The sequence below is a fragment of the Miscanthus floridulus genome, chromosome 17 (genome assembly GCF_019320115.1).
Source record: "Miscanthus floridulus cultivar M001 chromosome 17, ASM1932011v1, whole genome shotgun sequence".
In the NCBI taxonomy this organism is placed as follows: domain Eukaryota; kingdom Viridiplantae; phylum Streptophyta; class Magnoliopsida; order Poales; family Poaceae; genus Miscanthus; species Miscanthus floridulus.
Window position 1 is genome coordinate 14,862,635 of NC_089596.1, and position 71,731 is coordinate 14,934,365.

The 71,731-nt window shown below is 47.9% G+C and overlaps 2 protein-coding genes and 1 pseudogene across 2 annotated transcripts; 1 reads left to right on the top strand and 2 right to left on the bottom strand.

The window, feature by feature from the left end:
- Positions 1–26,988: 26,988 nt before the first annotated feature.
- On the top strand, positions 26,989–30,803 carry LOC136517351 (RNA-binding protein Y14A-like). Its single transcript, XM_066510900.1, has 4 exons — positions 26,989–27,393; positions 28,849–28,985; positions 29,441–29,586; positions 30,472–30,803. The coding sequence occupies exons 1-4, from the start codon at positions 27,123–27,125 to the stop codon at positions 30,518–30,520; spliced, it is 603 nt and encodes a 200-aa protein (XP_066366997.1). The 5' UTR covers positions 26,989–27,122; the 3' UTR covers positions 30,521–30,803.
- A 660-nt stretch (positions 30,804–31,463) lies between these two features.
- LOC136517835 (uncharacterized) lies at positions 31,464–41,694 on the bottom strand (annotated as a pseudogene).
- LOC136517836 (uncharacterized) lies at positions 32,144–51,742 on the bottom strand. The gene is made up of 7 exons (XM_066511481.1): positions 51,552–51,742; positions 51,214–51,317; positions 49,573–49,642; positions 48,728–48,984; positions 48,326–48,442; positions 48,079–48,130; positions 32,144–32,225 (listed from the first exon to the last, which is right to left on the bottom strand). The coding sequence occupies exons 2-7, from the start codon at positions 51,301–51,303 to the stop codon at positions 32,173–32,175; spliced, it is 639 nt and encodes a 212-aa protein (XP_066367578.1). The 5' UTR covers positions 51,304–51,317; positions 51,552–51,742; the 3' UTR covers positions 32,144–32,172.
- Between the last annotated feature and the right edge of the window lie 19,989 nt (positions 51,743–71,731).

The following is a 71,731-nucleotide window of genomic DNA, read 5'->3' on the forward strand; positions in this document are numbered from 1 at the left end:
TATTGTATAGCTTTAAGTCCTTGTACGTAATCTTTAGGTTGCTTCTGTGTTTGCTGTTGCTTCTTTTGCTCCTGTTTTTTCTTCTGCTGTTGCTCTAGAAATTTAATGTAAATATTTCTGTTATTTTGATTTTGAGGAACGGGGGAAAGTATAGTTTGAAAATAGAAAGCCACAGTAAAATGCAGGAAATATTTTGGCACAATTTTGCTATTGAAACAAAGATTGTCCATGACAAAACATTTGTTATCATCTACCATTTTGATGTACTGCATGATGACACACTGATCGTTTTGTCATTTATGGCATACCGAAAGCAATGGAGCTGTACCTAGTACTGCAATCTGTGCGGATAAGGCGGAGAAACGTCGCGAGGTCCAGCACATGCACCTGCACTAACCTTTCTGCAACAGGTTTAAAGCAATTATATGCAAGGGTGGACGTAGATTGATATTAATTTAAGCATTAAACTTTGCAGCAGGTGTGGTTGAAGGATATAACGAAGGAAAGGGATAGCATGTACCGCCACGTCTTCTGTGGTTGATAGCCGTTGATATGTTGACCTCGGGCATGATCATGGATGCACGGCTGAAAGTCCTAATTTGGTTTTAGATAATTGATGAAATCTAGGACTAACATTTGATCTAAGTATGTGAATTAGATAAGGTGGTCAAATCTAAGTAGTGGAGCAATTTAGAGGTCCATGGTGATGAAGGTGGACATGAAATGAAGATGATCAAGCTCCAATGTGGAAAAAAAGAAAGAAAAAAACAAAACCAAGAAGATCTACACTTTGTGGTTAGCAACTTGAAGGCAAGGGCGAAAAGGTTGACGAGATAGAAAAAGTATAGGAGGTGCTGATCTGTGACCGGACCCTGGCATGGTCAGGACCGGACCCTGACTGCCAGAGTTCGGTCAGTGTTCTGGCGTGGCCCAGGTCGCGGGTGCGACCGGACTCTGTTCGCTGGGTCCGGTTGAAGGGTGACGCCGACACAGTGGCGAGCGCGGTGCGCAGGAGGCAACGTGGCAGCGCGAGGTGAACCGGACCCTAGGTCTAGGTCCGATCTGGGGAAACCGGACTCGGTCCGAATGTCCTAGAACCTCTCTGTGTGCTTTTCGACGCGATTGGACTCAGGTGATCGGCGGGTCTAGTCATCTTGGCAGGAGGGTCCGGTCATCTGCTAATAGAGCACGCGAGATGAGCTACTGAGAATTGGACTCAGGCGTGGGTCCGGTTGCTCAGAATCGGACCGGGTCCGGTCTCATTTTTGGCGCTCGGGAGCTCTCTGTTTAGAACCAGACCCAGGGGGTTACGGGTCCGGTCTCACCTACGCTCGGGTTCAGTCATCTCTTCGCAAGGCGCCAACGGTCGGATTTGAATACGGGACTGACGTGGCGGCTTCTGGTTGGCTGGGTGACCGACCGGACTCTGGCTGGGTCCGGTCAACCCCTCGAGACCCCGACAGCTCTATCTTGTGAGGGGTCTATAAATAGAACTTGGGCACCTTAGGCTCACCCTCTTGGACATTTTCACCTGTGATACATCCTTGTGAGCCTAAGCAAACACCTCCCACTCATCTTCATCATTGATTCATCATCATAGTGAGATTGTGAGTGATTCCAAGTGCATTTGCTTGAGTGATTGCATCTAGTGGCACTTGGAGATCGTTGTGGCTGTGGATTTCTTGTTTCTCTTGGTGGTTGCCATCACCTAGATGGCTTGGAGCAGCGGAGGAGCTTCGGCATGTGTTGGTGATTGTTCGTGGCCGGCTTCGGTGATTATGAGGGGTCTTGCACCTTCCCTGGCGAAAAGCCACAAAGTAGATCTAGTAAATTGCTCGTGTCATTGAGTTACCTCGCTTGTGGGTAGATTCTTGCAGTGTCTAATTGTGTGGACGAGGTTTGTGTAACACCTCTTAGCCGCCGAATGACCAAGTGTTGGTTGACACAACGGGGACTAGCGTGCCGGCAAGCACGTGAACCTCGAGAGAAAAATTACTCGTCTCTTGCCCATTTTTATTCTTCCGGAGATTGTATTGGATTTCATATTGTGATTGGTTCATCCCTCTACTCGGCGGTATAAGCCTTCCACTCACTCCTTTACTTACTTGCAAACTAGTTATAACAAGCTCTTTAGTGTAATTAGTTTTGAGAGCTTGTTTTGCTTGCTAGTTAAGTCCACCTAGTGGAGCTCTTTAGTGTAGCAAGTTTGAGAGCTCTTAGTGAGTAGAAACTTAGCTTCTTGTGTTCTTAGTGATCATAGCAACTAGAATTGTTGGGTAGGTGGCTTGCAACCCTTGTAGAGCTAGAGCAAGTTTGCATTTCGTCGTTTGTCATACTAATCAAATTGCTCTAGTGATCTTGTATTTAAATAGGCTATTCACCCCTCTCTAGCCATATTAGGACCTTTCAACGGTGAAGATGCTAGGAACGGTACTAATGGCGGTACAGATGAGGAACTACAAAGGAGGGGAGCTGTTAACTTGCGCAGAGATGGAGGTGACTACGCAGCAGGCAAGGCCACCGGTGAAGCAAGAGCGAAGGAATCCAGCGGAGCCAAAGCGCGGCTCCAGTGGCAGAGGAGTCCGGTTGAGGCCTCGGTGGGCGCTTCAGCGCTGGGGAAGACGGCTCCGCTGGGCTACATGGGGCCTCCCTAGCAATGGTGGGATCAGCAGGTGGCGAAGCGTAGGGTTGGATGGGGCGGCAGGGGGGTCTCATGCCCTCTGGGTTGTGGAAGCAAGGCAACTACAGAAGGAAGGCAGCCGCACATGGCGGTGGCGGTAGCGGCACAGATGTGCGCATCATAGCGGTGTGGACCGGGTGGAGCTTGGACAGGTGGAACCGGTGAAAGGCTGGCAACCACGTAGGCAGCGCGGTGCAGCGGGCGTGGACCAGGTGGAGCTAGTGAAAGCCCTAGTTTGGTTTTGGATAATTGATGAAACCTAAGCACTAACCTTTGTCATGAGTGATGATATGAGCTAGGTTGGTGCAATCCAATCGAGGAGCATGGTGGCACTCAAATGGTGATGTTGATCACATGAAATGATGAGATGGCCACATGTGATGATGATCAAGTGCTCAACTTGGAAAAGAAGAAAGAAAAACAAAACCCTATGGAGATCAAGGCAAATGTATAATTAGGGATTTTGTTTTAGTGATCAAGACACTATAGAGAGTGTGATCACATTTAGAATAGATGGCCGTACTATTAAGAGGGGTTCTTATCTAGACAATTCAGTCATCTAGTGTCACTGGGTGTTAGACTTCATGCATTGCATTTAGGCCTAGTGCACATCAGAGAGAAAGCAAAAATATTTATGGAAAATGTTTTGAGAAATGCTAACTTGGCTCTAATATGTTTTGAGAAAACACTTTGAGAGTTAGCATCGTTTGCGGGGAGCAACTCGAGTTGACGTGGATCGAAACGCGATAAAGTTTGCAACTTGAAGAGCTAGTGGTGGTGCCTAGGTGGCACCACCACCCCTTGTACGGTGCACCGTCACCCGTGTGGTAGTGCCCACCAGGACCTAATAGAGAAGGGCCGCTGTGGGGTAGTCACCGGACACGGTGATGTTCATCACCATGGGCACGGTGGTGCACCATCACTGCATGTCCGGTGCCACCGCCCTGTTTCACCCGAGGGTAGCAAATTGGATTTATAGCCGAGGGGGCACCGCCATGGTCACCGCCATGGGTGTGGTGGTGCACCGCTCTAATTATCTAGAGAGGGGTGTTTTTGGGCTCGGCCGGTGCCACCCCCTGTCCGGTGCCACCGTCACCCTGTTCGGTGACCAACCAGCCGTTGGAATTTGACCATTGGGGGCACCATCACCCCTTGTCCGGTGCCACCATCACCCTATCTGGTGACCAACTAGCCATTGGAATTCGACTGTTGGGGGCATCGTCACCCCCTGTCCGGTGCCCTCACAGAAAGAAGATCCCAGGGGTAATGGCTCTATTTGTTTATGTGGCTATAAATAGAGGGTTTGGCCAGCCTTGGCCACTCCCTTGGCACCTCATACACTTGTGCATACCCTTTGGAATCTGAGCAACACACTCCACTCACTTGTTCACTTGATTTCATCATCTTGAGTGAGAATAGAGAGCCTCTAGTGCATTGCATTGAGTTGCATCATCGTGTGGCACTAGTTGGGTGATTTGGGCTGGTTGTGAGCTTGTTACTCTTGGTGTTTTCTGACACCTAGATGGCCCGGTGATTGGAGGATCATTGAGTGGAGTTGGTGATTGTCTCCAGCCTCGATCGGTTGCTTGTGAGGGGTCTTGTGTCTTCCCCGACGGAGCGCCAAAGGCAACTCTAGTAAATTGCTTGTGTCATTGAGCTACCTCACTTGTGGGTAGGTTCTTGCGGCATCTCTTATGGTGGGCTAGGTGTGTGATACCTATTAGCCACCAAACCACCAAGTGTTGGTCGACACAACGGGGACTAGCGTGTTGGTAAGAACGTGAACCTCGGGAGAAACATCGTGTGTCTCCATTGTGACTGATTCTTTGGATTTCTTCCAATAATTGGTCATCTACATATTGTGATGGGTTCATTCTTGACACGGCAGTATAAATCACCCTTCTCACTCTTTACATTCTTGTAAACTAGTTGTCAAGCTCTTTAGTGTAGCAAGTCTTTGAGAGCTTGTAAGTTTAGTTAGTGTGGCTCTTTAGTTAGTCTTTAAGAGCACACTAGCTTAGTGAGTAGTGACATAGCTTGTTGTGTGCCTAGTGATCATAGTAACTAGAATTGTTGGGTAGGTGGCTTGCAACCCTTGTAGAGCAAGAGCAAAATTGCATTAAGCCATTTGTTGTACTAATCACTTTGCTCTAGTGCTTTGTAGAAATTTAAATAGATAGCCTATTTAAATTTGTACTAATCACCCCCCTCTAGCCATATTAGGACCTTTCAAGTGGTATCGGAGCCATGGTCACCGTTTGATTGAAGGCTTAGCAACCTCGGTGTCAAATTATGGCTCAAGTTGTGTTCAACCATGTAGGGGGCAAACCACCATTCTTTGATGGCACATGCTATGATTATTGGAAGAGAAAAATGAAGATGTATCTTGGTTCAATCAATGATCAAGTGTGGGATGTGACCGAGAGTTACTATGTGATTCTTGATCCTGACAATCTCACCAGCATCGACAAGGACAACAAGCAATGCAATACAATGGCTCTCAACACCACCTATAATGCCATTGATTCCAAGGTGTTTGAGCAAATCAAGGATTGTGAGAGAGCTAGTGAAGTGTGGAAGTGTCGGTGTTTTGAATCATCGACTAGTAAATTTGTGATTTCCACGTCTAGCCCGGATGGTGTGCTCGGAGGACACAAGACTTTATACTGGTTTGGGTAGAATGTCCCTACGTCTAGTTTATTGCTGCTCGTGTTACCGGCACTAGTTTGTAGTAGGGGTTATAAATGGGTGAGAGAGGGAGCAAGTCCCAAGTCTCTGGTGAAAGGGTCGAACGGAGTTGAGTCTTATTGAGCTCGTTGAGCCATCCGTGGAGTGTCCTACTTCCCCTTTTATAGATGAAGGGGAAGGCGCGGGTTACATGAGAGAAAGAGAAAAGCGAGGAGGAAGAAGGCCTCTGGGGTTGCAGCGCCCTTCATCTCCTTTACGTGGGTCCCACCGGTCCTGTAGATAATGACGAGGATGGCTCCGTATCACGACCCTGTTTATCACTAGAGCCATACGCAGGCGTCGTCAGCCGGTCGTGGCGCTCCATTCCATCCTGGCGGGCGGCATGGTTAGCAGATACCTTGTCAGAAGCCGTACGGGGATTAGGTAGCATAGTGCTATCACGCCCGACACTGTTGGCGACGTGAGTCCTCAGGTATGGCCCATTGTGGTTGAGGGTCACGTCAAGACATGCCTACTCCCTTTCTGGTGTCAGAAGTTTGACCCTGGGTTCATACTCTTAGACCAGTAGTGGTTGGGGCGGTATGGACCCTCATCGGGTGAGGTGGAATCCCCCTACGAGGGGTTTGGTGAGGCGAACTCCGTGCCCGAGGGGTCGGGCGAGACGGAGCCCACACCCTTGGGGTCAAGCATGATGGAGCCCGTGCCCTCAGGGTTGGGTGAGATAAAGCCCGTGCCCTCGGGGTCAGACATGATGGAGCTCGTGCTTGAGGGGTATAGCGAGATGGGGCTCGCACCCTCGGGGTCAGGCATGATGGAGCCCATGCTGTCAGGGTCGGGCAACATGGAGCCAGTACCTTTGGGGTCGGGCAAGACCAAAACATGCTCTTGATCATCCTTGTGAGTTAGCATTCATGGCCATTAGCTTCCTTCTCCTAGGTATTCCTAATACTAATACCCAACAGTAGCCCCCGAGCCTACGGAGGAGTAGGATACTCCTTCAAAGGCTTTTTCAGACAGAAGGATTCTGAGGGTTTTGATCTCCCTTTGTGGGCCATGGGATGTCTTGATGATTCCTTTCCATCATGTTTGAACTCTTTGGGAGCATGCAGCTATGGGATTCGGGGGGTCGGAAAAGATCTCTCTAGATTTCGATCCCTCCCTAGGATCCGATTAATCCACCATTGTCATGCGACCACGTATTCGGTCTCCTTATGAGTCCAACTTCCCCTGAGCCCCCACATGAAGCAAGGGTCCAGTCGAGGGGTCAGCTCGTCTTGTGGTTGTCCTCCCTTAAGCATTTTTTTGATAAAATGGAGGGTCTAAGCCATGCCATGTTTTCCTCGATGGATGAATCATGGTGCTCGATGAGTTGTTAATGGGCTAGTTCAAGTGGGGTCCCAACTTCTCATTCATGGGGGTTCAGTATGAGTCAGCCAGTGATTGACTCCAGATTCTTGGTAGCCAATCCATATAGTTCTTGGGTCCGTTTGACCGGTCCCAAGGGCCCGTTGCCTTTTTTTGAAGAAAAACCATGGACCGTACTCTGGCCAAGACTCAAACATGGGCCAAGATGCCCGTGGCGCTCGTGCGCTTGGGTACTGGCCACTAGCGGGCCCATCCTTTACCACCCCTCACTCTAAAGGTGCCCTGGAGCAGTTGTGAACCCATCAGTGGGCCAACCTTCGAACTCCTGGGCCTTAATGGGCCATGGGAGCGTTTTTAGCTCTGTATCCTTTCTTACCTACGGCGGTTTTTGTCCCATCGAGGGGGCGAACCATTGCCTAGTGTGCCCTTCGAGGAGTGGCTAGGGGTGGCGTGTGCACGATTCCTAGAGAGGTGATGTGACAAGGCGCAGTAGGCGCGTCAATCTAGGTGGATGGTTCGCCCCTTGATCTCACGCCGCCAGCGAAATCCTTGTTCCTCCGCCCTTGGTCTTTCACCATCAGTGAAGCTTTTGTTCCTCCGCCCTTGCTTCCCATGGAGTCATGGTATCGCTTTGATGTCACCCACGTGCGCATGGAAGACCTTGTCAAGCATGGCCTTCTTCGTAAGAGGACCGACACAACGGAGTGGCTCGTGCCCGGCCATGAGGAGGTGCTGATGCCGCCCGACGGCTACATCATGTCCTTCATGCCCTTCCACAAGCGCGGACTCGCGATTCCTCCCCACCTATTCTTCTAGGGGCTGCTGCACCATTACCAGACCAAGTTGCAGCATCTGAATCTCAATGTGATCCAGCACATCATGGCCTTCATCGCGCTATGCAAGGGATATCTGGGGATCGAGCCCCACTTTGAGCTATGGAGGTACTTCTTCTCCATCTCCCTGCTCAAGAAGAGAGATAGAGCTAGGGACCTATAGGTGCCAATGGGATGCATAGGCATCCACCTCTGAGGGCAGCTGTCCAACGAGTACATGCCTTGCCAGTTGTCGAGGTCCAATAAGGGGTGGCATGCACAGTGGTTCTACATGAAGAACGACGTCGTCGACCCCTTGCTGGACTTCACCGGATTCCTCATTGAAGAGGTGGCTGCAGGTGTGGTCGTGGAGACCTCCCGAGAAGGAAAAGAAGAGGATGCGTGATATCCTTGATGCCATCGCATTCCTAAAGAGCCACGGCCTTCAACCGGACCCTCCAAGACGCCCCTAGAGCCGGCGTTAACTAGCCGCTCTGCTTCAACCAGACCCTCCAAGTAGAGGGAGGGCTCAAAGCGGCAACACGCCGATGAGGCACAGCTGGGATCATCGTCTGGTGGCGTCGAGGTGAGTTAAGAGTTTTTTCATCCTTCCGTTCTAATGAATTTTTGTTGTAAACTGACTGTCTTGTCCTTCACAGCATTGGAGGATGCGGGACTCTCCTGAGGCTTGCGCTGAAGAAGAGCCTCGCCCTCCGGTAGATGCGCTAGGAGCCGACCGGCGTTACGCTAGAGGCGAGCGAGAGTGGCGCCGTGGTGGCCGCGATGTCAATTAGGGGGCGCAGCCGGTGGCCTCATCCATGGGGGAGCAGATGGAGGAGGGCGCATCTGGGGCACCCATGGAGAATGTGGCATGGTCGGGTGTGGCCGTGACATCATAGGTAGAAACGGCACAGCCGAAGCCTTCATCCACGCAGGTGGCCATGATGTCACAAGCGGAAATAGTGTAGCTAGAGCCGTGATCCACACAAGTGGCTGCCTCTGTGGAGGGGCAGATGGAGGAGGATGCAACCTAGGCATCCGTGGCGGACGTGGCATGGTAGGGTGCTTCCACGACATCACAGGCGGAGACAGCACAACCAGAGCCGTCGTCCGTGCAGGTGGCCACGTCTACGGCGGGCCAGCCGGAAGAGGGCGCACTCGAGGCATCCTTACTAGATGTGGCAATGGGGCAGGCCTCTATGTCCATGTCACCCGCCTCTCTACTGATGGAGGGGCCGCTCCAAAGGAGTTGCTACCACAAGAGGGGTCGGCGCTGCTTGGGATCGGTGCGAAGCCATCTCGATCTTTGGTCTGGGTGAGCAGCGACCCGCACATGTGGGGAGGATCCTAGATCCGGTGGGTAGACTAGTGGGACCCATGGGCGATGCTTTTTGCCCTTGATGACACCGCGGAAGAGAGGGAATAGGGAAGCGTCCACACAGAGGTTGGGACCATGGTTCGCGCCATGACCACCGCACTGAGCTCGTTGTGCGATGTCATCTCCCTAGTTGGTTAGGTATGATATGACCATGTTTTTGACTCTTATTTTCCCTTTTTGTGCCTCTAAGTCTTGTCCTCTTCGCAGTCCCTTATGGTCCACAACCGAGAGAAGTCCCAATTCCTTCATCGCGAGAAGGAAGTTTAGGACCGACTCACCGAAGAGACACGGTGGAGTGAGGGGCTGGCCGCATAGCTCTCTACCGCCCGTCGGGAGGTGGTTGAGCTTGCCCCTACAACTAGGGAGCTGGCTGACCTCCAAGTCAGGGAGAAGGATGCTCGTGATGATGCTCGTGAGGCTAGGGAGAAGCTCATGGCCCTGATTGAGAGGGCACGCATGGACACCACGGAGGCTGAGCGGCTACAGAAGGAGCGGGATGATTTGCTCTGGGCCATAGAGGGGCTCCACACGAAGTGTGACTTGGCTCGCTAGGAGCATGCCGACACCCAGCAGTGGATCGACCTCCTTAAGGGTGAGCTTGAGAGGGAGAGGGACCTAAAGGTTGTGGCCAAGGGCATGTCCATAGGCTCACCATGGAGGTCGGTCAGCGCCTAGAAGAGGTACAGTGCGTATAGGTGAGGTGATCCAGTAGCGTGTTGAGGTGCGCAAGCTTTGGATAGACGTGTACTGTAAAGCCTCCGGTTTCCCTTGTTGTCTTTTCTCCCTGGAATCCATTGTAGGCCTTTTGACACAGTCAGTATGTGACTTGGATAGGTCTCAATGACAAGCTTGGGGTGGAGGTGATGAAGAGCCATGGCCAAGAGAAGGAGCTCAGTGAGGTGAAGGCCTCCCTCCTGAAGGAGAGCGATGAGCATGATACCCTGCATGTTGGTCGTCTAGCGGTCTATGATGACCTCGAGCTGGCCCTAGAGTAGGAGACAAGCCGCTCGCGGTCCTCGCCATCTAGATTATGGATCGGGTGCATGAGATCGGAGGGACGTGCTTCGCTTTGGCGTTCATTGGTCATTTGCGATCACTCGTTCTCACTACGAGAACATCGATCTGACGACGATGAGTCAGGGCTTCACGCTTGGTTACTCTAAGGCCAAGCTAGAGGAGATCGAGGAGTCAATGGCCCTCCTAGTGTAGAACCTATCTATCAAGATCGAGGATGAGGTCATCCCCCCGAGGGGTTAGTTAGTTAGATAGGCCAGGCGATGAACTTGTAATAAGTAGACAAGTTTTAACTTTTGTTATAGCCAAATAGACTTTTGGTTCTTCTTCCTTTTTTGTGTATAAAAAGGTTAATGCGTTTTGACCCTTTCCATAGTTAAGGCTATAAAGCTTGGGGTGCGAACAAAAAAACTATGATCACACTGGTGAGCAAAAACACCGTAGTCGCTAGGGTGTAGGTTTCTTGCTGTCCAATTAGTTTTACTCAGCGTTTGTTTCCACAGCCCTTGCTTCTAGATCTTAACGTTAGAGAGGATCGGGCACATAGAATGTTTTTGGGTAGATATACTCCTATCAGCCCCCAAGTGAGGCCTGACCCCTTGCCATTGCTAGGGTTGGGTGTCACTGAAGATCAAGGAGACAAATAGTGAAACCGATAAGAAAAAATGTTTTTGCATTTTAGAAACATCATTCTTAATTTTCGCAAGTAAATGCATAGGCTAGGGGTAAAAATGATGTAGATATTTGATGTTCTAGGTGTTGATGAGGACTTTTCCATCAATGGTCTTGAGCTTGTAGGTGCCTGGTCGGAGCACCTCCATAACGATGTACGGTCCCTCCCATGGTGGAGAGAGTTTGTGGCGGTTTTTGTTGCTCTGGACGAGGCAGAGCACCAAGTCCCCAACATTGAAGGCCCGACCCCGCACCCGACGGCCATGGTATTAGCACAACGCTTGCTGGTATTTGGCTGAGCGGAGTAGGGCAACATCACGTGCTTCATCGAGCTGATCCATGGCGTCGTCAAGGGACGCTTTGGCTCCCTACTTGTCATATGTCCTAACCCTTGGCACTCCATAGTCGAGGTTGGTTGGGAGGACCATGTCAGACCACAGACCATGAAGAAAGGTGTGTAGTCGGTCGCTCAGCTAGGGGTCATCCTCAAGCTCCAGAGTACCGCAGGAAGCTCTGCAGCCCATCATCCGCTGAATTTGTTCAGCCAGTTGAAGATCCTAGGCTTAAGGCCTTGCAAGACCATGCCGTTCGCATGCTCAACCTACCCATTTGTGTGGGGGTTCGCCATGGTGGCCCAATCAACATGGATGTGGTAGTCATCATAGAATTGAGGGAATTTTTTCTCGGTGAACTGTGTGTCGTTGTCTGTGATGATGGAGTTCGGGACTCCAAAGTGGTGGACGATGTCAAGGAAAAATTGCACGGCTTGCTCAGATTTGATCACAGAGACCGGCTGAGCCTCTATCCATTTTGTGAACTTGTCCATGACGACAAGCAAGTGTGTGTAGCCCTCGGGGGCTCTTTTGAGGGGTCTGACCAGATCAAGCCCCTAGACCATGAATGGCCACATGATAGGGATCATCTGGAGCACTTGGGCCGACAGGTGGGTTTGATGAGCGTAGTACTGACACCCTTCGTAGGTGCGCACAATTTGCTTGGCATCGGCCACCGCGGTTGGCCAGTAGAAGCCCTATCAAAACGTGTTTCTAACCAAGGTTCTAGGTGCGGCATGATGTCTGTAGACCCCACCATGGATGTCCTTCAACAGTAGCCTCCCTTGTTCAATGGGATGCAACGCTATAGGATCTTGGTGTGGCTTCGCTTGTAGAGCTCCCCCTCAATAATAACGAAGGACTTAGTGCGGCATGCAAGCCACCAAGCCTCCATTTTGTTCATCGGGAGCACCTTGCAAAGGAGGCAATCGAGGTAAAGTGTCCTCCAGTCAGCTAGAGGGTTAGGCTCTGCCACTAGATCTTCATCAAGCTCCATGACCTCGGGGTCAGAAGGAGCCGAGGGTCGGTCAGCCCCAGAGCCTAGGGCAGGCGACCCATCACTAGTCTGTTCCTACTCCTCCTAGCGGACCGAGGGCTTGTACTGATCACTAGTGAAGATGCCTGTTGGCACTGACTCTCGGCTGGACACCATTTTTGCTAGCATGTCGGCCACCTCGTTGAGCTACCTTGGGATGTGGTTGAGTTTAAGGCCATCGAACTTGTCCTCCAACTGGTGAACTTCTTGGTGGTACGCAGCCATCTTAGTGTTGTGGCAGCTTGACTCCTTCATGACTTGATCGATGACAAGCTGTGAGTCACCTTGGACGTTGAGCCATCGAATTCCCAACTCGATGACGATGCGTAGGCCATTCATGAGCGCCTCATATTTGGCCATATTATTGGAGGCGGGGAAGTGGATGCAGACCATGTACCTCATGCGCACCTCGAGGGGCAAAACAAAGACCAATCCCATGCGGGCACCTTTCTTTGTCAGCGATCCATTGAAGTACATCATCCAGTACTCTCTTGATCGACGACTACTGGCGGCATCTGGATCTCGGTCCATTCTACAACAAAATTGGCCAGCACTTGGGACATGATGGCCGTCCAAGGGGCATACAAAATGCCCTGACCCATCAACACAAGTGCCCACTTTGCGATCTTCCTATGGTGTCCTTGTTTTGGATGACTTTGCTGAGATGGAAGGATGTCACGACTATCATCGGGTGTGACTCGAAGTAGTGACGCAACTTCCTCCTGGTGATCAGGATGACGTGCAAGAGCTTCTGGATTTGGGGGTAGCGAGTTGGAATCATACAAGACTTCGCTAACAAAGTATATAGGATGCTACACCTTGAGGGAGTGTCCCTCTTCTTCCCATTGTACCACCAGGGCAGCGCTGACCACTTGCGTGGTGGCTGCAATGTAAAGTAGGAGTGGTTCCCCATCGGTTGGTGGGACCAGAATCAGGGCTTTCATCAGGATTTCCTTGACCTTGTCATATGCCTCCTAAGCCTTGGGCATCCATGCAAATCAGTCAGTTTTCTTTAGAAGCCAATATAGGGGGAGGCCTCATTCGCTGAGACGCGAGATAAAATGGCTAAGCGCGGTGAGGCACCCCGTAACTCACTGTACTCCCTTTAGATTTTGAATCGGGCCCATCCTCATGATGGCAGTGATCTTCTCTGGGTTGGCTTCGATGCCACGCTTAGAGACGATGAACCCAAGCAGCATACCCCTTGAGACCTCAAAAACTTATTTCTCAAGGCTGAGTTTGATACCGTTTGCTCAGAGTTTCGCAAAGGTTTGCTCTAGGTCTGCTATGAGCTGGTCAATCTATTTGGACTTGACCACGATGTCATCTACGTAAGTCTCAATGGGTCGTCCGATGAGGTCCCAAAAATACTTGAGCATACAACGTTGGTATATAGCCCCTACGTTTTTCAGACTAAACAACATCATGACATAGCAGAACGATCCAAATGGGGAGATGAAAGAAGTCATGGGTTGGTCGGATTCTTTCATCGCGATCTAATGGTACCCGGAGTACGCATAGTGTTTCGCACCCCATGGTCAAGTCGACTACTTGATCTATATGTGGCAAAGGAAATGGATCCTTTGGACATGCCTTGTTGAGATTCGTGTAGTCAACACATTCTCTATTTCCCATTCTTTTTTGTACAAGGATGGGATTGGCTAACCACTCAGGATGATACACTTCCTTGATGAATCCGGCCGCCAAAAGCTTTAGGATCTCCTTGCTGATGGCCCTGCGCTTCTCCTCATTGAAGCCATGCAGGCACTGCTTTACCGGATTGGATCCTGGCCTGATCTTCAAGGCATGCTCGGTGAATTCCCTTAGAATGCCTAGCATGTCTGAGGGTTTCCACATGAAGATCTCTTTGTTGGTGTGGAGGAAGTCGATGAGCGCACTTTCCTATTTAGAGGAAAGCGTGGTGTCGATGCACACCACTTTGTCCTCGGAGCTGCTAGGATCTATGAGGATGTCTTTGACACCCTCTGTGGTCTCAAAAGATCTGGCTGAATACTTGGAGTTGGGTGCTTCCTCGACGGTCGCTTCCTTGATGACCGCAAGCTCCTCGGAGGCGATAATCATCGAGGCATGCCCACAGCACTCAACTTCACACTCATAAGCATGCTGGAAGGAGGTGCCAATGGTGATGACCCCATGTAGGCTTGGCATCTTGAGCTTTAGGTAAGTGTAGTTGGGGACGGCCATGAACTTCACATAGCACGGTTGTCCTAGGATGGCATGGTAGGTTCCATGGAACCTGACCACCTCAAAGGTGAGGGGTCTCCATCCTATAGTTGGCTGGATCCCCAAAGGTGAAGGGCAAGTCAATCTGCCCGAGTGGTATAACTTGTTTCCCCAGCACGATGCGTGGAAAGGTGCCTCGATCAGTCAGATGCACGACCGATCAATGCCCATTGCATCAAGCATCTCGACGTACATGATGTTGAGGCCACTGCCTCCATCCATTAGCACCTTAGTGAGCCGCTTCGTGTCAACGATTGGGTCAACCATGAGCGGGTACCTTCCTGGCTGTGGGATGCTCTCTAGGTGGTCGGATCTATCAAAGGTGATGGTGGACTCCGACCACCGGAGAAAAGATGGCGTGGCTAGCTCGGCCGTGTAGACCTCGTGATGCGTGAGCTTTCGGCAGCACTTGGAGTCATAAGCCACCGCCCCACTGAAGATCATAAGGCAGCCATCTGGCGTTAGAAAGCCTCCATAATTACCCTCGGTGTCGTCCACTGTCGGCTCAGGCTTCTTCCTCTAGTTCCCCTTTTTGGAGCTGCCGGATAGGAAACGCTTCATGAGGGCACAGTCCTTGCTTGATGGGGAAGGCATGGTTCAAGCATGACCCCTCAAGTAGCTCCATGAAGTGGTCGAGAGCACCCTTGATGGGTGCCCAGCTGCCATTTCACTCAGCAATGGCCACGAGTGAGCCCCCGTGTTGCTGCTTGTTCCTCTTCTTGTTCGGGCGGTTGGAGGTGCCCTCGCCAGCATCCTCGTCCCGCTTTGCTTTGCCAATAGGGCAGTCAAAAATCACTCCAACCACCTCCTCACCTAAGGTGTGGCTAGTCATGATGTCAAGGAGCTCCATGGTGGTCCAAGTGCCCTTGTGTCCTAGCTTGTGGACTAGGGACTTGTAGGTGGTCCCGGATAGGAAGGCTCCGATGACGTCGATGTTGGCAACGTCGGGCAACTTGTTGCATTGCCTAGAGAAGCATCAGATGTACTTGTGGAGAGTTTCCCTAGACTTCTATCGGCAATTCTTCAGATCCTAGGGGTTCCTAGGGCGCGTGTAGGTGCCTTGGAAATTTCCCACAAAGATATCCTTCAGGTCCACCTAGCTTTGGATCTAGTTCGGCGGAAGGTGCTCCAGCAATGTTCGTGCTGAATTGGCCAGGAACAAGGAGAGGTTGTAGATAATGAAGTAATCACTATCCACACCGCCGGATTGACAAGCAAGTCAGTAATCCTTGAGCCACAGGCTAGGTTTGTTTCCCCAGAGTATTTCAAGATGTTGGTCGATGGTCAATACCACGGCGGGAAAGCTGCGTTGAGGATGTGCCGACTGAAAGCCTAGGCCCCGATAGATTAGGGCTTGGGCTCTGATCCCTGCCACTATCGTAGTGTCTGCCACGATGAGGGTGGTAGCCATGGCCAACCTCCTCTCTCTTGTCCCCCCATCCATGACTATGGGCGTCAAGGGTGTTAGGTGCGTCATGGTTGGGGCTGAGATGCTCATGCACCGGGACCATGGCAAGCCCCCGCCATCGCATGGTGCCTAGTGGACGGATATGTCCTAGCCATGTTGTCTTGAAGACATGCGCTGACTGGCATAGAGCTCACATCACTGAGACAACAAGCTTTGCACCTGCTGCACCGCCGCGCGCTCTAGCAGCGTCCAGATCTCGTGATGGGCCCGACGGTCTTCGAATGTCGTGGGCTCTGGGAGCCCTTAGAGCAAGGCCACCATAGTAGGGAAAGAGCAAGTCCCCCATGATAGCTATGTTCTGGCTTGCCCAAGTGAAGTGCGGGAGGCCTCCGTCATCCTCCATGATCCTCCGATTTACATCGTGGGCGATGGCGCATGCATGACCACCATCTCTGTGGCGTTCGATCTCGCGCTCGAGCTCCACATGCTCTAGATATAGCTAGAGTCGTGCATCCTCGATCTCCTTGTGTCATGCCCTCAGCTGCTCCACCCACAGGCAAGGCGGGGCCCCTACATCTCCCTCGACCTTGTCGTCGGGGTCATCTGTAGGAGTAGCCCCTCCCTCATGGATGCTTTCGATGCGTCCCTCAGGGGTGCCTGCCATGAAGCATTCTTGCAAAAGTCGTGGAAAGATTCCATAACGTAGTCCATCATACCCACAATTTCATCATTTGTGGGGGACGAGTGCATGTGCTGTGTCACAAGGTGACCAATGGTCCTTGCAGCATTGCGTAGATCGAACAGGAACACTATTAGGGTGCCCCAGGTGAGGTATTCTGGGAGAGCGGTTCCTCTCCGACAAGTTGTGTCATGACATTGGCAAACAAGAAGGTGAGGCAGCGTAGGTCCTCCTAGGACAGTCAGGGTCCTAGGAAGGCATCAAACTGATGCTCTAGCCTCCCATAATCGAAGCCAAGGAGCTAGTCTCTCCTAGGGGCATGGGCCTCTAGGGCATGCAGCTACAGCTCTTAGAGGGCCTCGATGGTTGCATCGAGGCTAGTGGAGCAAAGAAGTTAGATGGGGGCGGGAGCCCACGCTAGCTCTCCCTCAGTGGTCACGAAGAAATCTAGGCTCCCAAAGTGCACGTGCGCGCCCGAGACCTAGCTATCACCATGGCTAGCCATTCATGGCCTATTGTGGACGATGAGACATGCAAAAGGCCCCTACCTAGCGTGCCACCTGTTGGTGTTTTGAATCACCGACTAGTAAATTTGTGATTTATGTGTCTTGCCCAGATGGTGTGCTCAAAAGATACAAGAATTTATATGGGTTCAGGCGGATTGTCCCTATGTCTAGTCTGTTGTTGCTCGTGTTACCGACACTAGTTTATAGTAGGGGTTACAAACGGGTGAGAGAAGGAGCAGGTCCCAAGTCTCTGGTGAAAGGGTCGAATGGAGTTGAGTCTTGTTGAGGCTCGTTGAGCCATCCATGGAGCGTCTTGCTTCCCCCTTTTATAGATGAAGGGGAAGGCACATGTTACATTAGAGAAAGAGAGAGAGAGAAAAGCGAGGAGGAAGAAGGCCTTCAAGGAGAGAGAGAGAAAAGCGAGGAGGAAGAAGGCCTCCGAGGTTGAGGCGCCCTTCATCTCCTTTGCACAGGTCCCATTGGTCCTTAGATGATGGCGGGGATGGCTCCACATCACGACCCTATTCATCACTAGAGCCATACGCAGGCATCATCAATCGGTCGTGGCGCTCCATTCCATCCCAGCGGGCAGCATGGTTAGCAGATACCCCTATCGGAAGTCATACAAGGATTAGTTAGCATAGCACCGGCACGCCTGACACTATTAGCGACGTGAGTCCTCAGGTATGGCCCATCATGGCCGCGGGTCACATCAAGACACGCCTACTCCCTTTCTGGTGTCAGAAGTTTGACCCTGGGTTCGTACTCTTAGACCAATAGTGGTTAGGGGTGGTACAGACCCCTCGTCGAGCGAGGTAGAATCCCCCTTTGAGGGGTCTGGCGAGGCGAAGTCTGTGCCCGAGGGGTCGGGCGAGACGGAGCCCACACCCTCGGGGTTAGGCGTGATGGAGCCCACGCCCTCAGGGTCAAGCGAGACGGAGCCCACACCCTTGGGGTCAGATGTGATGAAGCCCATGCCCGAGGGGTCTAGCGAGATAGGGCCCACACCCTTAGGGTCAGGCATGATGGATCCCTCACCCTTGGGGTCGGGTGACACAGAGCCCATACCTTCAGGGTTGGGCAAGACCAAAACACACTCTTGACCATCCGGGTGAGTTAGCGTTCACGACCATCAGCTTCCTTCTCCTAGGTATCCCTAATACTGATACCCTATAGGAAGAGGTTGGAGGAGACCTATGAGGGAACACCATCGGTGAAGAGTGCCAAGCTATATATCCTTAAGGATAAGTTGACAAGCTTCAAGATGAAGGATGATGAGAGCATTCTAGAGATGTTCCATAGATTGCAAGTAATTGTCAATGACTTGAAGGCTTTGGGAGAGAAGATCAATGATGATGATGTCTCTCATTGGTTCTTGATGTGCTTACCTCCTAAATTTGAGACATTGAGATTGATCATCATTAGAGGAGGATTGAAGCAACTCACCCCTAACTAAGTACTAGGTGATGTCATGACACAAGAGACATACTGTGTGAAAAGGGAACGGGTTGACAAGGATGAGAAGAAGGAAGATGAAGACAAGAAGAAAAAAGTGTATCATTCAAGGCTAGCTCATCATCTAAGAATAAGGGCAAGTCCAAGAAAGAAGAATCAAGTGATGATGAAGATGCTAGTGACAGTGATGATGAAGCCATGGCTCTCTTTGTGCGCAAGTTTGGAAGATTCATGAAGAAGGGCTATGGTGCAAGAAAGAGAAGAGACAACAATAAGAGCAAATAGTATGTGAGGATATGCTATAAGTGCAAGAGTCTAGATCATGTTGTAGTAGATTATCCCTACAATAGGGACAATGATGAGGATGATAAGAAGAAGCATAAGAAGGACAAGAAGGAAAAGGAGAAGAAGATGACCTTCTAAAAGAAGAAGGGTGGAGGCTATGTGGTGACATGGGATAGTGATGGCTCTTCAGATGGTGATGACTCTAGTAATGATGGCAAGAAATCTATCAAGAAAGCACTAGCAAGCATCGCCATCAACAATAAGCCTTCCATCTTGCCTCATGGTAAAGCCTACCAAGGTAAAATATGATGTGAGTGACGATGATTGTGAAAGTGATGATTGTAGAAGTGATGAGAAGGAGGAGTACACCAAGGGGAGCTCATGGACATGTGTGAACAAGTGCACACTTGCTTTGAGATGAAGAAAAAAGAGTGCAAAGAATTACGCAAGAAGATTAAATCTCTTGAGCAATCCATTGATGAGCTAAATGCCTCTCATGAGAGTCTAAGGGAAGACCATAAGATGCTTGGCAAAGCTCACTCTAAGCTTGAAAAGGCTTGCTCCTCTCTCTTCAAGCAAGTCAAGGAGGAAGAAGCGAAGAAGGAGCAAGTGATTGTGTCATGTGATGTGGGACTAATATGTGATATTCTTGATGAATCTTTTTATAAACCCATTGTTGTTGCTCCCACTAACCCTTATTGTAGTATTACCACTTCTACTTCACCTTTGAGTGATGATTTCACTTGTGATGTCTCATTAATGGTGGAAAATGAGACCCTCAAGAAGAAGGTGAATGAGCTCACTCGTGCCTTAGGCAATGCCTATGGTGGAGATGCCCGCTTGCTAAAGTGCTTGGGTAGCCAGAGGTTTTCTCTCAACGAAGAGAGATTAGGCTATACCCCCAAAAATGGCAAGGCAACCTTTGTTACTCCCAAAGCTAGCTTTGTGAAGCGCAATGGTCGGTTTTGCAATAGATGCAAGCAAGTTGGGCATATAGAGCAATATTGCAAGACTAACAAGAACAAGCAACCTAATGTATCCTCAATTAAATTTGATTCTTGTTACATGCTTGTTAATGATGCTAATGGTGTGAAGGCTAAGTTCATTGGTACACCAATTGTGGGCCCAAAGAAGAAGGCCATTTGGGTACCAAAGACCTTGGTAACTAACCTTCATGGACCCAAGCAAGTTTAGGTACCTAAAAAGAATTGATCTTCTTTTGTAGGTCAATTATAAAGCTGGAGGAAGGCATTGTGTGCTTGATAGTGGGTACACACAACACATGATCGGTGATTCAAGAATGTTCAATCCAATCAATAAGAATTAGAGCAATTGGATTGATAGTATCACATTTAGTGACAATGGCAAAGACAAGGTCAAAGATCTTGGTAAGATTGCAATATCCAATGAGTTGAGCATTTCCAATGTGCTACTTGTAGACAGCTTGAACTTCAACCTATTGTCGGTAGCTCAACTTTATGATCTTGGTTTCAAGTACATATTTAGAATTGATGATGTAGAGATCATAAATGTAGATGGCTCTAACTTGATATTCAAAGGTTTTAGATATGAGAATCTATACTTGGTTGATTTCAATGCCAGTGAAGCTCAATTGTCAACATGTTTGCTCACTAAGTCTAGCATGGGTTGGTTATGGGATAGAAGGCTTGGTCATATTGGAATGAAACAATTGAACAAGTTGATTAAGCATGATCTGATTAAAGGCTTGAAAGATATCACATTTGAGAAGGATAAGTTATGTAGTGCATGTCTAAGCCAAAAAACATGTTGGCAACACATATCCTAAGAAGAGCATGATGAGCACATCCAAAGCATTTGAGTTGTTGTACATAGACTTGTTTGGACCAACCACATATACTAGCATTGGTGGAAACAAATATAGATTTGTCATTGTAGATGATTTTACTAGATATACATGGGTGTTCTTTCTTGTTGACAAGAGTGATGTGTTTGCAGTCTTCAAAACTTTCATCAAGAGAATTCACAATGAGTTTGAAACAACCATCAAGAAAGTGAGAAGTGACCATGGAAGTGAGTTCAAGAATACAAGAATTGATGAGCTTTGTGATAAGTTTGGAATTAGACATCAATTATAGGCCAAGTACACTCCTCAATCAAATAACCTAGTTGAGAGTAAGAATAGAACCTTGATTGATATGACAAGATCAATATTGAGTGAGTACAATGTGAGTCATTCATTTTGGGTCGAAGCAATCAATACAACTTGCTACTATAGCAACCGACTCTATTGTCATCCCATGATAGAGAAGACACCATATGAGCTCTTGAATAGAAGAAAGCCCAATATTGCATACTTTTAGATTTTTGGTTACAAATGCTATATATTAAAGAAAGGCACTAGATTGAGCAAGTTTAAGAAGAAATGTGACAAAGGTTTCTTGCTTGGTTACTCAACTACTAGCAAGGCTTATAGAGTTTGGAATTTAGATAGTGGTACTCTTGAGGAGGTTCATGATGTGGAATTTAATGAAACCAATGGCTCTCAAGAGAAAGATGAGAATCTAGATGATGTAAGAGGAACTCAATTGGTCAATGCAATGAAGAACATAGACATTGGTAATATAAGGCCAAGAGAGGTGATTGATGTTGAAGATGACAAGAATCAAGTGCTCTCTAACTCAAATGTGCAAGCTAGTTGTTCTCATGATCAAGGTCAAGTAAGTGCTAGTGATGACAAAGTGCAAGATCAACAAGTGGCTAGTTCATCATCTCAACCAAGTGATCAATCAAATACAAGCAATCAAGTGCAAGTGCTCCAACCAATCAATGTTACAAGAGATCATTCATTGGACTCTATATTTGGTGATATCTCTAGAGGTGTGCAAACAAGATCAAGATTATTATAATTTTGTGAACACTTCTCATTTGTCTCATCTATTAAACCAAAGAAGATAGATGAAGTTTTGAAGGATATTGATTGGGTAAATGTTATGCATGAAGAGCTAAACAACTTCACAAGAAATCAAGTATAGGAGTTAGTTTAGAGACCTAAGGATCATAATGTGATTGGAATAAAATGGGTCTTTCGGAATAAGCAAGATCAAGATGGGATAGTTATAAGGAAAAAAGCAAGATTAGTGGTTCAAGGTTACATTCAAGTTGAATGTCTTGACTTTAAAGAAACATGCTTCGGTTGCAAGATTGGAAGCAATTAGGATCTTTTTAGCCTATGCTTATGCCCACAACATCAAGTTGTACCAAATGGATGTGAAGAGCACATTTCTCAATGGGTACATCAATGAGCTTGTGTATGTTGAGCAACCTCTCGGTTTTGAAGATTAGAAAAAACCCAACCATGTCTACAAGTTGAGAAAGGATTTGTATGGTTTAAAGCAAGCACCAAGAGCATGGTATGAGAGATTGAGGGATTTTCTACTCTCTAAGGGATTCAAGATGGGCGAGGTTGACACCACTCTCTTCACCAAGAAGCTAGGCAATGACTTGTTTGTGTTGCAAATCTATGTTGATGATATCATATTTAGATCAACCAATCAAGATTTTTGTGAGGAGTTTGTAAAGATGATGGTAAGTGAGTTTGATATGTCCATGATTGGAGAGCTTAGTTACTTTCTTGGTCTTCAAATCAAGCAATTAAAAAATGGTGCATTTGTGAGTCAAGACAAGTACATCAAAGACATGCTCAAGAAGTTTGAAATGAATGATGCTAAAGCTATTAGTACACCAATGAGGATAAATGGAAGCTTAGATAATGATGCTAGTGGCAACATGATGGATCAAAAGATGTATCGGTCTATGATTGGAAGCCTACTCTATGTGACCACATCAAGACCGGATGATAATATTTAGTGTATGCATGTGTGCTAGATTTTAAGCCTCACCAAGAGAGAGTCATTGGAAGGCAATAAAGAGAATATTAAGGTACTTGAAGCATACATAAAATATTGGATTGTGGTATCCCAAAGGAGCTAGATTTGAGTTGATTGGATATTCGAACTCCGATTATGCGGGATGCAAAGTTGAGAGAAAGAGCACATCGGGCACATGTCAACTATTGAGAAGATCACTTGTGTCTTGGTCATCAAAGAAGTAAAATAGTGTAGCACTTTCAACCACCGAAGTGGAGTACATTTCGGCCGGTAGTTGTGCTCAATTACTTTGGATGAAGGCAACTTTGAGTGACTTTGGAATCAAGTTCAAACAAGTGCCATTGCTTTGTGACAATGAGAGTGCTGTGAAGCTCGCCAACAATCATGTTCAACATTCAAGAACAAAGCACATAGATATCCGCTATCATTTTATAAGAGATCACCAACAAAAAGGGGACATTTGCATTGAGAGTGTGGGCATCGATGATCAACTTGCCGATATCTTCACCAAACCACTTGCTGAGAAGAGGTTTTGCAAGCTAAGGAATGAATTGAACATACTTGACTTTTCAAATATGTGTTGATGCACCCCATTATATGACATGCCTCTCCTTCCAGCAAAAGCAAGGTACAGTTGATTGACATGTCATTCATCCATTGCTAAGGACTTATTTAGTGCATCTAGTCATTCCTCACATGTCTTAGGCTCATTCATAAAAATCAAATGAATTTGATGCTTGTATGGTACCACTATTGCTTGTATGCTTAAAATGATCAAGTAGTAGCATATGACATGTTTGTGGGCTTGTGAACCTAGTGTTTAACTCAACATGGTGCATGATAACCCTTTTTTGGAGGTGTGAAGAGGCTTGCCCTTGGATCAAACCGAGTTAAATATCTTTTGCAAGTGATCTAGATTGAACCAAATTAGGAAAATAATCCTTACTTCACATGGTTTTACCCCAACCTATCTAAAATTTGAGCTCACCTTTTATGCTAATTGTTGACAAAGGGGGAGAGAAATTCACAAAGATAGTAATGATAGGGGGAGCAAACAAATGAAATGATATTGTAAGGGGATCAATTAAAATTTGAAGCACACAAGTAGGGGGGCAAGCTCATAAACTTGTATGTTGCATTTGTATGTGCATTTACATATGTTTTCTTGCATGGCACAAGTTTTAAATTCTATATCCATGCTGGTGTGGTGTATGCTAGATCATAGAAAATGATTGATAAAATAAAAACTAGCATGCATAGGAAAAGTAACTAGACTTGTGCTTATCATGTAAAAACTAGACCCTTTCATATAATGTTGATCTCACGGGGTTTTCTAGTTTTTGTGAATGTCTAGTTACTAATGGTGCTAAGGATGGTGTACATTGGCAACTCCGATTGGTATCACGCTTCAAAGGTCCATTCTTTACACCTTAGCATCATTTAGTAGCTATTACTCTCTCAAACCTCTAATCCATGCATATGTGTAAGCTTTCAAATCTAAACTCTTAGCACATATGTAGGGGGAGCTAATACTACCAATTTTTGGTTTATGAAACTTGTCCATAATCTTTACACATGGTAATGTGCTTGGGCAAGCAACATGAATCCAAAAAGATTTTATTAAATATCTTTGTAAATAGGTTGTCATCAATTACCAAAAAGGGAAAGATTGAAAGCCCTAGTTTAGTTTTGGATAATTGATAAAACCTAAGCACTAACCTTTGTCATGAGTGATGATATGAGCTAGGTTGGTGCAATCCAAGTGAGGAGCATGGTGACACTCAAATGGTGATGTTGATCACATGAAATGATGAGATGACCACAAGTGATGATGATCAAGTGCTCAACTTGGAAAAGAAGAAAGAGAAAAACAAAACCCTATGGAGATAAAGGCAAAGGCATAATTAGGGATTTTGTTTTAGTGATCAAGACACTATAGAGAGTGTGATCACATTTAGGATAGATGGCCGTACTATTAAGATGGGTTCTTAACTAGACAATTCGTTCATCTAGTGCCACTAGATGTTGGACTTCATGCATTGCATTTAGGCCTAGTGCACATTAGAGAGCAAGCAAAAATATTTATGGAAAATATTTTGAGAAATGCTAACTTCGCTCTAATATGTTTTGAGAAAACACTTTGAGAGTTAGCATCGCTTGCGGGGAGCAGCTCGAGTTGACATGGACCGAAATGCGACAAAATTTGCAACTCGGAGAGCTAGTGTGGTGCCTAGGTGGCACCGCCACCCCTTGTCTGGTGCACCATCGCCCCTATGGTGGTGCCCACCAGGACCTGACAGAGAAGGGCCGCTATGGGGTGGTCACCGGACATGGTGGTGTTCATCGCCATGGGCACGGCGGTGCACCGTTACTACTTGTCTGGTGCCATCGCCCTATTTCACTCGAGGGCAGCAAGTTGGATTTATAGCCGAGGGGGGCACCGCCATGGTCACTGCCATGGGTGTGGCGGTGTACCGCCCTAATTATCTAGAGAGGGGTCTTTTGGGGGGCTCGGCCAGGGTGGCACCGCCACCCCCTGTTTGGTGCCACTGTCACCCTGTCCGGTGACCAACTAGCCATTGGAATTCGACCGTTGTGGGGCACCATCACCCCTTGTCCGATGCCACCGTCACCCTATCCAGTGACCAACTAGCCATTAGAATTCGACCGTTGGGGGCACCGTCACCCCCTGTCCGATGACCGTATCGCCCTGTTCGGTGCCCTCGCAGAAAGCAGCTCTAAGGGGTAACGACTCTATTTGCTTGTGTGGCTATAAATAGAGGGTGTGGCTAGCCTTGGCCACTCCCTTGGCACCTCATACACTTGTGCACATCCTTTGGAAGCTGAGCAACACACTCCACTCACTTGTTCACTTGATTTCATCATCTTGAGTGAGATTAGAGAGCCTCTAGTGCATTGCATTGAGTTGCATCATCGTTTGGCACTAGTTGGGTGATTTGGGCTGGTTGTGAGCTTGTTACTCTTGGTGTTTGCCGACACCTAGATGGCCCGGTGATTGGAGGATCGTTGAGCGGAGTTGGTGATTGTCTCCGGCCTCGATCAGTTGCTTGTGAGGGGTCTTGTGTCTTCTCCGACGGAGCGCTAAAGGCAACTCTATTAAATTGCTTATGTCATTGAGCTACCTCACTTGTAGGTAGGTTCTTGCGGCGCCTCTTGTGGTGGGCTAGATGTGTGATACCTATTAGTCACCGAACCACCAAGTGTTGGTCGACACAACGAGAACTAGCGTGCCGGCAAGAACGTGAACCTCAGGAGAAAAATCATATGTCTCCATTGTGATTGATTCTTTGGATTTCTTTCGGTGATTGGTCATCTACATATTGTGATGGGTTCATTCCCGACACAGCGATATAAATCACCCTTCTCACTCTTTACATTCTTGTAAACTAGTCGTCAAGCTCTTTAGTGTAGCTAGTCTTTGAGAGCTTGCTAGTTTGGTTAGTGTGGCTCTTTAGTTAGTCTTTGAGAGCACACTAGCTTAGTGAGTAGTGACATAGCTTGTTGTGTGCCTAGTGATCATTGTAACTAGAATTGTTACGTAGGTGGCTTACAACCCTTGTAGAGCTAGAGCAAAGTTACATTAAGCCATTTGTTGTACTAATCACTTTGCTCTAATACTTTATAGAAATTTAAATAGGCTATTCACCCTCCTCTAACCATATTAGGACTTTTCAGCTGGTGCGAGTCTAGCAGCCGCGTTGGTGGCGCCGGCGGCGGCACGAACGCGCGGGCACGGCGACGCGGGGGCGGACCCACGTGGGGGGCGACGCAGAGGCAAGGCGAGGATGGCGATGATGGCCGTGGGCGGGCGGAGGAAGGAGGCAGAAGGGCTGAGGACAAGTTGCGTTGGGGCTTTGTTGTTTCCAGAAGGCTGACGCATAGATGGTCTTCGTTGGGATAGTGGGAAGAGGCCCGGGGATCGGACGGTGCTGGTGGATTGACTGTTGCTGGTACAAGAAACTGAGTCAGGGCACTGTTGCGCTACAAGAATCTGTGAGAAGGGGTATGGTATACAACTTTAAGAGTATATAGGAGCTAGAGCAAAATTGTATTAAGCCATTTACTGTACTAATCACTTTTCTCTAGTGCTTTGTAGAAATTTAAATAGGCTATTCACCCTCCTGTAGCCATATTAGGACCTTTCAGCTGGTGCGAGTCTGACAGCCGTGTAGGCGGCGCCGGCGGCGGCACGAACGCGCGGGCGCGGACCCGCGCACGGGGGGTGGGGGCGACGCAGAGGCAAGGCGAGGATGGCGACGATGGCCGCAGGCGGCCGGAGGGAGAAGGCGAAAGGGCTGAGGACAGGTTGCGTTGGGGCTTCGTTGTTTCCAGAAGGCGGACGCATGGACGGTCTCTGTTGGGAGGGCGGGGAGAGGCCGGTGGATCCTACGGTGCCGGTGGATTGACCGTTGCTGGGAGAAGAAACTGAGTCAGGGCACTGTTGCGCTACAGGAACCTGTGAGAGGGGGTATGGTATACCTTTAAGAGTATAAATATTGGGTAGATAGGGTGGATAAAAGAATATCTCAGGGGTTCCTCTGAAAAACTCCATACCCCCACGCCCCACCGAGTCGGCACTCGCGATTCCGAACCCAGCCGTAGGTCTCGTCTCGTCTCCTCCTCTCCCCCAACCCGATCCAGCCGAACCCAGGCGGCGGCGGCGCCGTCAGCGGCAGCGATGGCGGCGGTGACGAACGCCGATGTGGAGGTGGTCGACTTCGACCTCGACGACGACGACCTCATGGACGACGACGCCGGGCCGGATCCGGTGCCGGCCCCCGCCCCCGCCTCCCGCCTCCGCTCCTCCATCGCGGGCGACGATGCGCCGCGTAGGACCAAGGGCCGCGGCTTCCGCGAGGACACTAACTCCTCCACGCCCCGCGACTCGCGCTTTGGCGCGGGGGGACGCGCCGACCTCGACTCGCTCGGCGGCCCCGGACCCATCCAATGTACGCCTCCCCTCTCTTTCTTTCTTTTTTCCTAAAAGATTTTCTTGAACCTATTAGTTTTTTTGGTGGCAATTTAGTACTGATGAGGCAAGAAGGATTGTTTGATCTCAACTCTATTATAGGTGCCTATGTAACTTAGTATGTGTGCTGCCTTGATGTATTGCTTTCTGTGTAAATTGAACGGATTTGTGGGGTTCGAAGAACCTAAAGATTTCGCATGGCCGAGTTAGCAGTACTTTACTTGTTGCTACGTGGAAAAGATCGATTTTTTTTTTGCAAGTAATGTGGATGTGGAAGTGGGGCTTTGGGTGATATGGATGCTACAGTGGATTGCTCCCTGTTTTTTCCCTCATCATTTTGTTGATTTTACTCAAGACCAATGTCCAATGGGGTTCAAAGAGCCTAAAGATTTCGCATTGATCAATTAATTCTACATTGGGTCAGTTTCCACTTCAAATATGGACTATGATTTCTCTAGGGTTTGTCTAGGAAACTTCTATATTATTTCCAAAGGAAATTTCAGTTCCCTCTGTGAGCATGATTGTTCATTTTACTCATATCACAAGGTACTGTGCGCAGAGTTTTATGTTCTTTGCTGGTCTTTATCTTACTGCCTTTTGGCTATCAGTTCTTTTTAACACCATAGGAATTGTTGAGAGAAAAACACTGTTCTGGCTGAAAAAACAAGCTGAATAGTGCGGTCCCGTTCGGCTTACCTTATAATCCGCACTATTCAGCTTGTTTTTTCAGCCAGAACAGTGTTTTTCTCTCACAACAATTCAGCCATAACAGTGTTTTTCAGCCAATTCAGCTAAGTTTCAGCAAGCCGAACGGGGCCAGAGGTTGGTTCTTTATGTGAGCTGAAGACTGTCAATGTATCAACGTTAATCAGCTTGTTAGGTGTTAGCGATGGGCTGAGGATATAATAAATTAAAGAGTTCTTTTACTTTTTTGTAGCTATACGATACGAAGAGAGTTATTTTCAACCTGACTACTGTTTATACACCATTATTTGATTCTGTAATTCTGAAGTTTTGGTTCTTGTAGGCACAACTGAGCCTCTTAGCGTTTTGTTTTGTTCTTTCCCTTGCATCCTTTCATTTGGAGCTTTATACCTCTCTTTTACCTGTGTGTGAGTTTTAAATAGTGCATGACTGGGAATATGAAACCTCGAAACTTTTTAGTTCATGTTAATTCGATGCCTAGGTTTGCCCGCGTCACAAAATTTAGTAGCTTCTCAAAAAAATCTGTCACCAGTTGAACTGTGATTGGTTAGATGTGCCTTTATAAATTTGTACTCTAGGTAATAAAGCAAAATTGATCACACTGTTTTTCAAAAAACAATAACTTAATGAAGTCTGCAGAGTTCTTTTACTTTTGTAGAAGGTTCTTCTCTATGATGATAATTAGTTCCACTTTGAGTTCATGTATGTTTATTTTGTTCTCTTGTTGCAGCAATTGAAGGATGGATTGTGTTGGTCACTGGAGTTCATGAAGAAGCTCAAGAAGAAGACCTTCAAAATGCTTTCCAAGAATTTGGGCAGGTCAAAAACCTGCATTTGAATTTGGACCGTCGTACCGGATTTGTCAAGGTCTGTTTTATTTTACTTAAATACTGTTTAACTTGCTCGAGTCGCGGTGCCTGGTGCAAGCGGTAGAGTCTTACTGCCTGTGACCGGAAGGTCCCGGGTTCGAGTCGCGGTCTCCTCGCATTGCACACGTGAGGGTAAGGCTTGCCACTGACACCCTTCCCCAGATCCCGCACAGAGCGGGAGCTCTCTGCACTGGGTACGCCCTTTACTCTTTAACTTGCTCGCTTGCTGCCAGCATGATATTCCTCATTTTAGAATTTGGCATTTTAACATTAATTCTTGAAAGCTCCCTTGATAGTAATTAGCAAACGACTTAGGGTGGAAGCTCCTATATATATGTGATCTTGCAAATGATTAAATGAGTGCCTTTATATGTGGTATCTGTTGTTTAAATACCATGTTTTTTTATCTTCTCTCAAGCATTGGTTTTTACTTTTGCCCCTTTCTCTGTACAGGGGTACGCTTTGATTGAATATGAGAAGTTTGAAGAAGCTCAGGCTGCAATAAAAGAACTGGATGGAGCTGAGCTTTATAAACAAATAATGAGTGTCGATTGGGCATTTAGCAGTGGCCCTGCCAAGCGCAGAAATACTCGGAAAAGGTATTTGCTTCTTTTTTCCCCTGCAATTTTGGTATGGGAAAAACAGGGCAAGGTCACTACTAGTTTTACTTCCTCTTTTTCTGCTAGCTGTGTTAGTTTGTTGGATTCCTTCCCCTTTTTGTACTAGCTGTGTTGGTTTGTTGGACCCAAATATTTGGGTAGTACATGTTTCACAATGCTCAATATTTGTTGGTGTTTAATAATATCTGAAGAAAGGTTTGATTTGATCCTGATTTGGGGATGGAAGGAGGTTTTAGAAATTTTCAGAGCTAATTGCACCAGTTACTTGGTCATTAGTGTAACAGACAAGCCAATTTGACTAGAGTTATGGATTGATATTTTTTAGTTAAAACTGCACTGAATCAACATGGAGTTGAAACTGGTATGCAAGTACTGGAACACATTAAGTTAGCATATTAGAAACCAAAACTGAGTGCAGTAAAAGTTATTGATCTTTCATTTGTCTTATCACTTTTTGCTCTTGTGGAAATTGGCAACCACATCCATTATCGAAAGGTATCATGCTTCCGACTTTCCAGAATATGTGGTAAAAAGTAGGTTACCTGCTTGGTTCTTAGAGGTTCCAGTTCATGTTGTCATTGGTGAGTGGTTCTTCTGAGTATGTATTTTTTTCTCTTAAGGTGTTGTCTTACCAATGCCTGGCATTTCCAGAAGAGCCATGTTAACTTTCTCAGTTTTCTTATATTTGGCTTGCCTCAATATAATTGCTTAATAGATGCCCCCTGTTCCTTCTGATTATTATAAGATATACAAGGGGTCTACTGTAACTATTTCCCTCAGTTCTTTGTTGATGCTCGGCTTGTTGTCCAGCCACTAACTAAATGAAATATTGCTGACTTTATTTGGTACTTTTGTGTCTGTCAGGTCACCACCAAGAGCTCGTTCTAGGACCCCACCCAGGAGAAGGCACTGATGTTTCCCCAGCATTACTATGTCATGTAGTGCAAGAAGTCTGGGGGTTTCAAATATTAGCTTGGTGTATGTGTATCACTGGAGTTTGATAGTGGTTATTAGATTGCCTGCTGTTTGCTTATTTGGGACATTGGTAGTTGTATCCTTTGAAGTCTGGTTTGAGTTGATGGAGACATGGAGGTGCACTTAGCCGCTTAACATTATGTTTGGCATGCTAGTTGGAGACTATTGTAAGCGATGATCCTTTTGGATTTTTATCAAGTGATGTGTTGGTGTTGGATTTTTATGTTTGTGTGTTCCTTCACTTTGTTATCACCATTCTGACGAGTGATGCGTTGGGTTTTGATGTTCGTGTGTTACCTTGCTTCACTTTGTAGTCGCTCAAGAAATGCTCGTATGCTCCTCTTTAACGTATGTTGATTGAACAATTAGCGATTGGCAAGCTCCGAAGAGCTCATTTACTTTTAGCACTTGCGTGGAGCTCAGCACTTTGGAGCTCGCTCACTCAGCACTTGCGTTGTTTTTGCCTTTTTGGGACGTCGAGTTGCTGCTCATCGTGCCGCACGTTGGTCCCGCATCAGATGTCATACTTTGGTTACTGTGAGCATCAGTTTTGCATTTGCTCGACGTGGTACAGGTGAGTTATGTGCCGTCTCAAGAATTGCATCCGAACTCAAGGGCATGTTTGGATACAAGGACTAATCACTAGTTAGCTAAAAATTAGCTCCAGTGCATCTGAACAGGAGGGCTAATAGGTAGGTTAGTTTTTTAGACAAGTCTTCAACTAGTTGTTAACCAACTAGCTAACCAATCTTGACTAATTCGAGTCATTTTTTAGCCTAACTAGTAACTAGCCCTAACTCATCCAAAGAGGCCCTCGGTCACGACACAACAACAGAATAGAAGAAAACTCGATCACAACACAATGGAAGATTTAACTCAGCAACACATTCCTCTTAGCTTCTACAAAATGCAGCATTTTATTAACAACCATAAGCAGGATTAACTCTCCATCAACAACAAACAACTCCCCCAAAACAGGAACATAATATAATACACCTCTATAATCACAGGACACAAAATTCAGCAACCACAGGCATTCGATGGCCCTGGCTTCGATGCCACTTCATTTGCCTGACGACTACCCACGGAAGCTGGCGCTGCGTTGCTGTTCCAACCGCGTGCCCTGCATGAGGTCTTTGAGTCTGGCTTTGATCGTACCCAGCTTCTCCAAGCACTCCTCCAGGTCACCATCAACCTCACCTTCTGTCAAGGACGAGTCCTCTTGCTTGATTGAGACTCCAATAACCGGTTCCTGCTTGATGGAAATTCCGATCCCTGCAGGTTGGCTGCTGGTTGCAGCAGCTTGGGCGTCATGGCTGGGGTCTGGTGACTTGGATGTTGAGCTGGGCTTCAGGTCCTCTGTGGACGTGACAGTAGTGTCCTTCTGATAGATGTGGCTGGAAGCGCTGTTTGTGGCTGACGGAGGTGGAGGGATCATGGGACCTGGAGCTTCCTCAGGCGTATTTGAAGCTCTGCACAACGATTTCCGGGCGTCCCAGCTATCATTGTCGTCATTTTCATCATCTGATTCTGCAAACATTTTGAGATAGATAGGTGAAGATGGTACCTTTGCTAGAACAACATATATAGTTAGCAGGAAGTGGCATCACAGAAAAGTCCTTTTTTTTTCCTCCAACAGATCCCTATACAAACAATGTAAGAAGGGCAAAAACGATTAATGAACTGGATTAACTAGATAGCCCGGCTTTGATAAGGAAAAGGAAGGAAGAGATGAAATGTGCAGGCTTGTAAGCGCTGGTTCAGAGGCATGGGAGCAAAGGAGACAGGCAATCTTTTTTGGTTTTCTTTATAATAATGATACGTTTATCATTTTCATTTAGTGGGAAAAAAATACTTCATCCTATGCTACTAGGATTTCTTGTATTTGCATCACAAATTAGCTAACTGCTATAATCTTAACAGTACCTGTCATGTACGGCCGCACGTATACCAGGCGCAGGAGAGCCCGCGACGTGCGCCAGGCGGCCGAGCGGGCATCAAGGGCGCAGGAGCAGCAGGCGAGTGGATAGGAAGGAAAGTACCTATCTTTACCTTATTTGGTTTAGTCCTACAATTAAGGAGAACCTTCTCCATCTGTAAGGCCATTGGCCATATATATATACTGTACGGCAGTAGCCTTTGGATTTAACGAAGATTATTCCCATCTAATCTCCTCTCTCTCTCTCCTTAAGCCGGCGATCTGGGGGGCATACCCCAGTCGACGTTGAAGCTCGGCGTGGGGGAATAACCCTGCCGGCAACTACGGACCGAGACTACGATCTGCGTAGTCGAGGTCCTCCTACCCTGGGCATCGCTGCCCTTGACAGCCTGGTATCGCGAAGCCGACGATCCTCGTCTTCCCAGCCATCCACATCCACCACAGCCGCCACCAATCAACCACAACCACCACCATCGCCCGCAGCCTCCACCACTTCCACGGGCCACTCCACCACCATGGCGGAGCCAACCATGGCTGACCTCATGGCGATGATGCAATCCTTCAGGACGGAGATGAAGGAGATCAAGGCCGAGATGGCATCCATGAAGGAGAAGTCAGCCTCGTCGTCGGACAGCAGAGGCGGCGGTCACGGGGAGCATCCTCGCGAACCGGATCGGCCCCCCAAATTCCAGAAGATGGACTTCCCTCGTTTCGACGGCAAGTCTGATCCGCGGCTCTTCCTTAACAAGTGTGAGTCGTATTTTCGTCAACAGCGCACCATGGCCGAGGAGCGCGTCTGGATGGCGTCCTACAACCTCGAAGGCGTCGCCCAGGAGTGGTTCATGCAGTTCCAGGAGGACGAAGGCACACCGGCGTGGGGGCGCTTCAGAGATCTCCTTGATCTGCGCTTCGGGCCGCCGCTACGCTCGGCGCCCCTCTTCGAGCTGACGGAATGTCGACGTACGGGCACCGTGGAGGAGTACTCCAACCGCTTCCAGAGCCTCCTCTTCCGCGCCGGGCGCCTCGACGAGGGGCAGCGTGTCCAACTCTACACCGGCGGCCTCCTCCCTCCGTTGAGCCACGCCGTTCGTCTCCACCATCCGGAGACGCTCGCCGGGGCCATGAGCCTCGCCCGACAAGTGGAGTTGATGGAGCTTGATAAGTTGGCGGCAGCACCGGCCAAGCCGGCGCATCGAGCGGGCCCGGCCGCTCCGGCACCACGGCCGGCGTTACCCGCCCCCCAGGCGCCCCCGCTGCTCGCGCTACCGGCACCTGGGGCGGCGGCTGCACCAGGCGCGCGCGAGCGGCCACCTGGCCGCCGTCTTTCCAAAGACGAACAGGAGGAACGCCGCCGGCTCGGGTTGTGCTTCAACTGTGATGAAAAGTACTTCCGCGGCCACAACCGTACCTGCCGCCGCATTTTCTACGTCGAAGGCGTTGAGCTGGAGACGGACGACGACGCAGCGGGCGCCGCTGAACCGGCGGGAGAGGCCCCCGTCTACTCCTTGCATGCAGTGGCTGGGGTGCCTGGCTTCGACACACTGCAGGTCCGCGCGCTCCTCGGGACGGAAGTGCTGGTCGCCCTCCTCGACACGGGCTCAACGCACAACTTCATCGGCGAACGCGCCGCGTACCGCTCCGGGCTGCACATCCAGCCGCGCCCACGTCTCACCGCTACCGTGGCCAACGGCGAGCGCATCGTCTGCCCAGGGGTCATCCGCGACGCGCCGGTCACGGTACATGGAGAGACGTTCCACGTCGACCTCTTCGTCATGCCTTTGGCGGGCTTCGACCTCGTCCTGGGCACTCAGTGGCTGGGCACCCTCGGGCCCATCGTCTGGGACGTCGCCGCGCGGACCATGCAGTTCCAGCGCGCGGGACGTGCCATCTGCTGGACTGGCATCGCCTCCTCCGACAGGGCGGCCCTCCGCGCGGTCACGGCAGCCCCAGCGCCGGTGCTACCACCCCAGCCGCCCCGGGAGCCGCTACTCGACGCCCTGCTCCACTCCCTCGGCGACGTCTTCACCGCGCCCCGTGGACTGCCACCCAAGCGCTCCCGTGACCATCGCATCGTCCTCAAGCCGGGAGCGCTGCCAGTGGCTGTCCGCCCGTACCGGTACCCGGCGGCCCACAAGGACGAACTCGAACGGCAGTGCGCCGCCAGGATCGAGCAGGGCATTGTCCGCCGCAGCGACTCGGCGTTCTCCTCACCAGTACTCCTCGTCAAGAAGCCGGATGGCTCTTGGCGCTTCTGCGTTGACTACAGAGCGCTGAACGCGCTCACCATCAAGGATGCGTTCCCCATTCCGGTGGTGGACGAGCTGCTGGACGAGCTCCATGGCGCAAAATTCTTCACCAAGCTCGACTTGCGCTCAGGCTACCACCAAGTCCGGATGCGCCCAGAGGACATCCACATGACGGCCTTCCGCACCCACGACGGCCTGTACGAGTTCCTGGTGATGCCGTTTGGGCTGTGCAACGCCCCTGCGACATTCCAGGCGTTGATGAATGATGTACTGCGACCGTTTCTTCGTCGTTTTGTTCTGGTGTTCTTTGACGACATTTTGATCTACAGCAAGAGCTGGAGCGAACATCTTCGTCACATCCGCATCGTCCTCGAGGAGCTTCGACGCCAGCAGCTGTTCCTCAAGCGCACCAAGTGTGCGTTCGGCGCAGCGTCGGTTGGCTACCTCGGCCACGTCATCTCCGAGGCAGGCGTCGCCATGGACCCGGCCAAAGTACAGGCAATCCGGGACTGGCCCACGCCTCGGTCAGCACGGGCGGTGCGGGGCTTCCTGGGCCTGGCCGGCTACTACCGGAAGTTCGTCCACCACTACGGTACGGTGGCCGCACCACTCACGGCTCTGCTGAAGAAGGACGGGTTCTCATGGAACGAGGGCACCGCGGCGGCGTTCGCAGCGCTCAAGGACGCGGTCACCTCGGCCCCCGTCCTCGCCATGCCGGACTTCTCCAAGCCGTTCGTCGTCGAGTGCGACGCTTCGTCCCACGGGTTCGGCGCGGTGTTGGTCCAGGGTGGCCACCCCATCGCGTTCTTCAGCCGGGCTATCGCACCCCGCCATCAGGCGCTGGCGGCCTACGAGCGGGAGCTTATTGGCCTCGTCCTGGCAGTGCGGCACTGGAGGCCATACCTTTGGGGCCGCCGGTTCGTCGTCAAAACCGACCACTACAGCCTCAAGTACCTGCTGGACCAGAGGCTCGCGACGATCCCGCAACATCATTGGGTCGGCAAGCTCCTGGGCTTCGATTTCGCCGTTGAGTACAAGCCCGGGTCGACCAATGTGGTGGCGGATGCTCTCTCCCGCCGCGACACACCGGACGACGGGGCTGTTTTGGCCCTCTCAGCACCGCACTTCGACGTTCTCTCCCGCCTCCGGCAAGCACAGCTGACCGACCCCGCCCTGGCTGCCATCCAGGACGAGATCCAGGCCGGTGCTCGGCGCGCACCCTGGGCGGTGGTTGATGGGATGGTCCAGTACGCGGGCCGACTCTACTTACCGCCGTCTTCACCGCTGCTCCAGGAGCTGCTGGCCGCTGTGCACGCCGAAGGCCACGAGGGGGTCCAGCGCACGCTGCACCGCATTCGCCGTGACTTTCATTTTCCTAACATGAAGCAGGTGGTCCAGGATTATGTGCGGGAGTGCTCGACCTGCCAGCGCTACAAGTCCGAACACCTCCATCCGGCTGGGCTACTACTTCCTCTTCCGATTCCGCAAGGCGTCGGGACAGACGTGGCGTTGGATTTCGTCGAAGCCCTGCCTCGCGTACGGGGCAAGTCTGTCATCCTGACGGTGGTAGACAGGTTCAGCAAGTACTGCCACTTTATTCCGTTGGCGCACCCATACTCGGCGGAGTCAGTGGCTCAGGCGTTCTTCGGGGAGATTGTCCGCCTCCACGGTGTGCCACGGTCTATGGTGTCCGACCGAGATGTCGTGTTCACCTCCAAGTTCTGGCGGGAGCTCATGAGGTTGATGGGGACCACTCTCCACATGACGTCGGCCTTCCATCCTCAGTCGGACGGCCAGTCCGAGTCAGCGAACAGGGTTATCATCATGTACCTGCGGTGCCTCACAGGTGATCGGCCGAAACAGTGGCTACAGTGGCTTCCATGGGCGGAGTACGTCTTCAACACCGCGTACCAAAGCTCCCTCCGCGACACGCCATTTCGGATCGTCTACGGGCGCAATCCTCCCTCCATCCGGTCCTATGAGCCGGGAGACACCCGCGTGGCTGCTGTGGCTAGGACCATGGAGGAGCGTGCGGAGTTCCTCGCTGATGTGCGCCATCGACTTGAGCAGGCTCAGGCGGTCCAGAAGAAGTACTATGACCAGGGTCACCGCGAAGTCAAGTACCAGGTGGGCGAGTGGGTGCTGCTTCGCCTCCGACACCGGACACCTGCCTCCCTCCCCACCGATGGCGCCGGCAAGCTGAAGCCAAGGTTCTATGGGCCGTACCGTGTGCTGGAGCTCATCAACGAGGTCGCTGTCCGCCTCGAGCTCCCGGCACGTGCCCGTATCCACGACGTCTTTCACGTGGGCGTCCTCAAGAAGTACCATGGCGCGCCCCCCGCTGCTACACCGCCACTGCCACCGCTTCACCATGGGGCTGTCACCCTGGAGCCCGAAAAGGCCGTCAAGACCCGACTCGCCCGGGGCACTCGTCAGGTGCTTATTCAGTGGAAGGACCAGTCTCCTGCCTCGGCCACTTGGGAGGACGTCGACACTTTCACCGCCAAGTTTCCCACATTCCAGCTCGAGGACGAGCTGCCTCTCGAGGAGGGGAGAGATGTCATGTACGGCCGCACGTATACCAGGCGCAGGAGAGCCCGCGACGTGCGCCGGGCGGCCGAGCGGGCATCAAGGGCGCAGGAGCAGCAGGCGAGTGGATAGGAAGGAAAGTACCTATCTTTACCTTATTTGGTTTAGTCCTACAATTAAGGAGAACCTTCTCCATCTGTAAGGCCATTGGCCATATATATATACTGTACGGCAGTAGCCTTTGGATTTAACGAAGATTATTCCCATCTAATCTCCTCTCTCTCTCTCCTTAAGCCGGCGATCTGGGGGGCATACCCCAGTCGACGTTGAAGCTCGGCGTGGGGGAATAACCCTGCCGGCAACTACGGACCGAGACTACGATCTGCGTAGTCGAGGTCCTCCTACCCTGGGCATCGCTGCCCTTGACAGTACCAGATTAGCAAACCATGTCCATGTGACAACCATTTCTACACACGAAACAATCGGAGTAACATATCCACAAGAGATAACAGTACCAGATTTATAATGTTCAAGTAGACGAGCAGCATGCCGACCTTTTCCGTTTGCCTAGTAACAATAAAATCAACATTTTATTCAATACATAAAAATATTATAGACAATAAACTATGCCAGAAACTGCACTTCATTATAATATAAAGTAAATACTACCCTGGGAAAACAATCATGAGTCACCTATACTCAATATATTCTAGCACTTAAATACACAGATATCTAAAGAAAGAATTTAAAATCCATCAGCTACCTGTGAAAGAGGGGACCGTCCAACCTTTTGCTAGAGACCACTCGAGAGTAGGCCTCAGATCACTATAATTAGCTTGATAACGTTTGCCTTCACCTATGGGAGGTTCCGGCAGCTCTACCTGTACACAGTTTTAGTAACATGTGGATATATTCAATAAGTAGATGGTTATAATATTGGCTACGGAACGAAGAAAACCATGAGAAAATGATGATCAAAGGAATAACTAGTTTCTTTCTACTAGATGAAATGATATGCAGCTCTCATGCATGTTCGATAAAATAAAGAGGACTAACTAGTTGGAGAAGTAAAGTTTAAATCATCTATTGCATGGTACATGAAAATAACAAGAAAATTTAGGATAACAGGTAATTTCTAGTAACATGGTAAATCATTAAATTCTTACCTCGACCAGGTCTTCATTGAGTAACTCAGTAATTGTCGCAGACCAATAACAACCTTCATTCAACCAATCAACCAGATCACCTATTTGCCAGGTTTCATCAACAATTGCTGTGACATCACTATTTGGTAACTGCTCAGGAACTTCATGCACAAAATACCATTTTGGAAACGAAGGCCTTATCATGATTTGAGTACTCTCTCTTGAATTTTGGTTGGACCATGCAGGGTTCTTTCGAAAGAGCCTAACCCATTCCTTCTCTGCAAGGAAACAGCAAGGGGAATGGAATATAATGTGCTTAAAACCAGTGTTATCCTAAACGCTAAACGGTAAACAGTCGGTCACCTACCGTTTAGCCCATTATTCGGGCAAAATGGGTGTTTAAACGGGAAAAAACGACTGTTTAAACGGTCAAAACAACCGATTAAACGGAAACGGTGTACCACCGTGTAGCGTTTAAACGGTGTGTAAACGGGCTAAACGGCCGTTTAGGCAAACAGTGCTTAAAACTAATGATTAATGTCAACAGTCATGCACTCATGCTGACGTTCCTATGTTCTTTTCAACTGGACACAGGAATGATGAACTGTGAATGGATTATCTGGACCTTATATTCTTCATCAACACCAAATTTTATCAAACTGAGATTTATAGTCTAATTAACCAAACACTTGTTGGTGAGATAACATATGAACATGATTACATATCAGTTTGTGCTAAACAAATTTTGGTAAGCACAAAGATAGTAAATTCCTATTGAAAAAAAGGGTGCCACCCAAACCTCAAAATATGTACCTGCTTGTGGTGCAATACCCTTAAACTTGGCATTTCCATAATAGATGCCAAAGCCTATAAGTTCTTGTAGTTCCTTTGTATTCTCATAAGATCTTCTAATCATTAGGGTTTGGATTACATAGATTGTACAATAAAGGAAGGTACTAGGTACATAAAAGTTAGCAGTATGAAATGTTCACAAATTTTAGTATCACTATTGAAAAGACAAAACAATTGCTTAACACAACAGAGCTAAGATAAAGCTTTGCTTACTTTCGCCAGGATAATCAATGTACTCCAAGTAACACTCCAGGTATCCAAACTTGACACGCATACTATGTATCTGAAAAATAGCTGCATTTAATTAGCCCCCATGCTCTACTTTTTTCCATCTAATATGAATACACATCTACAATTCAGGAGATGCACGATGAATTAAACAATGAGGAAAAAGTTTGTTTCCTTTTATTTTTAATGTATGGATGGGCAGGTCTGTTTCCTTTTCTTTTTTTGAACGTAAAATACAGCAGGGGTGGCCCCCACTCTAGAGATTTATTAGAAATAGGCACTGTACAAAAGGGAGGCTTTACCCAAGCCAAAGCACAAAAAGAAAAAGAACTGCAGATGCAAGCTCAAGGATAGCTGCAAAGCTAGGGTAGGGAATCTATACAGAGAAGGAACTCATGACGTTTGTCTTCACTAAGTCTACAAGCCTGCAACCTGGCCTCTTCACAGAAGAGACGTTTCCTTTTCTTTAAATTGGCTTTGTAATATGACTCTTCCCTTACAAGATTAGATACTTAACTTCTAGATTCATATATGGAGAAACAACTATTTTTCAAAACTTTTAAAGCTGAACTTAACTATTTATTAATGATTATTTATTATATTAATCACTGGTTCAATCTAGATTCTAGACCATTAAAAAAATCAGAAACATAATTGCTGTAGGTTTTTTTCTTTTCCTTCTTTCATTGATATAGTAATTTCTAGACCTTGGTCTCTTTCCAGATGGGGGCTGGGCTGGGTGGGCTGCAGCCCCCCTCGTGAGCATGATTTTCTACCTTAAATCACTGTTACTTAGCCTCAAATCACCATTAATCTGTAGCTCTAGCCCTAAATCTTCATTGTTTAGCCCCCCCTTTGTCCTCATCCTAGAACCGCCCCTGGCCAGGCTGTCGGTGCTGCTGCCTGGAAAGGTCACCAATGAGTCATAGCACCACTTCACCGGAGGTGATGGCTGCTGGAGGTGGGCGGAGTCTAGCGCAAGGCCATCGCAGCGGCAGAGTTAGGAAGGGCATGAGGGAGTGTGGAAAGCGGAGAGGTGAGGCGCCAGTGGCAGTTGGTGATAGGGGAAGATGTCACACAGCAGTTAGCTGTGGCATTGAGAGCTGTGACAAGGGCCGACATGACAGGGTTGCGGCAGGGGTAGAGGCGGTGGTGGCTCTGCAAGAGGAGGCAGGCTGCTGGTTCATTGCAAGGACGACAGCGATGGGCTACACGCTTCGGCGTAGTGTGAACCACCGCACATTAACTTTGTCCTTCTTTTAACTCTCAAATACTTAGAGAATAAATCCCGTGCTCTATTTCTTTACATCAAACATGAATAAAAAAAAAGGTGTTCATCTGTGATTCATGAGATGCATGATGAAACAAGGAAATATTATGTTGTATTCCCTCAATTAAAAATTAAGTCAAAGTTAGAGATTTATGACAAAACTAAAACTATTTACATTTCGGAACCTGAGGGAGCACTAACTAGCGACGATATGAAATTCAGACGAGAGGTTACTCGAATATAAACAGTTTAAATTAGTAATTCACTGCCACCACATATTACAAACAAATGCAGGCAACACTTAATTAGAGTATGGTAACTGAACAGAGAAGTAATGGGGGATAAAAGAGGCTTGACCTTGCAGCGAAACCATGCACCCCTGTAACCGCTCACCAAGGATTTGGACTCCGCGAGATCCCCAATCTTATACGGAAGAAGCAGATCCATCTCCAGCTACCAATCTACAGGCATCAACAGTAGAAATCTAGTAAGCAGAATGTGAAGAGCCTAGTACCAGAAGTCCAATTACAACGATAGTCATAGCAATCCAGGTTTAACAAAGACCAGCGTCTTCCTATTTTCCATCGATTTGGGAGGCGATGAACAAAGTAATTTGACACCACACAATAATCAATAGCCCAAAGGCAAATGCTTTCCTTTGAAAGGCGGAATGGAGGCAGCGGGCAGTGGCGTACCGGGAGGGAGGCAGAAGGGCAGCCTTCGATCAGCCTCGATGCGGAACCGCAGCCAATCGCCGCTGGCAACCCCGGCGACGGTTGCCGGCTCGGCGCCTCGTCCCGTCCCTCGCCGGTGGCGGCACGCGGCAGAAGTGTGCATGAAGGGAAGGAGGAGTTTATAGATTTTGGATTTGGGAAAAAAGTCTACCCTCAATATGTAGCTGGACCACCTAAAATATAAAACTGGATTTTCTACATGAACTTCTCAAAATCGGACAAATAACCACCGATCGGTGGCGGTTCTGCTACCGCGACGGTAATTTTGTCTTTACTTTTTTATTTATTTTCGTTGAATCTTTAAAAAATCACAGTAAATCACATAAAAATCATAAAATGGAAAATCCGATTCTATTAAACTCCACGTGAGTAGATCTACAGTGAACATATAATATAGTATTCTTTAGTACAAGCTTAAGATCTATGTTTTTCTATAATTAAATGGAATAATTCACAGCTACAACTTCTATGGTCCAATTATGGTGAAATTTTTATAGTGGACTAATTATTGTATGCTTGAATTATAGTAAAAATTTCATACTCATTGAATCATGTATAACTTAGTTCATTGGGGTGAAGTACTCCTCCGTGAATAGCCGATAGTTATGTAGATTTTTTCTTTAGATTTGGACTCGCTGAGAAAACATGCGACTAATCATAATTTAATTATTATACACTATATAAACCTATGTGGGCCAGGAGTGGCGCGGTCCACCTGTGTTGCTCAACTCTACCTTAAGCTAGAGTTCTAGGTTTCATGAATAGTTGGTATTCACTCAAGTAACTTAGGCCATGTTTGGTTGTTCTAATAGCCTAGGTATCACGTCAGACAACCATCACATCTCTCTACGTCTAACATCAGACGTCTGGAAACGCTGCCTTGGAGGCAAAATCCAAACAGGCTAGTGTGCAAAAAAAAAAATATTGTGGTAACTTGTAGTCTACGTAATGTAACGGTTAGAGCATCTTCTAACAATAATCTAAGACGTTGTTTGGATCCTTAGAATTAAATTTATTTTAATAATTATAATTTAGACACATATTAATTAAGCTAATATGGTTCTATATGGATTATATTTGTATAATATTGTTTGCTATACGAGAGATATACTTATGTGTTGTATTTTTACCGTAGGAGAGTGAGTTGAAGATCATATTATAAGTTACAAAGTAGAAACATAGAATGGTGATATATAGAATCAATTTTCATCTTCCACGCTATGAATTTGAGATAGTCTTATATGTAAACTTTGAAAAGTGGTGGAATATCAAATTCCAAGTAGCCTAATTTATTAAGTAAATTTCAAATCCTCCAAATGTAAGAATCCACACGGCTCCTAAAAATAATCTTAAAAATATAGTGTTGCAACCTTTTCAATAAATATTAGAAAAAAAATAATCTATCACTAACAGATTCCAATACTTTATGTCTGAAAAATAAAAAACAGATCTGCTTAGACTTTTGGTCGCCGCCCGTGCCACATCAACACCCTTGCCATTGTCACCGCTAGTCATCGCATAGCCGGACATTCTTAGCAACCTAACTCACACCTAGAATTTACAAAACAGGATTTTCATTGCCGGCTCTACTTTTCAATATTCTCATATCTAAAAATAGTGTTGGAGGTTCGACTCCGGCGAGCCTATAGGCGGTGGTAGTCGAGATGACGGAATGTCCTAGGAAAAAAATTGTCACCCATAATAGAGAATACATGTCATCGGGGTATTTTTGTGAGTGGATGCCTCCGTTTTTTCGAGCACGGATAGGTTGGGAGTTAGAATATGGAGTTGTTGGAAGAGGGATTGTTTTCATTCTACCAAAAAATCAAGCTTGGGAGTGGCCTTACCAAACTGTTAGAGATGCTCTTAGAGCAGCTCCAAGTCTCTTTATATTTTTCAGGTATTGATAGGAATAGAGATTTTCGTGGAAAATCCCAACTAGATTGCAAAATATTCCCATCTTCTTTTCCTTATTTCTCGTTTATCAAAGATACATAGTGGAGTTACCTCTTCAAAGTGTTGAACAAGATATAAAAAAGGAGCGCGTCTGATGGCGTCCTACAACCTCGAAGGCGTCGCCCAGAGTGGTTCATGCAGTTCCAGGAGGACGAAGGCACACCGGCGTGGGGGCGCTTCAGAGATCTCCTTGATCTGCGCTTCGGGCCGCCGCTACGCTCGGCGCCCCTCTTCGAGCTGACGGAATGTCGACGTACGGGCACCGTGGAGGAGTACTCCAACCGCTTCCAGAGCCTCCTCTTCCGCGCCGGGCGCCTCGACGAGGGGCAGCGTGTCCAACTCTACACCGGCGGCCTCCTCCCTCCGTTGAGCCACGCCGTTCGTCTCCACCATCCGGAGACGCTCGCCGGGGCCATGAGCCTCGCCCGACAAGTGGAGTTGATGGAGCTTGATAAGTTGGCGGCAGCACCGGCCAAGCCGGCGCATCGAGCGGGCCCGGCCGCTCCGGCACCACGGCCGGCGTTACCCCGCCCCCCAGGCGCCCCCGCTGCTCGCGCTACCGGCACCTGGGGCGGCGGCTGCACCAGGCGCGCGCGAGCGGCCACCTGGCCGCCGTCTTTCCAAAGACGAACAGGAGGAACGCCGCCGGCTCGGGTTGTGCTTCAACTGTGATGAAAAGTACTTCCGCGGCCCACAACCGTACCTGCCGCCGCATTTTTCTACGTCGAAGGCGTTGAGCTGGAGACGGACGACGACGCAGCGGGGCGCCGCTGAACCGGCGGGAGAGGCCCCCGTCTACTCCTTGCATGCAGTGGCTGGGGTGCCTGGCTTCGACACACTGCAGGTCCGCGCGCTCCTCGGGACGGAAGTGCTGGTCGCCCTCCTCGACACGGGCTCAACGCACAACTTCATCGGCGAACGCGCCGCGTACCGCTCCGGGCTGCACATCCAGCCGCGCCCACGTCTCACCGCTACCGTGGCCAACGGCGAGCGCATCGTCTGCCCAGGGGTCATCCGCGACGCGCCGGTCACGGTACATGGAGAGACGTTCCACGTCGACCTCTTCGTCATGCCTTTGGCGGGCTTCGACCTCGTCCTGGGCACTCAGTGGCTGGGCACCCTCGGGCCCATCGTCTGGGACGTCGCCCGCGCGGACCATGCAGTTCCAGCGCGCGGGACGTGCCATCTGCTGGACTGGCATCGCCTCCTCCGACAGGGCGGCCCTCCGCGCGGTCACGGCAGCCCCAGCGCCGGTGCTACCACCCCCAGCCGCCCCGGGAGCCGCTACTTCGACGCCCTGCTCCACTCCCTCGGCGACGTCTTCACCGCGCCCCGTGGACTGCCACCCAAGCGCTCCCGTGACCATCGCATCGTCCTCAAGCCGGGGAGCGCTGCCAGTGGCTGTCCGCCCGTACCGGTACCCGGCGGCCCACAAGGACGAACTCGAACGGCAGTGCGCCGCCAGATCGAGCAGGGCATTGTCCGCCGCAGCGACTCGGCGTTCTCCTCACCAGTACTCCTCGTCAAGAAGCCGGATGGCTCTTGGCGCTTCTGCGTTGACTACAGAGCGCTGAACGCGCTCACCATCAAGGATGCGTTCCCCATTCCGGTGGTGGACGAGCTGCTGGACGAGCTCCATGGCGCAAAATTCTTCACCAAGCTCGACTTGCGCTCAGGCTACCACCAAGTCCGGATGCGCCCAGAGGACATCCACATGACGGCCTTCCGCACCCACGACGGCCTGTACGAGTTCCTGGTGATGCCGTTTGGGCTGTGCAACGCCCCTGCGACATTCCAGGCGTTGATGAATGATGTACTGCGACCGTTTCTTCGTCGTTTTGTTCTGGTGTTCTTTGACGACATTTTGATCTACAGCAAGAGCTGGAGCGAACATCTTCGTCACATCCGCATCGTCCTCGAGGAGCTTCGACGCCAGCAGCTGTTCCTCAAGCGCACCAAGTGTGCGTTCGGCGCAGCGTCGGTTGGCTACCCTCGGCCACGTCATCTCCGAGGCAGGCGTCGCCATGGACCCGGCCAAAGTACAGGCAATCCGGGACTGGCCCACGCCTCGGTCAGCACGGGCGGTGCGGGGCTTCCTGGGCCTGGCCGGCTACTACCGGAAGTTCGTCCACCACTACGGTACGGTGGCCGCACCACTCACGGCTCTGCTGAAGAAGGACGGGTTCTCATGGAACGAGGGCACCGCGGCGGCGTTCGCAGCGCTCAAGGACGCGGTCACCTCGGCCCCCGTCCTCGCCATGCCGGACTTCTCCAAGCCGTTCGTCGTCGAGGTGCGACGCTTCGTCCCACGGGTTCGGCGCGGTGTTGGTCCAGGGTGGCCACCCCATCGCGTTCTTCAGCCGGGCTATCGCACCCCGCCATCAGGCGCTGGCGGCCTACGAGCGGGAGCTTATTGGCCTCGTCCTGGCAGTGCGGCACTGGAGGCCATACCTTTGGGGCCGCCGGTTCGTCGTCAAAACCGACCACTACAGCCTCAAGTACCTGCTGGACCAGAGGCTCGCGACGATCCCGCAACATCATTGGGTCGGCAAGCTCCTGGGCTTCGATTTCGCCGTTGAGTACAAGCCCGGGTCGACCAATGTGGTGGCGGATGCTCTCTCCCGCCGCGACACACCGGACGACGGGGCTGTTTTGGCCCTCTCAGCACCGCACTTCGACGTTCTCTCCCGCCCTCCGGCAAGCACAGCTGACCGACCCCGCCTGGCTGCCATCCAGGACGAGATCCAGGCCGGTGCTCGGCGCGCACCCTGGGCGGTGGTTGATGGGATGGTCCAGTTACGCGGGCCGACTCTACTTACCGCCGTCTTCACCGCTGCTCCAGGAGCTGCTGGCCGCTGTGCACGCCGAAGGCCACGAGGGGGTCCAGCGCACGCTCTGCACCCGCATTCGCCGTGACTTTCATTTTCCTAACATGAAGCAGGTGGTCCAGGATTATGTGCGGGAGTGCTCGACCTGCCAGCGCTACAAGTCCGAACACCTCCATCCGGCTGGGCTACTACTTCCTCTTCCGATTCCGCAAGGCGTCGGGACAGACGTGGCGTTGGATTTCGTCGAAGCCCTGCCTCGCGTACGGGGCAAGTCTGTCATCCTGACGGTGGTAGACAGGTTCAGCAAGTACTGCCACTTTATTCCGTTGGCGCACCCATACTCGGCGGAGTCAGTGGCTCAGGCGTTCTTCGGGGAGATTGTCCGCCTCCACGGTGTGCCACGGTCTATGGTGTCCGACCGAGATGTCGTGTTCACCTCCAAGTTCTGGCGGGAGCTCATGAGGTTGATGGGGACCACTCTCCACATGACGTCGGCCTTCCATCCTCAGTCGGACGGCCAGTCCGAGTCAGCGAACAGGGTTATCATCATGTACCTGCGGTGCCTCACAGGTGATCGGCCGAAACAGTGGCTACAGTGGCTTCCATGGGCGGAGTACGTCTTCAACACCGCGTACCAAAGCTCCCTCCGCGACACGCCATTTCGGATCGTCTACGGGCGCAATCCTCCCTCCATCCGGTCCTATGAGCCGGGAGACACCCGCGTGGCTGCTGTGGCTAGGACCATGGAGGAGCGTGCGGAGTTCCTCGCTGATGTGCGCCATCGACTTGAGCAGGCTCAGGCGGTCCAGAAGAAGTACTATGACCAGGGTCACCGCGAAGTCAAGTACCAGGTGGGCGAGTGGGTGCTGCTTCGCCTCCGACACCGGACACCTGCCTCCCTCCCCACCGATGGCGCCGGCAAGCTGAAGCCAAGGTTCTATGGGCCGTACCGTGTGCTGGAGCTCATCAACGAGGTCGCTGTCCGCCTCGAGCTCCCGGCACGTGCCCGTATCCACGACGTCTTTCACGTGGGCGTCCTCAAGAAGTACCATGGCGCGCCCCCCGCTGCTACACCGCCACTGCCACCGCTTCACCATGGGGCTGTCACCCTGGAGCCCGAAAAGGCCGTCAAGACCCGACTCGCCCGGGGCACTCGTCAGGTGCTTATTCAGTGGAAGGACCAGTCTCCTGCCTCGGCCACTTGGGAGGACGTCGACACTTTTCACCGCCAAGTTTCCCACATTCCAGCTCGAGGACGAGCTGCCTCTCGAGGAGGGGAGAGATGTCATGTACGGCCGCACGTATACCAGGCGCAGGAGAGCCCGCGACGTGCGCCGGGCGGCCGAGCGGGCATCAAGGGCGCAGGAGCAGCAGGCGAGTGGATAGGAAGGAAAGTACCTATCTTTACCTTATTTGGTTTAGTCCTACAATTAAGGAGAACCTTCTCCATCTGTAAGGCCATTGGCCATATATATATACTGTACGGCAGTAGCCTTTGGATTTAACGAAGATTATTCCCATCTAATCTCCTCTCTCTCTCTCCTTAAGCCGGCGATCTGGGGGGCATACCCCAGTCGACGTTGAAGCTCGGCGTGGGGGAATAACCCTGCCGGCAACTACGGACCGAGACTACGATCTGCGTAGTCGAGGTCCTCCTACCCTGGGCATCGCTGCCCTTGACAGTACCAGATTAGCAAACCATGTCCATGTGACAACCATTTCTACACACGAAACAATCGGAGTAACATATCCACAAGAGATAACAGTACCAGATTTATAATGTTCAAGTAGACGAGCAGCATGCCGACCTTTTCCGTTTGCCTAGTAACAATAAAATCAACATTTTATTCAATACATAAAAATATTATAGACAATAAACTATGCCAGAAACTGCACTTCATTATAATATAAAGTAAATACTACCCTGGGAAACAATCATGAGTCACCTATACTCAATATATTCTAGCACTTAAATACACAGATATCTAAAGAAAGAATTTAAAATCCATCAGCTACCTGTGAAAGAGGGACCGTCCAACCTTTTGCTAGAGACCACTCGAGAGTAGGCCTCAGATCACTATAATTAGCTTGATAACGTTTGCCTTCACCTATGGGAGGTTCCGGCAGCTCTACCTGTACACAGTTTTAGTAACATGTGGATATATTCAATAAGTAGATGGTTATAATATTGGCTACGGAACGAAGAAAACCATGAGAAAATGATGATCAAAGGAATAACTAGTTTCTTTCTACTAGATGAAATGATATGCAGCTCTCATGCATGTTCGATAAAATAAAGAGGACTAACTAGTTGGAGAAGTAAAGTTTAAATCATCTATTGCATGGTACATGAAAATAACAAGAAAATTTAGGATAACAGGTAATTTCTAGTAACATGGTAAATCATTAAATTCTTACCTCGACCAGGTCTTCATTGAGTAACTCAGTAATTGTCGCAGACCAATAACAACCTTCATTCAACCAATCAACCAGATCACCTATTTGCCAGGTTTCATCAACAATTGCTGTGACATCACTATTTGGTAACTGCTCAGGAACTTCATGCACAAAATACCATTTTGGAAACGAAGGCCTTATCATGATTTGAGTACTCTCTCTTGAATTTTGGTTGGACCATGCAGGGTTCTTTCGAAAGAGCCTAACCCATTCCTTCTCTGCAAGGAAACAGCAAGGGGAATGGAATATAATGTGCTTAAAAGTTAAAACTAATGATTAATGTCAACAGTCATGCACTCATGCTGACGTTCCTATGTTCTTTTCAACTGGACACAGGAATGATGAACTGTGAATGGATTATCTAGACCTTATATTCTTCATAACACCAAATTTTATCAAACTGAGATTTATAGTCGAATTAACCAAACACTTGTTGGTGAGATAACATATGAACATGATTACATATCAGTTTGTGCTAAACAAATTTTGGTAAGCACAAAGATAGTAAATTCCTATTGAAAAAAAGGGTGCCACCCAAACCTCAAAATATGTACCTGCTTGTGGTGCAATACCCTTAAACTTGGCATTTCCATAATAGATGCCAAAGCCTATAAGTTCTTGTAGTTCCTTTGTATTCTCATAAGATCTTCTAATCATTAGGGTTTGGATTACATAGATTGTACAATAAAGGAAGGTACTAGGTACATAAAAGTTAGCAGTATGAAATGTTCACAAATTTTAGTATCACTATTGAAAAGACAAAACAATTGCTTAACACAAGAGAGCTAAGATAAAGCTTTGCTTACTTTCGCCAGGATAATCAATGTACTCCAAGTAACACTCCAGGTATCCAAACTTGACACGCATACTATGTATCTGAAAAATAGCTGCATTTAATTAGCCCCCATGCTCTACTTTTTTCCATCTAATATGAATACACATCTACAATTCAGGAGATGCACGATGAATTAAACAATGAGGAAAAAGTTTGTTTCCTTTTATTTTTAATGTATGGATGGGCAGGTCTGTTTCCTTTTCTTTTTTTGAACGTAAAATACAGCAGGGGAGGCCCCCACTCTAGAGATTTATTAGAAAATAGGCACTGTACAAAAGGGAGGCTTTACCCAAGCCAAAGCACAAAAAGAAAAAGAACTGCAGATGCAAGCTCAAGGATAGCTGCAAAGCTAGGGTAGGGAATCTATACAGAGAAGGAACTCATGACGTTTGTCTTCACTAAGTCTACAAGCCTGCAACCTGGCCTCTTCACAGAAGAGACGTTTCCTTTTCTTTAAATTGGCTTTGTAATATGACTCTTCCCTTACAAGATTAGATACTTAACTTCTAGATTCATATATGGAGAAACAACTATTTTTCAAAACTTTTAAAGCTGAACTTAACTATTTATTAATGATTATTTATTATATTAATCACTGGTTCAATCTAGATTCTAGACCATTAAAAAAATCAGAAACATAATTGCTGTAGGTTTTTTTCTTTTCCTTCTTTCATTGATATAGTAATTTCTAGACCTTGGTCTCTTTCCAGATGGGGGCTGGGCTGGGTGGGCTGCAGCCCCCCTCGTGAGCATGATTTTCTACCTTAAATCACTGTTACTTAGCCTCAAATCACCATTAATCTGTAGCTCTAGCCCTAAATCTTCATTGTTTAGCCCCCCCTTTGTCCTCATCCTAGAACCGCCCCTGGCCAGGCTGTCGGTGCTGCTGCCTGGAAAGGTCACCAATGAGTCATAGCACCACTTCACCGGAGGTGGTATGGCTGCTGGAGGTGGGCGGAGTCTAGCGCAAGGCCATCGCAGCGGCAGAGTTAGGAAGGGCATGAGGGAGTGTGGAAAGCGGAGAGGTGAGGCGCCAGTGGCAGTTGGTGATAGGGGAAGATGTCACACAGCAGTTAGCTGTGGCATTGAGAGCTGTGACAAGGGCCGACATGACAGGGTTGTGGCAGGGGTAGAGGCGGTGGTGGCTCTGCAAGAGGCAGGCTGCTGGTTCATTGCAAGGACGACAGCGATAGGCTACACGCTTCGGCGTAGTGTGAACCACCGCACATTAACTTTGTCCTTCTTTTAACTCTCAAATACTTAGAGAATAAATCCCGTGCTCTATTTCTTTACATCAAACATGAATAAAAAAAAGGTGTTCATCTGTGATTCATGAGATGCATGATGAAACAAGGAAATATTATGTTGTATTCCCTCAATTAAAAATTAAGTCAAAGTTAGAGATTTATGACAAAACTAAAACTATTTACATTTCGGAACCTGAGGGAGCACTAACTAGCGACGATATGAAATTCAGACGAGAGGTTACTCGAATATAAACAGTTTAAATTAGTAATTCACTGCCACCACATATTACAAACAAATGCAGGCAACACTTAATTAGAGTATGGTAACTGAACAGAGAAGTAATGGGGGATAAAAGAGGCTTGACCTTGCAGCGAAACCATGCACCCCTGTAACCGCTCACCAAGGATTTGGACTCCGCGAGATCCCCAATCTTATACGGAAGAAGCAGATCCATCTCCAGCTACCAATCTACAGGCATCAACAGTAGAAATCTAGTAAGAATAATGTGAAGAGCCTAGTACCAGAAGTCCAATTACAACGATAGTCATAGCAATCCAGGTTTAACAAAGACCAGCGTCTTCCTATTTTCCATCGATTTGGGAGGCGATGAACAAAGTAATTTGACACCACACAATAATCAATAGCCCAAAGGCAAATGCTTTCCTTTGAAAGGCGGAATGGAGGCAGCGGGCAGTGGCGTACCGGGAGGGAGGCAGAAGGGCAGCCTTCGATCAGCCTCGATGCGGAACCGCAGCCAATCGCCGCTGGCAACCCCGGCGACGGTTGCCGGCTCGGCGCCTCGTCCCGTCCCTCGCCGGTGGCGGCACGCGGCAGAAGTGTGCATGAAGGGAAGGGAGGAGTTTATAGATTTTGGATTTGGGGAAAAAAAGTCTACCCACACTATGTAGCTGAACCACCTAAAATATGAAACTGGATTTTCTACATGAACTTCTCAAAATCGGACAAATAACCACCGATCGGTCTTGAACGGTGGTTCTGCTACCGCGACGGTAATTTTGTCTTTACTTTTTTATTTATTTATTTTCGTTCAATCTTTAAAAAATCACAGTAAATTATATAAAAATCATGAAATAGAAAATCCAATTTTATTAAACTCCACGTGAGTAGATCTACAGTGAACATATAATATAGAATTCTTTAGTACAAGCTTTAGTTCTATGTTTTTTTAATTAAATGGAATAATTCATAGTTACAACTTCTATGGTTCAATTATGGTAAAATTTTTATGGTGGACTAATTATTGTATGCTTGAATTATAGTAAATATTTTATACTCATTGGATTATGTATAACTTAGTTTATTGGGGTGAAATAGTCCACCCTGAATAGTTGGATGGTTATGTAGATTTTTTCTTTAGATTTGGACTCGCCTGAGAAAACATAGCGACTAATCATAATTTAATTATTATACACTATATAAACCTATGTGGGCTAGGAGTGGCGCGGTCCACCTGTGTTGCTCAAGCTCTACCTTAAGCTAGAGTTCTAGGTTTCATGAATAGTTGGTATTCAGCTCAGGTAACTTAGGCCATGTTTGGTTGTTCTAATAGGCCTAGGTATCACGTCAGACAACCATCACATCTCTCTACGTCTAACATCAGACGTCTGGAAACGCTGCCTTGGAGGCAAAATCCAAACAGGCTAGTGTGCAAAAAAAAAATATATTGTGGTAACTTGTAGTCTACGTAATGTAACGGTTAGAGCATCTTCTAACAATAATCTAAGACGTTGTTTGGATCCTTAGAATTAAATTTATTTTAATAATTATAATTTAGACACATATTAATTAAGCTAATATGGTTCTATATGGATTATATTTGTATAATATTGTTTGCTATACGAGAGATATACTTATGTGTTGTATTTCTACCGCAGGGGAGTGAGTTGAAGATCATGTTATAAGTTACAAAGTAGAAACATAGAATGGTGATATATAGAATCAATTTTCATCTTTCACCCTATGAATTTGAGATAGTCTTATATGCGAACTTTGAAAAGTGGTGGAATATCAAATTCCAAGTAGCCTAATTTATTAAGTAAATTTCAATTCCTCCAAATGTAAGAATCCACATGGCTCCTAAAAATAATCTTAAAAATATAGTGTTGCAACCTTTTCAATAAATATTTGAAAAAAAAATAATCTATCACTAACAGATTCCAATACTTTATGTCTGAAAAATAAAAAACAGGATCCACTTAGACTTTTGGGCGCCGCCTTAGCCACATCAACACCCTTGTCATTGTCACCGCTAGTCATCGCATAGCCGGACATTCTTAGCAACCTAACTCACACCTAGAATTTACAAAACAGGATTTTCATTGCCTACTCTACTTTTTCAATATTCTCATATCTAAAAATAGTGTTGGAGGTTCGACTCCGGTGAGCCTATAGGCGGTGGTAGTCGAGATGACGGAATGTCTAGGAAAAAAATTGTCACCCATAATAGAGAATACATGTCATCGAGGTATTTTTGTGAGTGGATGCCTCCGTTTTTTCGAGCACGGATAGGTTGGGAGTTAGAATATGGAGTTGTTGGAAGAGGGATTGTTTTCATTCTACCAAAAAATCAAGCTTGGGAGTGGCCTTACCAAACTGTTAGAGATGCTCTTAGAGCAACTCCAAGTCTCTTTATATTTTCAGGTATTGATAGGAATAGAGATTTTCGTGGAAAATCCCAACTAGATCGCAAAATATTCCCATCTTCTTTTCCTTATTTCTCGTTTATCAAAGATACATAGTGGAGTTAGCCTCTTCAAAGTGTCGAACAAGATATAAAAAAGTTATTATAGGGATGGAGAGATATATAGAGCATGGAAGTTATTAGAGGGATGAGGATTAAGGGAGAAACAACTTGCCTTTGTTCTTGCGCACCACACCAATCAACCTTCAACCACTACAAAATAAGAACAAGGACGAGACATGGATTAGGGACACTGGCGGAGCCAAGGGGGGCTGGCAGGGGCCATGCCCCCCAATGTTTCACAACAAAAAAAATTAGTAGTATGACTTAATATTTTTTATTTATATTAAGAGAGAGATTATATAAATTTTTTGTCATATATACCTATTAATATCTTCTAGATAATATAATCATACAAAACACAACTAGATAATAAAATTATCGCAATGAAAAAGACCGAGCCGGCCAACCAAAGTATAATTTCTGACGGCCGGCCCCCCCTGAGTATAAATCCTGGCTCCGCCACTGATTAGGGATGCCGCCATGTATGAGACTCGAGATGCTAGACAAGGCAGATGAGATGGAAGAAATAGAGAGGAGACGATCGCATACCTCTGGGCGAGACACGAGTGAATCTGACCAAGCGAGATAGCAGTGGCGGCGGTGGCGGGGAGGAGAATGCGTGAAGGGGTGGTAACCCTAGGTATTTCCCATGCGCTGGCGCATGCATGCGGAGGAAAGCACGGTAGCTCACGTGAGGAGGCCCGCGCGAGCTAGGCTCCCCCAAAGCGGATTTCAGATCTGTTCCTCTGGGCCAGGTCCTTGGTGGTTTTTGAATCACCAGCGCCTAGCCTAGCCTTAGCTTGACCAACCAAACATCGAATCGCTGCATCCACAGAGCCAAGCCAAGTCGGATTCAGGTAACATTCCCGTTGATGAGGGAGTGTGCGTGCTCGATAGAACAGGGTCCCCAAATTTAGTGCCCCCTATACATGCTACTTCTTTTCCCAGCCCACCCAATAGGAAAGAGCCTAAGTTGTGTTGGGTTCCTACAGCAAATTGCCCAGTAGTCCATCTTCGCATAGACGTGAATGCGTCTGTTGATCTGTTGAGTTGTAGGCGTGCCGGTGTAATCATCTGCATCTATGCCACCTTGACACTCGTAACACCGATGCCTGACGATGAATGGATGGCACAATCACATGAGTAACAAGTAGGACTATCCTATTCTTGGTCGATGTTGTCTGGATGGTAAGGTTCTGTATTTTTTATCTTTCCTAGCCCTAAGCGTCATAGTTTTGTTGTGTTTAGGTTGAAAGGCTGAAAGTAATACACAACCGGATTCAGCTTCTTTACGGAGTGCCTCAGGCACTCGGGCAAAGGACCGATATACTACTCGGCAAAGAGCGCTCGGTAAACAGTTTATCAGCCAAGACCTCTTTGCCGAGTGCACTTTATCGGGCACTCGGCAAAGTCTTTGCTAAGTGCTAATCTGACACTCGGCAAAGAAAAGTCGCCGTGACGGCGGCTTTGCCGAGTGTCAAGGTCAAGCACTCGACAAAGGTCACTGCTTTGCCGAGCGCTGTTGACTCAGACACTCGGCAAAGGTGGCCACTGTGCCGAGTGCCACCGGCAAGACACTCGGCAAAGGTAGCCTATTTGCTGAGTGTCTGGCCCGTGGCACTCGGCAAATCATGTTCCCAGGTAGTCACTTTGCCGAGTGTCATGGCCATTGCACTCGGCAAAGTGACTGAAAATAGCTTTTTTATTTGTTTTTTTACATCACATCCAAACAAACAGAAGATATATATAACAAATATCACCAACATCACATGTATATCATCAACATCACATATATATCACCAACACCACATATATATCACAAACATCACATATATATCACAAACGTCACATGTCTCACAATATATCACAAATAAGTTCACAAGTAATCCAAGTGCTCCATCATCTACAACCACAATTGCAAATAGAAGTACCATTAACAACCACAAGAATCTTAACCAGATGGCCAATGAGATTGATTTGGTGAAGGATTCACTGAAGCATGAGGATCGTTCGATGTCGTCGATTGATTCTGCACAAAGGAGAAGAGATTGCATGTGTGAGACAAGATAAATATATACCACACATGAATACAACTTTCATACTCCACTAGGTTTGACCGTAAGCATAAACATACAAACTAAAACATTTATATTCACAGGAGTAGAATAGTGAGGAGGTGGATGTGGAGGTGGAGCGAATAGCGAAGGTGGCGGAACTACACCCAGTAGCGGCACCAAGACTTTGCATGTACGGAAGAATCTCCGCCATCCTCCGCTGGCCTCCGCTCGGCCTCCACCCTCTCCATCTTCGCCTGCATCTGCTCCCGTATCCTCCTCTCTTGTTCCAGCTGGGCCTACAATATATTCACCCCAATGTTACAATAATACAAGGGAAAGGTATAAAAAAACCAATGAACGACGAATAAACCAGGAATAACCTCGAGTGCCTCCACCCGGTGGTGTGAAGTGTTCTACCGAGGTCGTATGGGCGGGCTTCGTGCTCGTGTTGCTTGCTCGAATCTAGGGAGAGACTGGGAGTAGCAGGCCGAATTTGAAACTTCTTCGGAGATTCTTCGGTTTGCAAGCATCGTACGTGATAATTTGCAGCGAAACCTTCTCAAATTTTTATCACTAGCCTCCACATATGATATCATGACATCTTGACAAGTTTCATGATTTTCGGACTTGGTTTGCTTTTTATAGAATTTAAAAACAACTCGACCGCAAGTTTGTGGTCATGTTTCGTGAACAAGATGTTCGAAATTAGGTGGTCTGTTCCTGGATACGGCTTCACATTATACTAAATAACATGAATATCATTTTTCTATTCATTTTTTCATTATTCGAATGACTAGCAGTTATAATTTGAATTATCCAAGAAAATTCAATTAAATGAAATAAATTAAAGAAATATAGAAAAAGTCTGAGAAATGTGTCACATTGGAACATGGAGTACCATGTATTGTATGAGGACTACAGAAAAAGTTTGAAGGTCAAAAGTGAAAAATATGGTTTGCCAAGTGTCAAAAATGACACTCGGCAAATCACCTGCTTTGTCGAGTGTCAGGAGAAGATACTCGGCAAAGGGTTAACTGGCGGCTGCCGGCCGTTAGTGGCGGCGGCCCTTTGCCGAGTGTTCTGGTTTGCCGAGTGCCTGAACACTCGGCAAACCTGGTCTTTGTCGAGTGTTATTGTTTGCCGAGTGCTCAGGCACTCGGCAAATAGCCTCTTTGCCGAGCGTTCGATAAAAAGCAGTTGGTAAAGTCTGAGACACTCGGCAAAGAAGCCGTCTCCGGTAGTGATAGGCATTACATGATCATAATGTAACATCAGTAATTCTCGTGCCAAGGTTTGGACTTCTATTGTTTTATTGGCTCCGTTCGGCTTGCTAAATCTTGGCTGAAACTGGCAAAAAAATACTATTCTGGCTGAATTGTTGTGAGAGAAAACACTGTTCCGGCTGAAAAACATGCCGAACATGGGGTAAGCCGAACGGGGCCATTATCTTGAAATTTTTTAATCCATTAATTAAGCCAGCAGAACTTCATGTACATACACTATTTGAATTAATTACATTAAATGTTCTTATTTACATTGCACATGAAAATGATGTTCTATAGAAGATTAATTATGAAAACATAATGGAAATTTTATTAGAAAGAAATCTTAGAAGGATAATGTATTTCAGTAAAACTTGAGGTTAGTAATACTTTTCCTATTTTGTAATTAATATTTGATATATTTGTACATCTTGTACAAAAGAATACATATTGAAGTTATATATTTACTGAGCAAAAGTATGCTTAAATTTTATTAGTCATTTAAATTATTTAATGAGTAAAAGTATGCTTAAATTTTATTAGTGTTGACACCAAAATTTGGATTAGTACGTGGGTCCCTGGATTTCAAGATTTATTGAGAAAAGCCGAAATATCTGCAGGATCGGCTAACTGAGACGCTATTGGAATCGTCTGGATTTCATGACATTATCATCTCGGAAGTGGGCTCTACCGATGAAAGATGGTGGTTATCAAAAGCGAGAAGGTATGATGGACTTCATAGAAGGAAAATATTAGAGTCTAAGTTATCTTAATTTAGAATATTTTGTTTTCTTTTTTTAGATTTTGTAGTTGGTCTTGTTCGATCAGGACTCGTAGTCAAGCCTCGAGGTATAAATATTGAACTCCAGCTATTGTAATAATCATCTTTCGACCAATCACAAAACCCGTACCTTTACTTTTCGGCTTACGCCAACCCTAGGAGTAGGAGTAGAGTAGATCTCGATGAGTTCTTCGTGCAAGTAGGGCTGCATCAGCTGATTGACCTCTGACTTGTTTGTGAGTATCCGTCATGACTTGTATTATTACTTGTAAGGTTACATCAGCCTGATTGACCTCTTACAAGTCAGTAGTACAAGTTAGTTATCGATCTGTATCGTTATTCGTAAGGCTGCATCAGCTGATTGACCTCTTACGAGTCATGGTATAGATTAGTTATCGATTGGTATTGTTATCTGCAAGGCTGCATCAGCTGATTGATCTCTTGTATGTGTCGATTCCGATCAAAGTTATCGATATTATGTTAGATGGTTTACTGTTTAATATAATATCACAATTCATTCGATCTAGATTGAGATTCGTTAGCCTTTATCATATTGATCTATCGTCTGCTTTTGCTTCACGCTTATATTCAACCTTTGACGTTAGATCCTGCTCTAATCGATTAATATATCTTGATCTTGATCAAACATAGTGAGTATTTGAGGTATTGCTCTGATAAGAAGTAGATTGGTTAATTATCAATCTTTGATCTAGAGTCCTACTGTTAATGCTGCATCAGTTGACTTGACCTGTTGATAGTACAATAGATTGAATGTTGTTGGTTAGTGAATTTATCTATTAAGAAAACATGACATCGTTCATTTCACTATGTTTCTATCGGCTATTTAGCCGATAGCTTGAGCTTCCACTGCATATGCTATGCTTTCATGACTTTATTAAGATATAAGTAGATCTATCGATTGCTGATCTCTGATCTAGGATCCTACCATCAATGTTGCATCAGCTGATTCGATATGTTGGCGGTACAATAGGTTGAGTTTAGTTAGTTTGTAGATTTATTTATGTCCAATGAATGAGTGTTCGCATGCTGCACGACAAAATCACTGGAATTGGCTATTCTAGCCGATAGCATGCTTATTGAGGATACACTAGCTATTTATATGTTTGTACTTGTTTTTGTCTTGGTCAAAAGATAGTATGATTCTCAATTAATATAAATGCTTTCACACCTATTCCTTACGTTTGTGCATGTTTTTATGATCATCGGCTGTTAAGATCTGCATAATTAATACCTGATAATTGCCGATAATGCTTATTTTATTCACTCTACATCATGAACATGCTGCATATCGGCTCTTTAGTCGATATCCTTATCTCATCGGCTATTTAGCCATACATTTGGAACTATCTAGAGCAACATCGGCATGTTTCACTTTAAATTACTGATTAATCTTTTCTCCTTGTCAATTACAGGGTCAAATTGACTACCACGCCTCAGGTCACGACTATCTGGTCCTGTGTTTCTGAAGTCCTAAGAGATCTTGGGATCTGCTCTACGCGGTTTCTCCTGGCTTGCTGTCGTGTTGGCGGCGAGGCCGGCGCTCTCTCCACGTTCATTTTTTGACGTCAACACGTTCCTAGCACGCCTGGTGTAAAAACCCTATGAAGCCCTCTCGTCCCGCTGAGGTGGGAACCACTGCTCAACCTCCACAAAGCAAAGCTGCTGCACCTACCGAGCTATGGCAGCCCTCAAGTCCAAGTGCTCTACTGGTGGTAGCCCTGGGCAAATTTAACTGAGAACCGAACCGAAAGAACCGAAACCGAAACCCGAAGAACCGAAACCAAAAATTTGGTTCCTTATTCGGTTCCTGATATTGAGGAACCGAAATAACCAAAGAAAATTCAGTTCCTACTCTCGATTAACCGAATTAACCGAAAGAACCTAAATTACATGAATTATACTTCACTTACTTGTATTTTATAGGATTATGTTTAGTTTATGTGTAGTGTTTTATATTTGAACTTGTTGTACTATATTGCTATTGTTTTCTTATATATTATTATTATTAAAAATGAATATAGTGTTGCATAAATTTGCCTTAGAACAAGTATATTTATTATTGTCTTGAGGTCTTCTGAAAAAATTCGGTTAGTTCGGTTAGAACCTGGAACCGAACCTGAAATGACCTGAGAACCGAAATGCTCGGTACCTAAATTTTTTTTGGAACCGATCGGTTCCTATTTTCTAGGAACCAAATTTCATCAATAACCGAGGGAACCAAACCGAGAACCGAACGCCCACTCTAAACTAGTGGTGGGCCTCATGGTCTGGGAGGTGGCGGAGAAACACTGCCTCTGCCTCTCTGACCTAGGTGTCACCTCAGCACGAGCATGACCTAAGCATCATAGTGGCTACTCCTGCTGCTCTGCCTCCTCCTAGTGTTGCTTGGTCTCCTCTTAGGGCTCAATCTCCTCCACACAAGTGCCCTCTGGTGCATCCTCCAGAGATACATGCTAACCTCCAAGCACGATAGTACCACGTGGACTACCATGCCTAGCCTCAAACTCCTCCACTGAGGCCCTCTAAGCTGATGACAACTGATCGCCAATATAAACACCACTGCCTCTACCACCTCTCTCAGCATGACTCTGTTACAACGGGCACTACTGCTACTCTCTTTGCCTCTATGTCACCATGCTTGCGCTTCTTTTTTGTAACCATCTTCTTTGGCCCCTTCGCCTTTTCTTGCTCTATCAGACGAGGTGGACACCTCTCATCATCGCCGGAACCACCCCCGATGTTCATGCAACGAGCCATGCTGACACTCACTGAGAGCAACTGCCACTAAAAAGATCAACTATCAAATCAAATACTCAAGCAAGAACTCCCCTTGACTTAGAGAATCACTGTCACTAACAAGGTCAACTACAAGAATCACTGCCACTGACTATGCAATCGCTTCCCACTGACACTTGTGAGGCTTGACCTCAATACATACTCGTGGGCTTGGCCCCGAGTTTATCTGCCACTGAAACACTGACCAAGCACCTCACTGCCCAAACTCGCTTACACAACCCTATGAACAGGCGAGTAGCTGACGCAATGGGGCACCATGATGTCATAGCAAGGATTCTTGGAATAAAATCAACTAGCAAAGAAGGCATCGGGTTAGAGCCACTGGATGCTAAGAGAGTGCACCTGGGAAAGCCAGCTACCGGCCGAGGAACCCACCAAGAAACAAGCCCGAGGTGCCAAGGAAGACGATGCGAGGTCGCCTAAGTCGAGAAAGCTGATGGTGAGGTCGATCCTGTGGCCTCCGGTGGTGGCGGTGGTGAGCACTTGCCCGAGTATGAGCACTATGTGGCAGCAAGGCGAGGGCACGGCGTGGACATGGGGGCACAAGCGTGGCACGTGAGTGCGCGGGCGAGTCATGGCAGCGGTGCGAAGGCGCGAGGGCGAGGGCGCGATGGCGATGTTGACGCGGTGGCTAAAGAGGCGTAGTCATGGTGGCGGTTAGGGTTAGAGCTACGGTGATGCAGCGTGCGAACACGGGGCGCGGTTGGATTCTAAAGAGGAGGGGAAGAGAATGCAGGCCTCGGCTAATAGAGGAAGGGAAGAGAATGCGGACCCCACACGTCAGATAGATTTGAAACATGTCACGCGAACACTGTTGTGACCCGACGCGTAGACGCAAATGACCTGACGCTGCTCCTCGAGAGTCTGATCATAAACAGAGAGCTCCAGAAAGCCTCCAATATCGACCTAACACGTCCGATTTCTACCGATCGGGCAGTAGAACAGAGTCCGGTCATTCCCTGTGTTGTTTCTCATGTTGACCGAACGTGGCTTCAACTTCTCACTGGACATGCGCGAAACACTATTCATCATCAGTTCCCTCATTGAAGAATGGTAGGATCCTTAGGGTTTGGGAAGCCTTGTGAGGTGGCTCTAAGTACTCCAATATCTAAAGCCTCTAGGTACGCCTCCATGGGAAATTTCCAATAGGGAAAATCATCTGCCTCAAAGACTGGGAGGGGGTCCATCCTCGTGGGACATCTTACTCTAGGCGGTTAAGCCTAATTTAAGGAGCACGAGGCTCTGATACCAATTAAAAGGATCAAGATGCCCAAGTGGAGGTGAATTGGGCTAATTCTAAATTTCTTGCAATAATTAAGTCCTATACTTAGCCCATTTCACCCCCTTGTGCCTAGAAGTATTTCTATTGTTCTACCGCATAAAAGTTTTGCACCCTAGATTCCAATCCTACTCTAGCATGGACAATTCTAAAAATGTAAAGACATTAATTGAATTGCTCAAATATAAATGCTCAAAGTAAAGAGAAGGAGAGGAATACGGTGATGTTTTTCTGAGGTATCAGAGAGTCGCTACTCCCCACTAGTCCTTGTTGGAGCACCCATACAAGGGTGTACCTCTTCCTTGATCCGTGCAAGGATCAAGTGCTCTCTATGGGCTGATTCTTTGACACTCCATCACGGAGAATGACCCACAACCGCTCACACCCTAACTTGGGTCATCCACAAGCTCCGTCGGATGATCACCAAGCTTCCAATCACCACCGAGCCATCTAGGTGATGGCGATCACTAAGAGTAACAAGTACAAACTCTCACTTGATCAAGACAAGCCTAATAAAAAAGGTGGATACACACTTGCTACTCCCGATGCACTAATGAGGTCCTTAATCTTGGATTCTCAAATCTCAATCACCCCACTAGGCCATTGCTCTCCCTTGCACTCCAAAGGTGTTTCTCAGCTGAACAAATAGGCAAGAGTGTTGAGTTGGACTAGTTGGAGAAGTATAAATGCCCCCACCAACTCTACTAGCCGTTTGAGACAAATCAATCACTCTGCGAGCTGACTGGATGTGCCTGTTAGGGTGACCGGATGCGTCCGGTCAGTACAACATGGCTTCAAACTCTCAGGGAGCTATTGGAATAATCAGACTCAGTGTGGAGTCCGATCAGGCCCCCACTTGACGCGTCAGGTCACATAAATTGCTCTCTAGACCATTTCTATACATGACCAGACGCAAGTCAACCAGTGAGTCCAGTCACTTTCTGAAGCAAGCATTCGGTCCTTCATGAGCTTTGCTCCGCCCTCATCTACTAGATACTGGAACCTGCAGTGTCTAGTCTCGGCCTTGCAGCCAACGTTCGGTCATCCTCCTATCTCTGCAGTGTGTGCCTACAACAGACCTGACGTGTTCGATCCTACAAGGACCAGCGTCCGGTCATTATGGAAACACTCCATTCACTTTCGAATCTTGACACTTTGTGAACGAAGTTTACTCCAATCGATCTTTGGGCCTATTGCTAAGTTTGACAAGTGTGCACCACACCTAACACATTAGACTCACCTAGGTCAAGCTACAAGTTCAAACCCCCCTTAATAGTACTGGCCAAAGGAAAAAACAAAGTTCTAAACTACTCTAAGTGTCTCTCCAACTCCAAACGACACTTAGAACTAGTCCATCCTTAACCTTGTCGTCCATCATTTGAAAAACTAAACTGATTTCCATCGATAGGGGCATAAAAACCATAATTGCCCAATCAATTACCATTACCATGACCTAACTCAAATTAGCCTCTACAAAACACATGTTAGTCACAGTAATCTCAGTTTCATCATTAATCACCAAAACCCAACTTAGGGCCTAGATGCTTTTATTTATGATCGATAGCAGTACTATAAAGAGAGGAAATCTTTGGCTAAGCGGTTATTGAGTGCCACTAGGTGACATTGTTCTTGCATATGCATTTAGGAAGCTAGTATCATAACTTTGACCCTTGTAAGATGCTTTGAAAAATGCTAACACACGTGCACACAAGTTCTACACTTTGTGGTTAGCAAGTTGGAAGCAAAGGCGAAGTGGTTGTGGACTTAGAAAAAGAAAAGGAGGAGCTGCACTATTATCGGACGCTAGCCACGTCCTGAACGAACACTGGCAGCTGAGTCCGATCAATTATAGCGAGGAGGCTGCTGACTCGCCGAGAGTGCAGAGGAACGACCAGACTGCCGAATTTCATGCACCGGCACGTCCGGTCACTTTTTTAGAGGTGGCGAGTTGGCGCGATCGAACGTGCAGGGGCCACGTCAGGTCCGCGCTGACGTACACTGGCTGTCAGCTTCGCAGGTGCGCGTAGAGAGAAAAGGCGACCAGACTCCGGGCGCGTCAGGTCACTGCTGATCGAACGTGTCTAGTCACAATAAAACCTCTATGCGTAGTTTCTATAAGTGACCAGACTCGGCTCGGTGGCGCGTCAGGTCGCTTGAGCTACGCGTCTGGTCGTAACATAATGCCTGAGCGATTGAGTTTTGACTGTTGCGATCTGGCGGCTGAAGGTTCGAAGGAGGTGACACTGTGGATGGAGATGGAGGACCGAACGCTGGGGGACTGCGTCCGGTCACACCCCATCTACGCGTTCGGTCGACCTGAGGAAACAGGCAATGGGGGGGGGGGCAACGGCTCTTTCGTGGTTGGCTCCCTATTTAAGGGTTTTGGCCTATCCTTGGCTCATTCTCTTGGCACTTTGACATACTTGACATCCTTGTGAGTCTAGGCAAACACCTTCCACTCATCTCCATCATTGATTCATCATCATAGTGAGATTAGGAGTGATTCCAAGTGCATTTGCTTGAGTGATTGCATCTAGTGGACACTTGGGGATCGTTGTGGCTGTGGATTTCTTGTTTCTCTTAGTGGTTGCCGCTACCTAGACGGCTTGGAGCAGCGAAGGAGCTTCGGCATGTGTTGGTGATTGTTCGTGGCCGGCTCCGGTGATTGTGAGGGGTCTTGTACTTTCCCTAGTAGAGAGCCGAAAGGTAACTCTAGTGGATTGCTCGTGTCATTGAGTTATCTCACTTGTGGGTAGGGTCATGCGGTGTCCTAATTGTGTGGACAAGGTTTGTGCAACACCTCTTAGCCTGCCGAACCATCAAGTGTTGGTCGACAAAATGGGGACTAGCGTGCCGGTAAGCACGTGAACTTCGGGAGAAAAATCTTGTCTTTTGTGTGATTAGATTTCTCCCGGTGATTGGTTGTCATCATATTAGTGATGGATTCATCCCTCGACGTGGCAGTATAATCACCCTACCCACTCCATTACTTTCTTGCAAACTAGTTGTAGCAAGCTCTTTAGTGTAACTAGTGTTGAGAGCTTGCTGTGTAGCTTAGTTTCATCTAGTGGAGCTCTTTAGTGTAGCCTTGTTGAGAGCTCTTAGTGAGTAGTGACCTAGTCTCTTGTGTGTCTAGAGATCATAGCAACTAGAATTGTTGGGTAGGTGGCTTGTAACCCTTGTAGAGCTAGAACAAGTTTGCATTTCGTCAGTTTGTCGTACTAATAAAATTGCTCTAGTGATTTTGTTAAGTTTTAAATAGGCTATTCATCCCCTGTAGCCATATTAGGACCTTTCAACAAGCATATGGGTACTGGTCAAATTGCTGAACCAAGTAGAGAGAAGAATGCTGGCAAGCAGGTCATGATGTCTGCTCCTCCAATGTATCAATACAAACAGTTTGATGGTGGTGGCTCTAAATTCATGAAGGATGCTCAAAAGGCCTATACATCTCATGAGGAGATTGAGGGGGCTGACAAAGTGTTTATTCCAGAAAACATTGAGGAAACTGACTCTGAAAGTGACTCTTTTGGGGAAAGACTGAGGAAGTTAAATGAACAAGGCCAGTCTTCAAAACAGAATGATAAGCCAGACCAGTTGTGGTTTGTGAATGTGGATGATACTAATGCTATGGCGGCTGTGAAGCAAACCGTATCACCTCTGGAGGATTTTATTCAAGTTAACAGCAAGGATGTGAGCCAGCCTCAGGACAGCAAAAAGGTCTCTGAGTCTCCTGAAATATTTCTCACTGATGATAATATTATTCATACTCAAGAAAGCCAAACCCTGGATGGTGATGTGATCATGGAGGAGGTGGTTCCACAAGAAGCTAGAGAGCCAACTGATCTGGATATCCCAAAAGAGATGGAAATGCAGCACAAGCAACCTCAAGACAGGAGAGAAGTGAGAGGCTTAAGAAGGATACCACCCTCACTACGAAGGAAAAGAATGAGAGGATGGCTAAAAAAAGGAATTTGGAAGGTACTTGCTCTAATCAGAATATGTTTTCTGTTTTACCCACTGATGATATTGTAGAACTGACTTCCAATATAGGTGTTGAGATTGGTAAAGATGATTTTGAAACTTTTGATCTATTGAAAGATTTGGAGTGTGCTATATATAATCTATTTAATAAACAGAAAGAAAACAGCCAGGTTACCCAAACTGAATCAGTTGGGAATCCTGAAGATTCTGAATCTCCTCTACCTATTGAATGGATCCAGGAAGAGACCTCTGATACAGAGGACTTCATACTTGTAATGTCTAAAAAAAGCTAGGGAGAAAAAGAAAAAGCTTAAATTCTCTCCAAATGTTCAAAAGAAAAGTCAGACACAGAAAAGTCCTGGGCCGCAAATAGGGAAAGGTGGGAAGATTCCTAACCTACCTGTTCCAAAGAAAACCAAGACCAAGAAAAAATGACATTACAAGGCTTAATTTGGAACTGTAGGGGCCTCAGGAAAAGTGGGGTTGCTACATTTCTGAAATCTCTCATCTTTCAATACAATCTACACTTCCTTGGACTTCAGGAAACCATGGTTGAGGAGTGTGAGGATAGTTTGCTTAGAAAATTTGATGCTAATCAGGACTACCTTTGGTTGTGGAACCCCTCCAAAGGTAAGTCTGGGGGCATCCTTGTGGGGGTCAAAAGGGAGTTTTATGATGTTGGTTCATTTAAACAAGGGGATTTCATGCTCCAAGTCAATTTGTGGGACAAACAAAATAGTAACCAAATGGAACCTTTTGGTGGTATATGGGGCTGCCCAAGAAGAAAACAAACTCAAATTCCTTTCTGAGTTATCCCATTTCTGCTCTTATAGTACTGAACCCCTGTTGATTGGTGGAGATTTTAACTTGATTAGATATGCCAATGAAAGGAATAGAAATATGGGTGTGCATAGATACTCTGGGATGTTTAATACTCTGATACATCTTCATGAGTTGAGAGAGCTAATAATGTCAGGGGGAATGTTCACTTGGTCTAACAACCAGGATTTCCCTGTGCTTGAAAAATTGGATAGGATTTTGATGACCAAGGAATGGGAGGATATCTTCCCCCTTGCTATGGTGAAAAAACTCCCTAGAGAAGTCTCTGATCACAATCCCCTTGTCCTCCTCACTAATTCAAAAACCCCTTGCAAATCCATCCAATTTAGATTTGAGCTTAGCTGGCTAGAAGAACCCTGATTTCTTCACTCAGGTTGGAAAAAATTGGAATAAACCATGTAGGGCTAAAACCACCCTTGTAGAATCCAGCAAAAATTGAAACTGTTCAAGCAGTATTTTAAAGGGTGGGGCCTTAATCTTCAAGGTGAGCTCAGGAAAATGAGAAACAGCTACTAGAGGAGTTGACTCTTCTTGACGAGCTTGAGGAATCCAACTCTCTGTCTCCTGATCAGTGGCAGAGAAAGTCTTGGATCATTAGTGAAAATCTTAAACGACTTGAACAAGAAGAACTCTACTGGTATAATAGATCTCATGAAACATGGTTGTTAAATGGTGATATGAATACAAAATACTTCCACAGAGTTGCTAATGGGAGGAAAAGGAAAAACACAGTGCTAAGTCTAGAACATGAGGGTAATACCATTGAGGGAGATGAGAATCTACTAGCACATGCTACTGCATATTACTCTGAATTATTTGGACCAGCCCCTAAGTTCAATGTACAGATTAATTAAAATCTTTGGGATGAGTCTGTTGTATTATCTGAAGCAGACAATGAACAACTCTGTAGACCTTCCTCTGAAACAAATATTTGGACTGCACTATCCTAGATGGAAAAGAATAAAGCTGCTGGTCCTGATAGTATTCCTATTGAATTTTACCAGGCTTGCTGGCAGATTGTTAAGGCAGACATTATTCAGCTCTTCACTGATTTTCATCAAGGCAAGGTTGATATCTGTAGAATCAATTATGTCATCATAACTCTTTTACCCAAGGTCACTGATGCTGATAGAATTCAGCAGTATAGACCCATTTGTTTGTTGAACTGTCTTTACAAATTGATAACCAAAACATTGACACTCAGGATTGAGCCCTATGCTGCTAGTTTGATCCACCCTGCCCAATCTGCCTTCATGAAAGGTAGACATATTATGTCTGGGGTCCTCACACTTCATGAAATTCTTCATGAGACAAAGCAAAGAAAGGAGTGTGGGGTATTTTTAAAGCTTGACTTCGAAAATGTCTATGACAAGGTTAATTAGAAATTTCTTTTCACTTGCCTGAGAGCTAGAGGATTTTGTGAAACTTGGTGCAATTGGATACAAGTGGTTGCTGGTGGGACTGTGAGTGTTAATGTTATGACCGGGCTGCAGTATTCTAGGCGCAAGCCCAGTAGTGGCTAAGAGAGCCCGTTAGCATATTTAGTTTTTATTAGCATATTTAGTTTTTATTTTCGCAATTTTATTCATGGAAGTATAAATACTTGTAATCAGGCACAATTGGATTGTTAAGCAAGAGTAATCATCTTACTCGGCTTCCTTAGGGAGCCGGGAGTTACCCTAGCCGCCGCTGTCTCTTCCTTGCGCGTGAGAACACGGCGCCCCGACACCGATCCTCCACCTTCAAGCCAGCGCCCAACCTTCTCTCATCCATACAACCTGCGATCTAACAGAGGGAGAGCACTGGTCGGTACCAACCTAGTAGGCCATCTTTGACGAACCTCGTGGACTCCCTCCAGCGCGGCCCTACGACCACCACATCCACCTCCTACCTGGGACCGCGCGCGGTGGCGGTGCGTCCTTACCGGTACCCGCAGTTGCAGAAGGACGAGTTGGAGCGGCAGTGTGCCGCCATGTTGGAACAGGGCATCATCCGGCCAAGTACATCCCCGTTCTCAGCGCCGGTGCTGCTTGTCAAGAAGGCGGACGGGTCATGGCGCTTCTGCATCGACTATCGAGCGCTCAATGACAAAACGTCCAAGGATAAATTTCCCATTCCGGTGGTTGATGAACTCCTCGACGAGCTTCACGAGGCGCGCTACTTCACCAAGCTCGACCTCCAGTCGGGCTACCACCAGGTGCGCATGCACCCAGCGGACGTCGAGAAGACCGCTTTCCGCACCCACCACAGCCACTTCGAGTTCCTGGTGATGCCGTTTGGGTTGTCCAACACCCCGGCTACCTTCCAGGCGCTGATGAACGACGTCCTCCGGCCTTTTCTCCATAGGTTCGTGCTGGTTTTCTTCGATGACATTCTGATCTACAGCACGTCGTGGTCCGAGCATCTCCAGCATGTGGGCCTCGTCTTCACCGCTTTGCGAGCTCACGGCCTCTACCTAAAGAGGTCGAAGTGCTCCTTTGGGTCCCTCTCCATCACCTACCTCGGCCACGTCATCTCTGCTGACGGAGTCGCTATGGACAGCGACAAGGTGGCCGCGGTCACCTCTTGGACGACGCCTCGCTCCCCACGGGGTGTGCGCGGTTTCCTCGGGCTCGCCGGCTACCACCGGAAGTTCATCCGCGACTTCGGCTCCATCGTGGCGCCGCTCACGCGTCTCCTACGCAAGGAGGCGTTCGTCTGGACAGCGGAGGCTGCTAAGGCCTTTGCCGCCCTCAAGCAGGCTCTCTCGTCAGCCCCGGTTTTGCAGATGCCAGACTTCGCGCGCCAGTTCCTGGTCGACTGCGATGTGTCGGGCGCCGGTTTCGGCGCAGTTCTGCACCAAGGGTTGGGCCCCCTCGCTTTCTTCAGCAGGCCCTTCGCTGCACGTCATGTCAAACTGGTGGCCTATGAGCGCGAGCTAATTGGCTTGGTGCAAGCGGTGCAGCATTGGAGGCCGTACTTGTGGGGGCGTCGCTTCCTCGTCAGCACCGACCACTACAGCTTGAAGTTCCTCCTGGACCAATGGCTTTCCACAGTTCCGCAACACCAATGGATTAGCAAGTTGTTCGGGTTCGACTTCATAGTGGCGTATCGTCCGGGCCGGCTCAATTCGGCGGCCGACGCCCTGTCCCGCCATGACAAGGACACTGTTGCGGTGTGCACCTTGTCGGGACCGTCCTTCACCCTCTTCGATGACATCAAGAAGGCCACCACCGATGACCCCGTGGCGCGCGGCCTCCTGCAACAGCAGGACGACACCCCCCTGGAGGCGCCGTGGGGGACCGTCGATGGCTTCCTTCTCCATGGCAAGCGCGTCTACGTTCCCGATCTGGGGGACCTGCGCCACCATGTGGTGGCCCTGGCCCACACCGCTGGGCATGAGGGTGTTCAGAAGACCCTGGTGCGCCTACGTGGCGATTTCTACATCCCCGGCGACCGCAAGCTTGTGCAGGATTTCGTCCGCTCCTGCGACGTGTGCCAACGCAACAAGACGCCGACCACACAGCCGGCTGGCCTCCTCCAACCCCTGGACGTGCCGTCACAGGTGTGGGCCGACATCTCTATGGACTTCATCGACGGCCTTCCCAAGGTGCATGGCAAGTCGGTGATCTTGACGGTGGTGGATCGATTCTCCAAATACGCACACTTCATCGCCCTCAGCCACCCCTACACTGCCGCCTCGGTCGCCCATGCCTTCTTCGATGGAATTGTGCGGCTACACGGCTTCCCCAACTCCATCGTCAGCGATCGCGATCCGGTCTTCACCAGCCACCTGTGGCGTGACCTCTTTAAGCTTGCAGGTGTCAAGTTGCGTTTGAGCACGGCGTTCCACCCTCAGACTGACAGCCAATCTGAGGTCGTCAACAAGGTGATCGCGATGTACCTTCGTTGTGCGACCGACGACCGCCCGCGCTCATGGGTCGACTGGCTTCCGTGGGCGGAGTACTGCTACAACACGTCATTTCACACGGCGCTCCGGGCAACGCTGTTTGAGGTGGTCTACGGCCGGCCTCCGCCGCCCCTCCTTCCCCACCGAGAGGGGGCCGCTGACACAGACGCCGCGGACTCCATGCTCCGGGACCGGGACGCCTTCTTGGTGGAGGTCCGGGAGCGCCTTCTTCAGGCGCAACAGCATACCAAGCGCCGATATGACGAGCATCATCGCGCGGTGGACTTCAACGTCGGCGACTGGGTCCTCCTTCGTCTGCTCCATCGGCCCACCCACACTCTAGCAACGCCGGCAAAGGGCAAGCTACGGCCGCGATATGCTGGCCCTTTCTAGATTCTGGAACGTATTGGCCAAGTGGCCTACCGCCTGCAGCTACCAGAAGGTGCACGTCTCCATGACGTTTTTCATGTTGGCTTGCTCAAGCAGTGGAGGGGTGATCTACCCACGGTTACGGCAGCCGTGCCGCCAGTTCAGGATGGGCGCCTGTTGCCGGCTCCGGAATGTGTTCTGCGTGCTCAGCTCCGCCGTGACGCTTGGAAGCTGTTGGTCAAATGGCACGGAGTCCCCGACGACGATGCGACATGGGAACCGCTCGAGGACTTCAAAGCTCGTTACCCCGATGTCCAGCTCGAAGACGAGCTGTTTGTCGGGGCGGGAAGAGATGTTATGACCGGGCTGCAGTATTCTAGGCGCAAGCCCAGTAGTGGCTAAGAGAGCCCGTTAGCATATTTAGTTTTTATTAGCATATTTAGTTTTTATTTTCGCAATTCTATTCATGGAAGTATAAATACTTGTAATCAGGCACAATTGGATTGTTAAGCAAGAGTAATCATCTTACTCGGCTTCCTTAGGGAGCCGGGAGTTACCCTAGCCGCCGCTGTCTCTTCCTTGCGAGTGAGAACACGGCGCCCCGACGCCGAACCTCCACCTTCAAGCCACGCCCAGCCTTCTCTCATCCATACAACCTGCGATCTAACAGAGGGAGAGCACCGGTCGGTACCAGTTAAGCTGAATGGGCTAACTAGTCCCTATATTAAAAGTCATAAAGGAGTGAGGCAAGGGGATCCATTATCACCTATGCTTTTTAATTTTGTGGCTGATTGCTTGACTAGAATGATCCTTCAAGCCCAATCTAACAATCTGATTACT

What these genes read in the sequence shown, in the direction of transcription:
- LOC136517351 (XM_066510900.1), top strand. Translation starts at nt 27,123, where the DNA reads ATGGCGGCGGTGACGAACGCCGATGTGGAGGTGGTCGACTTCGACCTC. An exon ending in GTCGTACCGGATTTGTCAAG is followed by an intron (nt 28,986 to 29,440) that starts GTCTGTTTTATT and finishes TTCTCTGTACAG; the next exon opens with GGGTACGCTTTGATTGAATA. An exon ending in CGCAGAAATACTCGGAAAAG is followed by an intron (nt 29,587 to 30,471) that starts GTATTTGCTTCT and finishes TGTGTCTGTCAG; the next exon opens with GTCACCACCAAGAGCTCGTT.
- LOC136517836 (XM_066511481.1), bottom strand. Translation starts at nt 51,303, where the DNA reads ATGGATCTGCTTCTTCCGTATAAGATTGGGGATCTCGCGGAGTCCAAA. An exon ending in CATTGATTATCCTGGCGAAA is followed by an intron (nt 48,985 to 49,572) that starts GTAAGCAAAGCT and finishes GTTTCCTTGCAG; the next exon opens with AGAAGGAATGGGTTAGGCTC. An exon ending in TCAATGAAGACCTGGTCGAG is followed by an intron (nt 48,443 to 48,727) that starts GTAAGAATTTAA and finishes AACTGTGTACAG; the next exon opens with GTAGAGCTGCCGGAACCTCC.